Below are 70,977 nucleotides of genomic sequence, written 5' to 3'. Positions count from 1 at the left end.
TTTGTGCTTGTAAGTTTTCCTCACTGCAGCTAACAGCAGGGTCACGGGGGCAGCAATTTGGATCCGGGCCATAGCATGGAGAGAGAAAAGTGCAAATCAGGGGTCCCCACAGCTGCTTCTTCCAGAATAAAATTCCGTCGGGAGTTCTAATCATCAAGCCCCTAGATACGATGAAGCTTGCAGGATTCAAATTGCAAATTTATACACATTATGGACCCTGTAGCGGGGGAAAGCTATTCAGGGGAGGGCATTTGGAGGGTCAGGCAGGGAAAGGGTTAAGCATCCCCTCCCTTCCACCACCTGTCTGTTCAAAATCCTTCCCTACAGCTGCTCTTTTCTCCCCCTCTCCTTTCTTGCTTTCTTTTTTTAAAAAAAACTGACATTTGCATGTAATGGGAGGTTAACATATTATTTCAGCACCAATATATAATCAACGTGAAATGTGTCTTTAACAGGAATTATAAATATATGATTCTGTTTAGTTGAGGGGAAGAGATAGGACGGGCAAGCCAGTCCTCCAGTTTGCATGGAGCTTGTGGCTGAGTTGCTGTGAGCCAGGAATAATCACTGCAATTAGGTTGATTTGAAAATTGTGCCGTTCAATCAGAGGTGTACCTAGGCAATTTTGGAGCCTAGACCTAAAGGCCTTTGGAGGAGGGCCCCTTGCTGGTGTCCCCCACCACCACTGCAAGTTAAGCATCATGCCCCCCGCCACCCATTCTTATCCCGCATGTTTCTTTCCCCACTCTGTCTCCAAAGCACCCGGCACAGATCACAATCACACTCGGCCTCCTGGTGCAGTGCGGGCCAGCGGTGACCACACCACCCAGAACAGACTAACGAGGATTTGGGGGCCCCCAGGAGGTGTGGAGGCCCTGGACTTTGGCCCCAAAGTCCAGGGGTAAGAACACCACTGCATTGAATTTCCAGCTGCAGGCTTTGAGGACTTGACTCGGATTGTTTTGGCTGAGGTTTCAGTCTCTGGTGTCTGGGTGGGTGTGTGATTTGGCCCCAAGACTTGTCTCCACTCCCAGGTATCAGCTTCTGAGGTTTTGCAATACCCCATTTCCAATATTGAACGTTCACCAGATTGCACATATCTTGGTCAGGCTATTATGACTCCACTGTAGGACTGACTCCAGTGGCAGTGGTTGGCAGCTCCTTCTTTGTCCTTGATGAGCAAAGTGTGTCCCCAGTGGAATGATTGGGGAGCACAGGTTGGGCTACCACAGAGGCAGCACCACCCCGTGTCGAGTTCGCCCCTCTCCATAATGTGTAGTCCAGGGGTTCTTAAGCTGGGTCCCCAGATGTTGTTGCACTACAACTCTCATCATCCCCAGCCACAACAGTCAAAGATATGATGGTGCTTGTAGTCCAACAACATCTGGGAACCCAAGCTTGAGAATGCTTGATGTAGTAAAACCTATGAAATGTACGGATGCCACCACTTTTCCCTTGCCTTCTCCACATCATGGGTTGTCACTGGCAGGGTTGGGGAACATCCAGTCAAAGTTCTCTTCCAAACTCTTTCTGCATTATCAGCATTTGTAGTGGGCATCAGAAATATGAGAGAGGTGTCCATGTGCTTTTTAGTGTCCTGTATGCCATTGCCAATATTCTTTGGCTTCTTCCCATTACAGACTGAAATGGACGCTCTTCTGGAAATGGGATTCATAAATAGAAGTATTGCAGCAGGCCACCAGCTGGATGCTGGGAAGGGTTCCCAGCATTCCTCAGCTCCAATGGCTAAGCTTGCTTTGCCCCACTATGGCAGATCCTTCTGCTTGGAACTAGGTAGGTGCAAATCAATTTGAATTTGAATCAATTCGACTCATATTTGGGTGATTTGAGTTATTCAAATTTGAACCGAGTCACCTCTTAGAAGGGCAATTAAATCTGAATTCAAAATGAATTTTTGAAATTTGACTCAAATATTATTTGAATTGTTTGGCACATTTTTTAAACCACTCAGCCACCCTGATTGGTTAATAGGGTGCCAAAACAGGGCTGAATCCGTTTGAATTCAATTTGAATCGAATCAAATTTTCAAATCTAATTCAAATCTGAATCAAATTCAAAACAGATTTTCAGAATTTGAGATGAATAAAAAAATTGGTTTTGTGCACATCTCTTCTTGCAACATTGTAGGGCAGTTCACATGATCAGCATTATGGCAGGAGAAGCCTTCTTTACAGATTCAGGAGCTGGGTACACGTCCGATTTTTTGATTGGGTGTTAGATAATAAAAAGGTTGGAGGCAGGAACTTGATCACCAGCCAAACCCCAGCTGGGTAGGACAGTTTCCCTGCCTACCTCATTCAGAAGCTGGGGACAGGACCTGGGTAGGGTATGCTCAGCCTACCTAGCTGGGGCTTGACTGAAGTTCAAACTCCCCACCTCCAACCTTGTTCTTATCTAACACATGAGCATGCCTGGCTTCCACATTGGGGTAGGAAATTCTATCATGTGAACAGTAGTTTATCAAGGCACCTGTGCCAACTGGAAGCTGTCTTATGCGCTTGCTGATGAAATGTTTAGTCCTTGTTCACGCACTTTTTAGAGTATCACTGGATGACATTACCACCCATCTGTTGTCCACTGGTGTTTTCCCTGCACTTAAATGGTCACAATTATTAACACATAAATTATGCTTTTTTTTAGAACAGCGGCAGAGCGTAATGACCATGGGTGGGTTCATAGATAACAGCAGCAAGTAAGGACAGGAGAACTGCTGGTTGCTGCTGGGCGCCTGCTTCTGCTACTCCGGCCATTTCTGGGATGACTAAACCTTCTGATGTCAGGCAGAGAGTGTTGGTTAACCACCTGACCCCGACATTGTGGTCGTTCCCATGGCCAGCCCTACCGGAGTAGGACAGGGCTAGCCCAGGTAGGGCTGGTTGTGTGAAGCACCAGGATCACTGCTGATTCCGATGCTCCTCCCCCAGGTAGCCCTGAATGTAAACCCAAGCTAAAAGTGAGGTAGGAAGGTGAGCATGCATTGAGCATCTCCTCACTCACCCCCTGGTTCTGTGGGCCGTTGCGCTGTGGGCAGCTGTTCCTAGGCTGCCAGTAGCCATCTTGACCAGAGAGTCCGGGGGAAGGGGCGGCCAGGCAGCAGGGAGCTTTCCCGATGTACCACACTGCTTGTGTATGCGCTGCATTGTGGGATACCTGGCGTCATTCCTTCCCGCCTCCCCACTGCCGCTTGTCTCCTCGTTGTGCTGCTCATGAGGGCACATGAGCAGTGGAGCCCTAACTGGGCTCTGGTTGTCTGGGGGAGGGTCCGTAGGCTTCTGCCTTCCCCTCAGCCCACCCCCCTGTGGACGTGGTAATGACTTTATTGTCAAGCCAACTTCAAATGTTGGTGAAGCATGTTGGGCTGAGGTCGACCACCCACATTCTCCACCCAATCGCTGGCAGCTTTCCCAAACCTACTTGTTGCTGTCATGTGTGAACCTGTCTCTTATGTGGGTGGCCCTGCAGTTCTGTCTTTTTTTTTTTTTTTAGGGGCGTGGCTTGGAGGTGCTTTGATGAGTTCTGTGTTTGTGCCTGGATACACCAGAAACAGGAGGGGCCCGAAGGGGGAGGCTGGTCTCACCAAGCGACACTATGGAGGAGAGTGAGGATGCGACCTCGTGCCATGAGCACACAGACAGACACACATTGCTGTAGAAATGGTGGGGCAGCTCTGCTGGCGATGCCAAGCAGAAGGGTGGAGGAGAGCTGGTCTTGTGGTAGCAAGCATGAATGGTCCCTTTTTACTAAGCAGGGTCTACCTCGGTTTGTATTTGGATGGGAGACTACATGTGAATACTGTAAGCTATTCCCCATCGCTCAGTGGAAGAGCAACAAGGTCCCAGCTCACTCCCTAGCAGCATCTCCCGGCAGGGCAGGCAAAGACTCCTGCCTGAAAGCCTGGAGAAGCCACTGCCAGTTCGAGTCGACTGTACCAAGCTAGATGGACCAATGGTCTGCCTTGGTATGAGGCGGCTTCCTATGGACCTAAACGTTTAAGGACGGGGCTGCTTTGCATGCAGAAAGGCCCCGGTTCTGTCCCTGGTGGCAGTACCTCCCGGTAGGGCTGAGAGAGAGTCCTGCCTGCAGGCTTGGAGAGCCCCTGCCAGTCAGTGTAGACAACACTGAGCTCAAGGGACCAAGGGTCCGACTCGGTAGAAGGCAGCTTCCTCTGTTCCTAGCCAGGTGGTGTTAAGAGGAGCACTTCTGGACGTGCCCATGTGAACTCTTGACCAGCTCAGATGCTGTGGCCTTTCCCTCCCTCTTACGGCCTACATTTGCATTGTGTTGAGATAGGAAGGGGTGAGTGGGTGGGTCTGGTGTTCTCAGACTTGGATTCCCAGATGTTGTTGGCCAATTCTGGCTGGAGATGATGGGAGTTGTAGTCCAAGAATACCTGAGGATTAATCCATGGTCGTTTGGTGGGGCGGGGCCCTCTTCCCATCTCTTCCACAGCACCCCTAGTGGTTCAGAGCACTTCCAGCATGCTCTCCATGGGTGTATAGAAGAGAACAGGCTGATGTTGCACAGTCAGATTAAAGTCAATTAAGTTTGCAAGCAGTCTCCTCCTTCTCCTTGCTTTGCTTTGCTCTGTACTCAAGAGCACAGTCTCTCAGGATCTCATTTCTCCCCCCACACCCCTTAGTCCACACAGCCCTGAGCTCCGGGGAGGAAAGCTGGATTAACAATATAACAACTAGAGTAAAGTGTGTCATCAAGTTGATTCCAACTCCTGGCGCCCACAGGGGCCTGCAGTTGTCTTTGGTAGAATACAGGAGGGGTTGACCATTGCCTCCTCCCACGCAGTATGAGATGAGACCTTTCAGCTTCTTCCTATAGCACTGCTGCCCAATATAGGTGTTTTCCATAGTCTGGGAAACATACCAGCGGGGATTTGAACAGGCAACCTCTTGCTCCCTAGGCAAGTGACTTCCCTGCTGCACCACTAGGTGGCTTATAACAACTAAGCAAACAATAAATTGGGCGCATTAGTAGCAAAAGCCACCAAAAGCCCAAGGAAAGGCCCCTATTCCCAATTAAGATCTATTCCTTCAGATCTTAATTGGGAAACCCACTTGAGCATTTTACTAGTCTTGGTCAAACTGTTTTTCTGCTTGCTTGGCTTTCTGTGTAATTCCTTAGTCATGTTGCCCGATGAGAAACCAACAGCTGACACCCAGGTTGTCTCCACCGCTTCCAATCTTCACTTCCCGCGAGATCTTGGTGAGGCCTCTGCTTGATCCTTCCAAAGTCCCGACATTCTGTCGCAGGCATCTGGTGACCTCTTGTGGCAAAACATCAGTTTGCAAGCTTGTGTTTCATCCTCTTCGGTTGACTTTGGCCAAATCTAACACAACCATCTGCAAGTTTGACAAATGGAGCTTCTCCGAACTTCTTTTCCTGTTTCAAGAATCAGCCATGGGCTAGGCAGTTTGGCTGGAGGCTGTACTGTGGGGGAGGAGAACTAGTTCTTTGCAGCCACCGCCAGCTCCACGGCTTAGACCACCCCTTCCTCAAAGTTGCAGAGGAGAAATCTTAGGGGTGCACATTTGTGCCTGTAAATTCCCCCCACCTGCCCACAAGTAATAACAGCTGTAGGAGGGGGGGGATTTGAGGACCACTGCGGTCCCAATCCAAGTCACCCCTCAGCTGCTTTCCGCAAAAGAAAACAACACGAGGAGTTCCGCTCTATGGACTCCCATGTCTGAGGATCTAGTCTGATTCTTTCTCATGAGTGGGGCTTAAAGTAGCATGGTGAAGGAACAGGTTTGGTGTGAGTGGTGCACAAGAGGAAGAGGGCCAGGAGAGTATCCAATGACCTACTGCACATGCACCCTGAAAACAGTATGTGGGTAGGGTCTGTGCACAAGGTCGGTGTATTATGTGCAGAGCAGGGCTGGGGCTTTCAGGGGCCATTCTACACACCCGGCAGGCATTCACTCCCTCACTCCCCTCACCCTACAATATGCTTGTCAAGACCAGCATCATCCTGACCTCAAGGAAGTGCCCTGAGACCAGTAAAGTGCTGGCCCCGAGAGAAACTGTAAAGGGGCTTGTGGCCAGTACAGACTTCTGGCCTTCTTGCAGAGGTGATGGCGAGGAGGCCCCTTTTTAATTCATTCACCTGATCAGCTCTGATCGTGGTAACCTAACGTCCTGGGAGCCGTCCAGGGTCTGGGGCATGGCTGGACCTTGTCTTGGAAGAGATCATGGCAGCAGCACCTGACAAGGGATATTCCCTCCCATTATATGCCCTTCGACCAGGAACTGGGCCTGCTCCGTGATCTCTCACCTTCCATGGTTTATTTGAAGGAGAGGAGATGGCCATGGAGCTCTTGGTCCGGGGGCAGACTCAGAGTCTGAGGCTTTATGGAGAACCTTGTCGTCTCTGCACTTACGCTGCCTTAGGAAGTTATCATATGAATTCCTTGGTGCCCTGGGAACTGCTGCACATCTCTGGATTGTGGTGTGTGTGTGTGTGTGTGTGTGTGCGCACCATGACGCCCATAGCTGCAGCCCCAGAAAAGACTACATTTCCCAAGAACTCCTATGCTTTCCCCAGCACTACAGGAGAAACTCTGCCAGAGTCATTTCAGATCTCTAGCTGCCAGGTCTTAACTCTCTTCAGCCTGCCTGCTGCCTAGTAAGTACCTTCAGGAGGGTGGACCAAAGCAAAGCTTTGTCAGCCTGCCCAAATCGTCCCAGGTGGCAGTTTGGATGGAGTCAGTTTGGATCTGAAGGAGCCCAGAAAGCTCCTCACAGCAATTCTAATCTGCAAAATGTTGGAAGGAAAGTGCAGGCCCAGAGCCAGTCTAAAGGTTCAGGAGGGGGGCCCAAAAGGTAGAGGGTGTCAGGTAGTTTGGGGACTGGAGCACTCATACTGTATTTATTTCCCACAGATCTGGGGGGGGGGGAGAAAACATTTAGGGGGCAGCCCCCCAGTCATGGGTCTGGGAAGGAAGCGGCATTTGGAATTTCCACCAGCACCCAAATGCTTTCAGCCTGCTCTGCTGACAAATTTGCCCCACAGCAAGCAGTGGAGAAAGGCACCAGAAAGACAATTGAGGAGGGGCACAAAAGGGGCAAAGTGTATTTATGGGCGGGTGAGCTGTGATTTTTGAAACAGAAATGGGGCCACTTTCCTGGAGTCCCCGCCGCTTCACTGTGAGCTGGCCTTGGCAGAATTGCTTCATCATTATCTCAAAAATGCTGATAAAACCAAATTGTGCCCGCAGAGGGCACCTGAGTCGATTCCTAGCATCAGATGAGAAAGCTTGCTGTCTGTGGGGGCTTTGGATCAGCCCAGTTCCAGCGATTCCTACCTAGCCCAGGTCAGAGTTGCCCTTTGGTGTCAATGTGAGCCTCCCTGAGCAAAAGAAAGGGACACAGCAGGCGCTTGGGCCAGAGAGCCTGGCTCCATGCTCCAGGTACTGCTTAACATTTATTCCGTGCCAGTGGCGTGCCAGGTGCGGTACAGAACATCAAGGTGATGGGGGCCCTGCCCAGAATCCGTTTGCTGCAAAGAGAGTGTGAAAGGATTCCATGGTGTTCTTAAGTGTCGGGCAGGTATGCAACTCTCTCCCCCGCCCCGCCACGCTTCCTTCCATTTTCTCCCATGTGTGCTGGAAATGGGAATGCATCTTTACTTGGCCTCCCCCTGATCCTGTCTGCGATACACAATGTGCTGCCAAGCCACTTGCCTTTGCGCTGCATCATGCGTTCTGTGGGACAGGCTACTGCTTCATCGTGCTGGAATATAGACTGTATTTACCCAAATGCAAGACGACTCTGGATTTAAGACGAGACCCTCGAAAAACAGAGCTTAAAGGCAGGTTATGCCTATATTTACTCAAAAGGAAGACGACTCTGGATTTAAGATGAGCCCCTGATCTTGGGGAAAGCCTAGTCTTGGCTTCAGGTCAATCCAGCACCACAGCTTCCCTCAGCAGAGTCAGCTCATTGACCCCCCCGAGCCCAGGGCGGTCTCTTCTTCTGATGGGCCACAGCTCTCCAGAGCTCTAGGCAGAGGTCTTTCCCGTCACTTGGAATCGGATAACTGGAGGTGCTCCCGCCTGAGCCCGACGTCTTCTGCATGCAAACCAGGTGCTGTGCCAGAGCGTGATGGGCCCTCCATCCTTCCACAAGGTCCTGGAAGGCTGGTTAAGGTTGCTGGTGGGAGGGACGCCAAGCTCCCCACCACAGTGGAAGAAGCTGGATAGCCGTTTCCCACCTGGCCACCAGCAGCCCCTCTCCTCAGAAAATGGGAGCCCACCACTTCCATCTTGCAGCATGTTGGAGGGGCCAGATGAATTGCAGGTTGAGGTCAGATGCCCATGGGCAGCAATCCCCACTACAGACAGAGCCCATGATGCAGCACGGCTGTCTGTGAAGCACGCAAGAGCATCTGGAACTTGCTTAACTTTAAAGATAGGAAAAGAATGCAGTGCTTAGGGGAGCAGGTCATTTTATGGATTAGCCCCCACGCCGGTCTTTGACCATAATAAAGGCTGATTCGTGAGCAGATCAGAACCTGGGGGGATTTTCAGTGAAAATCTGTGACATGAGGGGAAAGTGTGCAAATGTCATGGTGTGAGCAACCATGCCGGGAATAACCATGTACTTACCACATACTGCAGAGACACTGGTGTTTTGGTGGTGGTGGTGTTTTTTTTAAGGTGTGGCATTTGGTGGCATGCATACATTTCTGGGTACTGGTAGGAAGAATGCCCCCATGTAAGAGAAGATCTGGCACCTTCTTCTCTTCTTTCCCGAAGCCTTCCTAAATTGTCAGCCTCCTTCCCACAAGTTGTCTTTGGCCCCCAAAGCTCATTTCCTGGCATGCTGCCCTATCCGGCCCCAATCCGTGGGAACCTCTCCTTTCAAGGTGAGCACACAAGTCGTTCAGGAGCAGAACAGCAAAGGAAATGGGGTGGAGAGAGGAGACGATGTCACTGATGGGGGCAGCAGCAACACAGTGAAAAGGCCCAGAGGAAGGGCAAGGCCCTTCTGCCATCGAGTCCAGGGGCTGGATCATTCTTCCCAGCAGATTAGCTGAGGCTAGTTAGAAGCCCCACAAACCGCTCACTCTCCCGGGCATTGCACTCTCGCTCAGTGGGGTAAAAGGTTCCTGGCAGATGATGTGCTGCACGGCAAAACATGAGCTTTCCCAGACGGGTGGCTTTACTGCAGCAGGAAGTGCCTAAATTTATGCTGTTTTGAGCACTGCACCAAAGGGCTACTTTTCTAGGATGCACGTAATGCACAGCAACTGCAAATTTTCAAGAGCAAAGCTGAATGGTGCTTTTGACTGTATGGACAGCATTTGCTTTTACCGTCCAGAGGTCACTGTAAATGGTTCCCCCGTATGAACTCCCTTCAGCCTAATAGCAGCGAATCCACGTTCCCTTGCCGTTTGGAAAAGCTCCATGAGTGGTTTTAGCTCATAGTTTTAGCCTAGGTGTATGTGATGGCGCGGGGGGGGGGGGGGGGACCAGCAGCTAGCAAATGCACACACCATCTCCTTCCCTTCAGCTTCTCCACACAAAAGAGTGACTTGAGCTTAACAAGCTGTGCATGTGAACGCCGGCCCCGTTTTCACCGAGGCCCAGTTGATGCATGGAGCAGAACGTGAGCAAGCCGTTCAGGCTGCCCGTGGAGGCTGGCACATCTTTGAACACTCCCCCAAACAGCTCCAACACCAACCAGAACCGTGTGCATAGAAAGCAGGTCTGCCCGGGAGAAGAGCTCGGTCCGGCCATCTCCTTGGCATTCCATTGTTGCATGTGCCGCCCTGGAGCGCTTCCCAGGGAAGCACTGGAACCCACCAGAGGCTAAGGGAGCATGCACATGTGAACCACCAGTTCCAGGGCACGTGTGAACCGCCAGGAGTCACGTGGCTCCCGGTGGCAAGCCCGCTTAATCCCACCCCCCCAACAAGGTTAGTGGAGCGAGCGCTTCACTAACTTCGCTTGCCTGATCGTGTGCCGCCGTGCTGTGGTGACTCATGAGAAGACCCCCCTGACTGGGAGGATACAACAAGCCTCCTGGCATTAGGGGGGCTCCCCAGAATGCCCCACACCCTCACATGGGGCATTCTGGGACTTCCAGGGGCCAGGAGGCCCCCGATCCTTGCTGCCCCAAGGGAATTGTGTGGGTGGCTGATCTGGCCACCCAGGGGGAGCTCCCTGCTCATCTGCGGGGAGAGTGGGTCAAGCCGCTTCCCCCACAGAACCCTATTAGGCTCTCCACGCTGCTCATGTTTGAAGAGCCTTCCCCGCTCCTTCCTGCCGCATGACGTGGGACGGTCAAAGAAAAGCTTGACCACTTGATTGGGCCACAACTGCAAACCGGGCCCGAGAGGGGAGCTCCCGGGAGGAAGGAGCACGCTTCGGGATTCTTGGCGCATGCACAGAGTCTCAGGGCGACTGCATGCTTACAACCACCACGTAAGGCAGGCCAGTATGATTAGAAAAGGCAAAGGGGGGTGCAAGGAACTACAGGGATTTTTGTATTCGGGGCGAAAAGTGGAGTATTGACAGCTGTGCGAACAATTGGTCTGGTCCCCGAGAGGGAAAAGGCAGTGGCTGTGAGGTTGCACAGTTAAGCACAGAAATGTCAAGGTCTGGCCAAATGCCAGGGAAGTTCACGGCTTGGCTGAACGCTGTCGACTGAATGACGTACATTGTTTTTCAGCAAGGAGTAGACGGCTGGTGACAGGATTTATAGTGGAAGCCGATAGCTCCCAGCTGGCAATAATTCACGGCTTATCAGCCTTCAGCAAGAGGCGTTTGCTTCTTCTAATAGATTCTAATTGCATCCTGCGTTTAGTGCGCCTGCGTTGTTGTGGTGTCAGTGTTTCATTGCATAGTTGTTCTTCCGATTGGTCCTTCACGATTTCTGCTGTCTCAGGTTGTTGTGCCTGCTCTAAATCATTAGTTGGATCTACCACAGCCGTTTCATGAACGCTGACAGCCGGGCTCTGCCCCTCAGACACTCCTGAATCGGCAGGAAAGTTGACAGCTTCCCCTTCCTCCTCGCTCTCGGAGCTCGAGGGCGTGACAAGAAAGGGGAAGATGCACTTTGGAGCATCAGCCCTGCAGCAAGCTGGTTCATGGGGTCCAATGTAGGCCTGGGCACGTCAGTAAAGGGGGATTCCCGGTGTCAGAAATTGGCATCAGATCACGGAGCAAGTGCCCTGGGTGGGGTGGGGGGCTTTAACTGCCCACCCAGCACTGACATGGGGGTGGCTAAGTGGCGCAGCGATTCTCGGGAACTTTGGAGGGGAGCAGGGAGTGACGCAGGGCAGCCTGGGAAGTCAACACGGCTGCTGGGAGGACGCACAGGCTTCTGGGGATTGTAGTCGCACTCAGAACTCCTGTGAGACTACAATCCCCAGAAGCCCGTGTGTTCTCCCAGCAGCCACGCAGACTTCCCAGACTGCCCTGTGTCACCCCCATCCACCTCCCAAGCTCTCCCAACATCTCTGTGCCACCCAGCTGCCACCCCACCAGTGCTGGGCGGGCAATTAAAGAGGCCCCCCCACCAGAACACGACCCAGGGCACTTACCCTGCGATCTGATGCCCCCTGATGGTGCAGGGAGGGGTTTTCGACATTTAAAAAAACCCACCCTTTACCAACCTACACAACCCTAGCCCAATGCACAATGAGAGGTCTAGCCACATGCACAGAGACTGCCTTTCCAACCACAAAGCATTTGGGCTGGGGCAGGTGTGGCTGGTTTTGGGGGAGGATCCAGCAGCTCTAGCCCTGCCCTTCTTTTCACGTGTTCAGTGAAGGCCCTAACAGGGCTTAGGTTGGATGAAAGCCAACACCCCCTGAACCCAATGGCACAATGGACGTATCTGTTGTGGCTGACAAATGGTCTAGATATGCCGTGTCCTTTTTCATCTGCAGAAATAATGCGGGAGGTTTCCCGCATCACCCTTCTGTCAAAGCGTGAGAGCGTTTGTTAAACTGAAGCAACTGCTCCTGTGAGGATGGCCAACAACTCTGCTTATTCTTACTCAGCCGAGCCAGAATGATCTTAAGATCTGTAGAAACACTGTCCAAAATAGAGGAGATCATGTGTGTGCATCTGCTGAATAAAATCTACAGTGGAATGTACCCTACCAGATTTTTCTGAGTTTAGCCAAAGAATGCTCCCTTCTCTCCTACCCCAAATTATGTGGATAACATGTCAAATGTCTCTACGTCAGACTTGGCTATTAACATATATAGTAGTCCCTTCCATTTTTTCCTTGGAAGCTCAAGAGCCCCCAGAAATCTCCCTCTGAAACAAGAGTCCTGCATCCTTTCCCTGCAGTGAATTGCCTGCCTCCCTTCAGAAGGGTCTCATTCCCAAAGTTTGCTGCTGTTCTCTTTCCAGTGCCAGAAGCTGAAGATACTTCCAGGTATACATCAAGGACTGCTCTCTCTGGCTCAGAGATCCCAGCAGACTCCTCTGCTATGCCCCTTCACGGCCGCTCCAAGGTCTGATCATCATCTGGGTGCCTTTTAATGAGTAACCTGGACCCTGGAAGTAATGCCACCGGATCCCGTTCAGTTTCCGGATATTGTGCCTGGCAGGATAATAGATGCCGTTCAAGTTCGAGAGTCCACAGGCATCAAACCACCAACCTGAATGCGGAAGGATGAAGAGAAACACATTTACCATTAAGATTCAGTGCAATACTGCATGTACCATGTGTTAGAACTGACCCCTCAAGTTGGAAGCCAGAAGAAATTAGGAAAAGCTTAAAAACTGCTGGCGTCCAACCCAAGACTCTGTGTGTCCCGTGCACCAATTGGTGGCGACGTACAAGGAAGGGCAGGCATCCCATTCCTTTAATTGCTGTGTGGAAGACGACATTCCACAGGTGCAGCTTTGCTCGATGCTGCAGGACCAGCTGCATCTGCCGAAATTTCTTCTTTACACCAAGATTATAAGTAGTGATAGGTGAGCACCATCCTCATAAGAACATAAGAACAGCCCTGCTGGATCAGGCACAAAGCCCATCTAGTTCAGCATCCTGTTTCACACAGTGGCCCACCAGATGCCTCTGGGGAGCCCACAGGAAAGAGCTGAACTGAAGGCATGTCCTCTCTCCTGCTGTTACTCCCCTGCAACTGGCATTTAGAGGTCTTCTACCTCTGAGGCTGAAGCCACGTAATGGCACAGTGGGAAAGAAACTTGCCTAGGGAGCAGGGGCGTAGCAAGGTTGGAGTGGGCCCAGAGACTCACACCGAAGTTTGTGTGTGTGTATATATATATATATAACATCATCCTAAATTATTTTTTGCAAGGCTTTGTAAATTGTGGATGATGCAAGTCATTTGATGGTCCTAGAGAAAGACGTGCTGTTCTGGTCGCTCCAGGTCTTAACACTCACATCCGTTTCGGAGGATGAATACAACTGAAGGAAGCCTGGGCGGGTGCACAGCTGGGGGAGTCAGTCATGTGACTTGCCTCTGGGGGCCACCCCAAGGCAGTGGGCCCCCAGACAACTGTCTCCCCTTGCCATATTATAGTTACGCCCCTGCTAGGGAGCAAGAGGTTGCCGGTTCGAATCCCTGCTGGTATGTTTCCCAGACTATGGGAAACACCTATATCGGGGAGCAGTGATATAGAAAGATGCTGAAAGGCAACATCTCATACTGCGTGGGGGGAGGCAATGGGAAACCCCTCCTGTACTCTACCAAAGAAAGCCACATGGCTCTGTGGTCACCAGGAGTAGACACCAGCTCGATGGCACAACAACCTCTGAGGCTGGAGGTGGCCTATAGCCCTCAGACTAGTAGCCATTGATAGACCTGTCTCCATGAATTGGTCGAAGCCCCTCTTAAAGCCATCCAGGCTGCTGGCTGTCACCACATCTTGTGGTGACCTCTCATCTTGGATTTGCTTGAAAATTATCTAGTTTCTTCCCTCCTCCAGACTGGGCAGCGGGGTGTGGTGGGGTGTGTGGATCAAATAATTTCCCCAGCAAACTTGAAGCTCAGACAATTCTACCAGCCACACCAAAAGAACAGGCATCTGCAGACAGCAATACCCTGTGAGATGTTCAAAGCTTTTTGCCCAAGTTCTGTGCTTGATCTTCCTCGCCATTACACACACTGCTATAGGCTTCCAGGCTAGCACGATCTGTCCACACAGGGAGGCAAAGCTCTCAGGCCATTTTCTCAGCACTAGCACCATCTGCTACCAGCCGGCTCTTGCATTCTGAGAAAACCCCTTTTCATTAGTACTCTGGTGGTGACTGGACATCTCCAAGTCAGGGCTGAGAGAGACTGCTGCCTGCAACTTTGGAGAAGCTGCTGCCAGTCTGTGTAGACAATACTGAGCAGGATGGACCAAGGGTCTGATTGGGTAGAAGGCAGCTTCCTATGTTCCTTCATACCTAAAGGGTGGGCTCTTCTCGGAATGCAAGAGCCGTCCAGCAGCAGGCTCTGCAAAATCGCACGAGGTCCCTGCTCAGCCTGTGTGCAGAGAGCAAGAGCTTATTTTAGTTGTAGAAATTATATAGACCCCTACTGCTGCTGTTTTCTCCAACCTATTTATGTAGGTGGTTGCATCCTAATATATCATGTATCTTAAACAAAAAATCATGGTTGGCTTGTTTTTTTAAGTAAAAGATGCAGCCCTACCTGGATAATTTATTCAGCTATGAATTTTGGAAAGGAGGGAGGGAGGGAGGGTTGTCAGTCATTCCCTCAAAGAAAAACTACACAACTCCTCCCTTTGACATGCCTCCTCAGAACTGAAGCTTGTAAGTACCAGCTCCTTGATTTCCACCCTCCCCTCATCCCTCTTGCCTTCCCAGAGTCGGCTGACAGAAGGACATACTCACCACCAGAAAGCATCTGGGCACACCTGCACATGCAGTTGTCATTATCGGAGTCTCGTGTGCTGAAGCTGGTACCTTGGAGAGCTAAGCCACTCTGCTGCCCAGCGGTTCCCTTGTAGCCTTTCAAGGAAAGCCTGGAACACCAAGCACCAAGATGTTAACTGGAAGCAGCTGCTCCAGTTTTGCATTTGCTTGTGGTCATGGTTTGGGGGAGGAGTGATAATGGTGCTGATGGATATTAGCAGGATTTGAGCACCAGTCCCCTTTCTGGTATCCCCAAAGTAGCTGCCCAGCTTGTACATTTGGAAATAAACAGGTGTGGGCTGAATACCCTGAGTTTCTCATGAACATTTCCAGCAGCACGGAAAAACACCTCCTGGTTTTGGAGAGTTTTCATTGTAAAAATGTTCATTTATTTGTCTATATTATCCTCTTTTGCTTTCACTTTCCATTGACTTCACTTGACCTCACTGAAGTCATCACAGCCACATGTGATTGGCTATGCAGCAAGTGATCTGACACTGCTCCTTTAAGTTATTAACCCAAGCCTGGCACTGCCCAGAAATCTGGACTGCCCAGATGGAGAGAAAAGCAGAACAAAGAAATACCAAGGAAGATAAGTCTCCAAATTCTGTAAATTCCTCACCAGGAAAAAGAAGTGAAAACAAGTTCTCAAACTTGAGTCCCCAGATATTGTCGGACTACAACTCCCATCATGGCTGGGGATGGTGGGAGTTATAGTCCAACCACATCTGGGGACCCAAGTTTGAGAACCCCTCAGGCCTGAGCTAAAACAAAAGGACAGCAATTCACTTCATGAGCAGGATTATCAGGCACCCAGAAAGAGTGCCATGTTCTCCATCACACTTTGAAAATAGGCATTTCTGGACCACAGCCAGAAGCCGTTAACAAGATCTACTCTGATGTTCAGAAACTTCAACATGCTAAGCAGGGCTTGCTTCATGGCACAAAAATGGAAAACCTTCAAGGAACACCGAGGTTCCGATAGATACAGAGCAGATTATTTGCTAGTTGGCCGTCCGCCAGGGTGAAGTTCTCTCATAACAGGCAATTAAACGGTATTGAAATTCTTGTGAAACCCACAAGAGTCTGTCCAGGCTGAGGGGATATAGCTGACAAACTGCTCACTGGCCACCCTCCAGAGAGAGGTTCTGTCAGGACAGCCAATTTAAGCCACACTGATGTAAGATTCCCCTAAAGCCCGCTTATGATTGGCCATGCCAAATGTTGCCATTTGGTGACCTCGGTTAATCTGGCACCTGAGGCATGTACAAAATGTTGGCCCTCCACTTGATGACTGAATGAGTGAGACCAATTATCTGTCAGATCTCTGGTCTAGTGTGGGATTAGCACTAAACAGGAGGTCTCTCAGGATAGAAATTAGAGCTGGGAACGCCGCCTGGCTCATCCACTGCAGCGCCACCATCTTGGTTTAATTTCTTAAGACTTAGGCCGCATTCACATGTAACACAGAACCGAGGGTCCAATGGACCCATGGTTCTGCCCTCCACCCCCTACTGCCTCGCGTATCTGTCTGCATTTGGACGTAACCGCCAGAACCCGAATTGCAGTCAGGGAGGCTTTAGAGAGGAGGGGGAACGGGTTGCCAGGCTTCAAAGGACAGTTACAGCAGCCAGTCGGAATGGAGAGAGGGAGGAGCTTCCTTCCCTCAACTCCGGTCTCGGAGAAGGCTGCCTCCAGTTCAGTGTTCGGATGTAACAACCCCAAACTCAAACCTCAGGTAGGAGCAGCGAAACTCACAACAACCAAGGGTTCAAATTGGAGTTCAGGGAGGGAAACCTCAGGTCCCTTTCTGAACAGGACAGAAGTCTCATGCATTCAGACGTACAAGAAATCCAACCTCTGTCCCGTTCAGCTTACCGTTAACATGCAAAAGCAGCATTAGTGTGGAACTCCATGTTCCAACACCATTGTGTGTTTTCAGACTCCACTTCTCCTTTGCAAAGTCAGAGTGGGAGTTTATGACTGCCAGTGAAGAATTACTGAGTGGGGGGTGGGGGAGGCAGTTAGCTCTTCCTTTGCCAGCCGTGCACCCCCTCCAACTCTCCCTGACCAGCTGCTTGCTTCCCTCTATTCCAGGCTCTAGCGGCAAGAAGACCGATTACCTCTTCATAATTCTGGACATTCCTGGATAGCCTCCCATCCAACTTTGCCAAGAAAAAACAGAGGCTAAGCTCTGAAAACAGGCAGTTCCTAGTATATCCTGGTAAATGCCAGCATTTAGGAACATAGGAAGCTGCCATATACCGAGTCAGACCATTGGTCTATCTAGCTTAGTATTGTATTCACAGACTGGCAGGGGCTGCTCCAAGGTTGCAGGCAGGAATCTCTCTCAGCCCTATCTTGGAGATGCTGCCAGGGAGGGAACTTGGGAACTTCTGCTCTTCCCAGAGCGATGCCATCCCCTGAGGGGAATCTCTTGCAGTGCTCACACTTCTAGTCTCCCTTTCATATGCAACCAGGGTGGACCCTGCTTAGCTAAGAGGACAAGTCACCACAAGAACAGCTCTCCTCTCCTTTTACCAATAAATGAGGGAAATATTTTTTTTAACAATTATTTTACCAATACATGTGGGAAATTATTTTACCAATAAATGAGGGAAATGAGGGGGGAACTGAGTCATATTGAAGGCACTTGGTAGTTTTTGAGATATATGGCAAAGTCAGAAAGGCTTGAGTCACCATTTTGCTTTTGAAATGTTTCAATGTGTCTTAGAAAATATCAGCCTTTACTACTCCAAGCTGGAAATGACTAAGTACATTCATTTATCTAAAGTGCTTGGATGGCCCTCAGATTTACCAGCAAATGTCAGGCTGTTCTGTTATTTCCCATAAATCTCCTAAAATAGTAATAATTGCTGGCAAACGTCAACATTCACCAAGCTTCTGGTGTTTTCTGCAGCATACTTAAAAGGGGGGGAAAGAGGGGGCTCTCATCGGTATTGACTGAGCCATTCGAAGGCTGCAGATCTTATTGCTCCCTTGTCAGTCAGAGAAAGCCTTTGGCCATTGTGGCTGGGGGTGATGGGAGTTGTCGTCCAACCACATCAAGAGACCAGTGTTCCTTGCAGATAAAGGTTGCACCCTACCTGTATCGCTGACGCTCGCTGCCCAGCTGGAACTTCTCATACTGGCCGTGGGCAGAATTCCCTTCCCAGTCCAGGAGCTCCACCCTCAAGGAGTAGGCTGCCTGACTGGTCAAGAGGTGGACTGCTTCATTGCCCAGCCAGTATTCTCCTGCTGGATCCCCAAAGCCCTGTGGGAGGTGAAACACCAGCAGTAAGTGGGCTACAGGGCATGCATGAGTGCATACAGCTGGACACAACCTCACAGAGTCAAACAGGAACCAGCAACTTCATGAACTGGGGCTGATCCAGTTTTACTGGAAAGGGCTTCGCCTTTTCCTCCTAATGCATAAATCACAATTCTAAAGCACTCTGAAGACTTAAGGACAACAAGTACAAGACACACCCTGACCTGTCTGTACTCCTTCCAGGTCCTTTGGAAATTGATGCTGCCGTTGACTCGGCGTTGGATGACTGTCCACCCCCCTCCGTCCGTCTCCAAGTCACAGAAGGCCTGCAGAGGAAGAAAGCAGAGGCTGCGGTAGTGGAAAGAGACAGCGGGTGCAGTCGATACACTTGGACGACCAAGGGAAGCTGGCTTCAAATCCTGAGTTCCTCTCTAGTTGCATAAGGGCTGGAAACGTGTTTTTAGAACACCTGATATTCTCGGGATGCTTTGCCCAACAGCAAGATTCTGCAGCGGCAGAAGAGAAGGGTGCACAGAGCAATCTGGACCTGCGTTCCTAGACCTCATGGCTCAGCATAGCTCCCTCAGAGTCCTATTGATCCCATGCATGTTCCATGGACCCCATGCCTCTTCTCCTAACCAGCCCTTGGCACTAAATGCTATATCCTCAGCGAAATCATGCAAGTAGCACCAATCTGCATGGCTTTGCATTGCTCCTCCCAGAGCAGTAGGGATTTCCAGACAGCCTTTGACAAAGTCAGTTCCCTTTAGGAGGGGAAAGCACAGGAGACACAGCCGGCTTTTTCTCTGCAGCCGAGCAGGGATCCTAGGGCAGTTGCTGCCCAAGCCAGGGCAGCAGACCCGGCCTTTCGGGCAATGGCCTCTCTCGGGGCTTACAGACCTTTTTGGGTTCGGTCAGATTGTTGATATGAAGGGTGTAGACCCCGCTGAGGTTGAGACCAGCTCGGAGGATTTCTGCACAGTCCTGGAATGGCTTTTCTTCTTTCTTCCGAGGCACTAATAAGAGAGAAACACACACCACAGCAGTATGAGATGATGCCTTTCAGCATCTTCCTATATCACTGCTGCCCGAGATAGGTGTTTCCCATAGTCTGGGAAACATACCAGCGGAGATTCGAACTGGCAACCTTCCGCTTGTTAGTCAAGCATTTCCCCCCTGCCCCAAACTCACATCTCTGGGTGGTTTACGGCAAACATAAAACAAATTAAACCAGCAATTAGGACATGAAAACAGTTAAAATGCTAGTTTCAAAGCTTGGCTGAATAAATGCATCTTAAGAGTCTTTTCAAAAGCTGTCAGAGATGAAGAGGCTCTTAGTTCAGCAGGGAGCACATTCAAAAGTCTCGGGGTTGCAACAGAGAAGGCTCGTCCCTGAGTAGCCACCAGACAAGCCAAGGGCAACTGCAGATGAGCCTCTCTAGGGTGCTTTTCAGGTTGCACACTACCACAGTGTCACAACGTATCCCTTAAGGGTGCTTCCTCACTGCCTGTGCTGGCCCTGTGCTGTAAGCAAGATGCCATTCACATTGCCGATGCCGTCTTTCGGATTGTGTTGCTGCGTTGTAGCCCTATAACGTTGCATACGTGTCACAGAAAAATAGCTGTATTTCTCCATTGCAGCTCACAATGGATTTCAACTGCGGTTTACTTTCGGCACACAAAACACTGCGGTTCACACCACTTTTTGCATTGTAAGGGTTGCTACCTGGAAACCACCCCAATAATCTCAGTGGGTGGCGGGGCTCATTGTGAAGGAGACGTTCTCTTAAATGCCCAGGGCCGAAGCTGTTTAGGGTTTTATAGGTTATAATTAACCAGCACTTTGTGTTTTGCCTGGAAACAAATTGTAGCCCGTGTCGTTCTTTTAATCCAGGAGTAAAATGGTCTCTCCGAGATAACCCAGAGACCAACCTGGCTGCCACATTCTGGACCAGTTGCAGTTTCCGGACTACACGCAAAGGCAGCCCCACACAGAGCAAATATGAACAAGCTACAAAACATTTTGGGAAATGACTATCGTTATCATTGATGAGGTTTGCCCTGCTTTTTTGCCCCTGCCAATTGAGCTATGAAGCATCTCTGTCTCTTATATTTCAGCAGGAGGAGAGCAACTGTCCAACCCCAGGCACAACATCCCTGCAGTGGCTGTCACTGGTCTCTCCTTTAGCATCTTATTTGCTTGTGAGCTGCTTTGGGGCAGGGAGCCTTCTTCAGACCCTCTTGTGGCATGCAGTTTGGGAATCACCCTGCTAACTGGGCAAAGAGGCACATTTTCAAGTGCTGACTGTCTTATATTTAGGAAGGGGAGAGCAACTGACGCTCAACCCCAGCACAGCACCCCTGCCAGGGCTGTGGCTGATGTTTCGCTTGTGTCTTATTTAAGACTGTCAGCCCATCTGGGACAGGACCCCAATTTTGCCCCCAAATGGGGCAGTGAAGTTGGTGTGGGGGGACACTTAGATTCAGCCCACCCAAGGGAATGGGGTTGGCAGGGGACCTAATACAAGACAGCCAAAGCCAAAATGTGGGAGCAACCTCACAGTCGTTTATTGATTTGAAACCTCTGGTGTGGCAGGTCTGTAGTGATTATGCAGTGAACGTTACACCAGTAAGAGGGATTCGCCATGCCTACTCGGCCTCTGAGTTCACCTTTGCCTTCGGAGACGAGCTGGACCAAGTTCTGGACCGACTCCAGAAGCTGTTGCTGTTGCTGCTGGAGGAAGCTGCTGTTGCTGTTGGCAGCATGCAGGGACTTCTCCAGGCCCTCAATGGTGTTGCTCTGGTGACTCACCAGCTGCTGAAGCTGCTCTTTCTCCGTCCGGATGCCCTCCAGCTCCATCAGGTGCTTTGTCTCCATCTGCTGGACTCGGGTTTCTAAGATGCTGCAGAGGGAAGGCGAGACGAGAACCCTACTCAGACATCATGCTGTGCGTGTGTTCAGATGTTTGTACACTTGCACACGTTTTTGTGTGAGTGACTGTACCTGCGCTCCTGTTAAAAGGGAACCTTACATACCGCACAATGCTCTACATGTGTTTAATGCAATGCAGGTGCTGATGCATCTTCTTAATGCAAGCAGCAAAAGTGCAACTTGAGCAAATGCTTTAAATTGCACAAAGAGATTTGCGTGATCACCTGGCCATTGGGAATAATTATCATGTGAATGCGCAAGTCCTTTGTGCTATTTTGGCATTTCTACAAGTGTGCACTTTTCCAGCTTGCAATAGGAAGACACAGCAGCACCCACATTGGGCTAAATGAGCATTGCGCAGTATGTGCACCAGGATATTTGTCACCTGCAGATGACGTGTGATATTGAAAGAGGCATTCTTTACCTTCTTTATCACCTAGGAAGGAATGCCTCTTCCGATACTATAGCACATGTATCCATCACTTGAAAACAAAGCATGTTACTTGCTTCAGAACAATTCCCTTTACCTATATGCAAATTTATGCAAATACACAGACCAGATTAATCGACTATTCAATGAAACTCATACCCACAATCAACTACATTTTAAAAAAAATAAAGCAAGAGACCGAATAATGAATTCTGCTTAAAGTAGCCACAGTGAGGGGTAATGTGGCACTGTGTGGCCAGCCCTGAGTCGTGCCCCACGAACCACAGGTGATTTGGGGCTGTCATTTGGTTAAATCAAATCAGTCTTAGTTGATTCTATTACAGTTCAATCATAGGAGCTATAGTTATCAATTAAATCTGCATAAATTTGCATGTGCAAAACAGTCTGAAGGGGAACAATGCTTCTTTGCTTTTAGATTTCGCACCCCGCTTCTGTCGCACCCAGGAGGGTATGCCTCATCTGTTATGCTTGCCTTCTGGAGTTTCTGGTATCAAAAGTCATTTTTAAAAATTAGAAGCCTGCAGATTGATTTATTGGGAGCTCTCTTTTGGTTAACCTTGATATTTTGATTTCATTTCAGTTTTGCATGCATTTTATCTTTCCTTTTCCAAGTCTTCTCACTTGAACGCTTGCGTCCTCCTTCGCCAGTAGAAGTCTCATGGAAAGTGCTTTATCTTTATGGCATTTCTTATCTCCTGCAAACCACATGGTGACACTTCGCTTTGTCCACGTGCACATGCTGAGCCTTGGCCAAGAGACCCATTAGCACACAGTGACCCTCTCTCCAAGAATGAAGGGCTCCTTCTGGCAAAGCTGCTGGGGGTCGTTAAAGACCAAGCTACCCTCATACATCCACAGAGCCCTGACGGCTCAGAGAGCCTCGCTCTTCAGGAGGCTGAGCCACCTTCCAAGAGAGCAAGACAGGCCAGGCAGTCAGGGAGAGATAAAGAATGTGTCCCGTTTGCATTTCCCAACCATGAATCAAGCAAGAAACTGAGCCTCAGCCTTGCAGGGTTCCTGGCTCAAAAGATGACCAAAGGGGAGATTTGTGGCACCCAGAGGATCGCATTCACAAGATGGGAGGAAGGAGAAGCTGCAGGAACTGATATGAGAGAAGACTTTGCTGCAAGGCAGGGGTTTGGGGTGCTGTGGCTAGAGATGATGAGAGTTGTAGTCCAAGAACGTATCGGGACCGAAGAATAAGGACCTCTGGATTCAAGGGAACATTACAGGCAGGCAGGGTGGCATACTCCACACATCACTGGGCTTGTTCCAGCAGCATGAGATGCAGTTTGGAGTCCAGATTCCTGGGAATCTTTCCTTTAACACATAAGAAACCACAGCAATGTTTGCGGCAGAGCTGAAAAATATCCTATGCAGATTAGCTTTGAATAACCTTGCAAAAACATGCATGTATGCACCTCCAGTTTGAGTGTTTTTCAACATTCCCGAATATGGAAACTGCTGGGATTTAAAGTCTTTATGATCAACCATAGTGTGTAAAACAGTGAAATGGGGAAGTTAATATGTAGGTTTAATTGCCTTGAGATTACTCACAAAGATTTCAAGGTGTGTGAGTGTAAGTACTTTCTGTTGGAGATGCAGCTCCTGATGGCATCGACTCTTAGCACCAGCAACCCTATTGACCACGAGGAGCATTAGAGTACTAGAGCCAGTGAGCAAGGGAACCCCCTCTCTCTGACTATGCTTTTTCTACTCTACTTCCCCTCTGCTGGACAAATAGTCTCAGGTTGCTTTCTCTCACCGGAGAGTCAGACTTCCTCTCCCTCCTTCCCCTTCCAGATGTAGCAAGCAGTTAGGCAGGTAGGCCTTTCCTATCTCTCTGATGTCTTTCCTTTAATTACTTTTAAATAAACTTGAACTCCCTGTCTCCAGACAATATGTATTAGCAGTGCTCTCCTTGCGGGTGGGGTAGATGAAGGGCCTCTCTAACCCTCTGTGAAGTCAGATTTCACAAAATGAACTTTGACTTTTTCCCAAATTCAGCGTGAGATCCTGAAATGTGGCTTAATGTCACATCGGGGTGAATCCTCCATTGGTTGCAGCAGAGAAGGCTGCATGTCCTGCCTCACGTTTAGGCAAGCCCTTGGGCTGTGAGTCAACTGGCGGCCTGCGTGTTTCAGTTTTGCTGCAGAAGCCTGTGTGAGTGGTTGGGCCTGCAAGTTCTTCTCAAGAGTCTGAGCAGTCCAAAGCCCGAAGGGACTGACAACTAGCACCCCCAGACAAGCTCTGCCTGTTTCCCCTCACGACAACCAATTAAAGTTTTATGCACTCAGCTTTTCCAGTGAGTTGTGAGCATTGCCGTGCATAGTTTAGGGGTGGACTGCTGTGTGGTGCTGTTCTCATATACCTGATGGAGATCTGAGCACATCTTTCTCTGTGTCCTCCTTGCCTCTTAGTTCTTGAATCCTGCCTGCAACAGCCCACCTATGCCTGGGTTCTCACTGATGAATCAAGTTGCATCAGGACTGTACTGCTTGCAACTGCAGGGGTAGAATGTTCCTCCCTGTACATAGAGAAGCAGCATGTCAGGGGAAGGGTTCCGGCACTGCCTTCTGCCTCACATGCTAGCTCTCGAGGTGCAGGGATAGTTGTTCTTTGTATGGAGGGTCATTGCTCATGCCAAATCCTCACTTGCAGTCTGGAACAATACAGTCCATGTTGGAGATGGAGTTCCAGTGCATCGGCCTTTTGTGCCAACTAGCCTGATGACCACTAGGGACATTGGGAGCAGAGGTAGCCAGTGAAGGTCTCCTTTACCTGTGCCTGCTTGCCTCGGCTCTATGACCCCTGCTTTGACTCCTCAGGTCCTTCCTGTAGTGAGTCAGTCCTCTTCCTTTCCTCTTAGAAAGAAGATGGAAACATCTCTCTCTCCCCCTACCTATTCATTATGCAGCTGATAGATAGGATAGGTCTTTCCTATCTCAAATGTACTTCACCAATGAATCCATTTCGTTTAGACCCTGCAGCAGGCCTGCTCTACTTTGTCCCCCCCAGCTGTTTTTGGACTACAACTCCCATAATCCCTAGCCATAGCAGCCAATAGCCGGGAATTATGGGAGTTGTAGGCCAACATCTGCAGGAGGGCCGAAGTTGAGCAGGCCTGCCCTACAGTGATCTTCATGCGTGTTGCTTAAATAGCTGCAACAACTAAACTCTGCATTCTGTAACTGGAGTGGTGGCTTCCTTGGTGCTTTGCTAAATAATCACAAACCCCAACTGAAGGAAGGAAGTCTCTCTCTCCAGGTAAGAGACTGAATGACACCTGAGACTATCAGTCCAACAAAGGGGAAGTCGTGTAGAAAAAGCGTCATCAGAGAAAGGGGATTCCCTTGCTCACTATCTCTACTCCCTAATGCTCCTAGTAGTCAAAAGGGTTGCTGGTGCTAAGAGTCGATGCCATCAGGAGCTGCATCTCCAACAGTTCCCCAACAGTTCTCCTCCTGTAGAGGAGTACCACAGGTTGTGCACCTTGTTGTGCAAGCACATGGATGTTTGCACTCGTGCAACACGAGTCCAGGACACAAGCTCCCCACGTACGGCAACCAGTGAGCAAGCAAGCAAGCACGGCGTCCTTGCACTCGTGCAATATGCTGCTCAAGCTCTCCGTTCATCTGGATGTCAGACACTGGCTCCTTCCACCTGCCGCCTTCTAGTCCAGCCAGCAGAAGAGCCCACCTGTTCCGGTTCTGCAGTTTGCGGATCTCGTTCGTCTGCGTCAGCAGTTGCTTCTCCAGCTTGTGTGTGGACAGCAAGTTCTCAAGGAGCTGGATCTCAATGCGAGAGGTCTGGTTGAGTACCTGGGCAAGGCACAGGGGGAAACCGGAGGTCAGGTCTGGAAACTAAGCTGGATCTCAGCAGAGTTTCGTTCCAGAATCTCTTTTCAGGGCTGAAGTTCAGCCATGGAAGCAGAGGGCTTTCCTGTGCCACAGCATAACAGGGTCCGCCCTGGTTGCATAGGAATGGGAGACTAGAAGTGTGAGCCCTGGAAGATATTCCCCTCAGAGCAGGCTTCCCCAAACTGTGGCCCTCCAGATGTTGCTGAACTACAACTCCCAGCATCCCTAGACACAATTTTTTGTGGCTGGGTGTGCTGGAAGTTGTAGTTCAGCAATATCTGGAGGGCCGCAGTTTGGGGAAGCCTGCCTCAGAGGATGGAGCCACTCTGGGAAGAGCAGAAGGTTCCCAGTTCCCTCCCTGGCAGCATCTCCAAGAGAAGGCTGAGAGAGATTCCTGCCTGCAATCTTGGAGAAGCCGCTGCCAGTCTGTGTAGACAATTCTGAGCTAGATGGACCAAGGGACTGACTCAGTATGTGGCAGCTTCCTATGTTCCTATGTATGCAGTGGAATGCAATGTTTGCAATTCTTGCACACTTCTAGTCTCCCATTCATGTGAAACCAGGGCAGACCCTGCTTAGCTAAGGGGACAGGTCATGCTTGCTACCAGAAGACCAGCTCTCCTGTGTGTAAGGTCGTGCGGCATGTCAGCCAGTTTCTGCTTATTTTCCCTTTATGCACATTTCTCAATCCTGGTCCCACCTCCCTGTCCCCTGCCTCCCCCCCCCCCAAACACCTGAGCCTCCACATCCGTCAATTTCCTTGTCTGCTCGGCCGTTTGATTCAGAAGGTTGGTGCCGATCTCCAACATGGTGGCCGTCTGGTTCTGCACCACATTCTGCTGGATCTGCACCATCTCCGACTTCATGTTCATCTGGATGTAGCTCTCCAGCTAAAGGGAAAACAGCCAGATGTTACAGGGAACTATCTGGGATCTTTCCTCCCCGGCCCCAACTTGGCTTCCCGCCTCCCACCCACCCCACCTAGTCCATTCCACAAGAAGAGCCTTTGCCTCTCTGTTTCCCATCCAGCGACTCCTCGGATGAAATCATTGCCGAGCTCATCCCCGGAGACACACCTTCGATTCTCTCGCCTTCTCACCGATGCCAAGCCCGTGGCAAGTCCTGAGAAACATGACTCGGGACAATTTGGCCTAAATCATCGCTTTGGGAGCTTTTGCTGGAGAGCCTGACCTCAGCCCATCAGGAGGGCAAGGCATCCTGTCAGTGACCTGGATCTCTGCCTCCAGAAGAAAGAAAAATCTCGGAAAAATGAATCTCTCTGAGAAATGTTGGCTCAGGAAAATTTTGGATGCTCATGGCGCCCGCGAAATCTCGCTTGCTTTCTCACATCCCCCTCTTCCCCCTCCCCAAGTCCATCTTATTGGAGCTGTGGGAAAGGACCACTGGCTGACCTTTGCAGGCAGAAGGCTGCAGGTTCATTGCCCGGCATCTCCAGCTAAAATTATCTCAGGTAGCAGGGCTGGGGAATTTGGAAAGCCCCAGCCAGCAGAATGGACAATACAGCAGGGCTTTTGAAAAGGAACATCCAAAACTACACAATGGTATGTGAGTATAATTCCCAAGTTTGGCAGGCACCAGAACACATTTCATTTAATTTAGTTTAATTAATTGATTTATGTATTTATTTATTTATACATACCATTTATTTAAAATATTTATACCCTGCCCCTCCAGTATGCTACGGCTCGGGATGGCTCACAACATTAATAAAATAGATACAATATAAAGTAAAAGATTAATAGAATTAAACAAGTTAAAAGACCAAGCTAAAACCACATTTAAAATTACAAATTTTAAAAGTTTCAAATTAAAAGTTACTAGTAAACTAAAAAAATAAAAAACCTACCAGACATATGCAGCATATCAAGCATTAAAAAGCCTCTTTAAAAAATTGTATCTAATTGTTTTTTTTTAAACAAACACTGAGAGAGGGAGCATGGCGAAGCTCTTCCAGGAGGGCATTCCAAAGACTAGGGCCACTACTGAAAAGGCCCTGTCTCTAGTCCCTGCCAACTGGATCTCTGTTAGTGGTGGGGCCATTGGCGTAACGAGGGCAGGGCGGGCAGGGCACGTGCCCTGGGCACCATTGCAGGGAGGGCACAAAGTGCCTGCCATGCCCCACCCCCAACTGCAGTCCGGAGTAGCGCCCCCCCCAGCAAGCACTTGCTGCTTATTTCAGGCAGCGTTTGCTGCCTGAAAGTGTCTATTCCCCTTTCTCTTCCTCCAGAGAGGGAGAGAAAAGAAGAATAGATGCTTTCAGGCAGGATGCCCTGCCTGAAATGACTCCTAAGAGCTTGCTCAGGTTCTTCGGAGCTTGAGGCCATGTCCCCTTTGCATGTGATGTCAAAGGGGGCGTGGCCTCAAGCTCCGAAGAGCCTGAGCAAGCTCTTCGGAGTCATTTCAGGCAGGCATTTTGCATCTTCTAGAATTCCTGCATAATTTTCTCTTAGAAGATCATGTTCTCTTCCCCCCCTCCCCCCTTTAAGTTTAAGCTGACAACTACGTCATTGGAATAGATCTGCCTTTTTTGAAAACCTTTTTAATGGAGAGGGACAATGTTCCTAATACAAATCTCCTTAAAGAATTCCTGAAACCTTCAGGCATAATGGGAGCAATGGGTACAAGTTCAAGCTAAGATGGAATTAATGTTTTCCCCTTCTATATTAGATTTGCAAGTTATGGAAACAGGCACTTAACCCTTCTGTCCCACCAATAAAGCCAAATTACTCTGAGGCACGTTGCTTTTGTGCTCGGACAGGGGCGCAATTTCAGTGCTTGCCATAGGCACTATTTTCCGTAGATACGCCTCTGGGTGGGGCCATGAGCAGGGCCTGAGATGATGAGTGGAGGGCCCTGGCAGGTCAACAAGGTTGAATGCACACATGTGCATTTTCCTTGGCTATTCACACATATTTTATTGGCAAGAGTCAGGGGTATCGCAAACTTGGAGGATCCCAGGACAAAAAAATTAAGATGCCCACCCCTACTTCCTTCACCTCCTCCCCGTCTTCAGAGAGGATGGAGGGGAGAGGGGAGAGCAAGCTGCCACTCAGCTGATGGGCCCCCTCTCCCTCAGGGGCCCAGGGACAGTTGTCATTCCATTATAGATATGCCCCTGCCTAGTGGCACAGTCCATGACATTTAGAAACCCACAGAGAGTGAAAGAAAATCCTGAGAAATGAGAATTTGAAGGCACTATTGCAAAAGAGTGTCCTGTTAATTGTTGAAGACTTTACAGGTAAAAGTGTTACCGAATGGTTCATCCTGAACCTGTTCTCATCAAACTGAGGCTGGTTCAGAGGTTCAATCATGGACAGAACCCAGGACAGTTCAATCTCTGATCAAACCAAACTGGGCCTGATTAGGGTAAACTGGTTCGGGATGGTAAGGGGCCTATTCGGCCAAGTCCCAAGTGCACCCCCCTCTTTTACCAGGTGTGCTGCGGCCCAGTTCTCATTTTGGCTGGACCCAGTACTGGGCTGGGTCAGGTCAGTTCGAATCCAGCTCAGATCCAAACTGAACCAACCGAACCGGTTCTGTGCACGCCCCTATTTACAGGGAGTAGCTGTGGAGTCTGCAGGAAGCATTTCTGGAAGGGAGAGGAGAAATGGGTACACTTGGTCAGGACCTGGATTCTAGAGAAACCTGGGCTACGCACTTAACTTTTCTCTTTGTTATCAGTCATGTTTTGTATCATCCAACATAACACAATTTTTCCAAGACTTGAATTTTTGAACTGCACAAATGTTCTTTTAAAACAGCACATTTTTGGTGGGGGGTGGGGAACTGCACATTTTGTGTCTGGTTGCACATTAAAGCAAGTGAAATGTTGATTTTGCTACTTAGGCTTTTATATAACTGTTGTTATTGTTGCTCCTGCTCTGTACTTTATGGTATCATTGTGTATGTTTTTTAAACATTTAATTAGGTTTGTATTTTTATGTTCCAGTTTACTATTTTAATTGTGTAACTGTTTTATAGTTGTATATAGTTTTAATGTTTTGTAAATCACCTTGAGATTGTTTTAATGAAAGAAAATGGTTTTAATTGTTAGAAAAATCTAACTCTAAATACATTTTAAAAACCCCTACAATATTGGGTCAGATGGACAGCTTTGTAGGTTCACAGACACACATTTTCAATAACTAAAAGAGGTAGAACTGACTGAAGTTTGCCCACATAATCACAGGTAGCATGAGCAAACACTGTCTGTCTGTACTCATTTTGATTGACAGACCTTGAGGGTGTTCACACAATATAAAACTGAGTGGAACCCAGGTCTGAGAGCTGTGCATGCTCTCAGTTTCTAGTTGTGTGGGGGCTAACAAGGAGGAGGGAGGAGTGATTGTGTGGGAGGCAGGAGCTGGGTAGGATAACTTTTCCTCCTCCTACCTTGGTCAAATGCTGGGTATTAGAGCTGGGTAAGACGGTGCTATCCTACCCAGCTCCTGACTCCCACACATTCCTCTTACCTAGTTGTTTGCTCCCACACCACCAAAAATTTGGGAGCACAGACAGCTCCCAAACCTGAGTAGGACACTTGTTCTGTCCAGTTTTTGGTTGTGTGAACAGCCTCCTTCTGAAATAGATGTACTCTGTAAAAATAATGAACAGATGGCAACCCCAAAGTCTGGATCCTCAGTAACTGTGTACTCATTGTGTAACTCCCTACTGCCTTCTCTGGAAAGTTCTGCTATATTTGTGGGAAACAATTCAAAATCAAGCAACCCCCAGTACTTCCTCTCTGACTTCTCTTCTTCTACCCTCCATTACCCGACAGCTGGGAAATGTCCATATGAATCCCCTTGGGATCCAGCAATGTTGGCCCAAACCATGTTGAATGGATTTGGACAATGTAAGAATAAACATGACATTTCCTCTGAAGTGCGCCCATTTCTAAGTGCTTGACTGAAATGCTTCAGGGGGAAAGGAAGACTGAAGCAACTCTTCGGTGTGATCAACCCATGGAAGCTTTTGTTGCCTTTTTTTTTTAAAGAAGGCTTTGGTGTTGTCTGTTGCTCACTGATTCAGACTCCACACAGGTGTTGGTCACATAGCAATGAGCAGCTATCGACAAATTCATTGGCCAGCTTGTCCATGGTGACTGCCTCCAACCCTCTGGCGAGCAGGACACCCAGCACCACACAGATCTCCTCCCAGAGGTCTCATTTCCACTGCCATTTTTGAGAAGGGAAGAAACAGCAGGAATCCTTTCTGAGCAGTAGGAGAGGGCCTCCACTGTGCATTACCATCTCCACATTCCAGAGAAAATGACAGATGATTCACTTCTCTCCTGTGTACCAGAAAATGATCTGAGAGAAGAGAGGGGATTGGTGGCAACCACAAATAATGGAGATTGTGTGTGTGTGTGTGTGTGTGTGTGTGTGTGTGTGTGTGTGTGTGTGCGCGCCGTCAAGTCAGTGTCAGCTCTTAGTGACCACATAGATAGATTCTCTCCAGGATGATCTGTCTTCAACTTGCCCTTTTAGGTCTCAGTGGTGCATTCATTGCTGTCATAATCGAGTCCATCCACCTGCCTGTTGGTCGTCCTCTTCTTCTCTTTCCTTCAACTTTTCCCAGCATTATGAACTTCTCAAGGGAGCTGGGTCTTCGCATAATGTGGCCGAAGTAGGATAGTTTGAGCCTGTTCATTTGTGCCTTGAGTGAAAATTCTGGATTGATTTGTTCTATGATCCATTTGTTTGTTTTCCTGGCTGTTCATGGTCTCCTCAAAAGTCTTCTCCAGCACCAAAATTCAAAAGCATCAATGCTTTTTCTATCTTGCTTCTTCAAAGTCCAGCTTTCGCATCCATAGAGTGTCACAGGAAAAACCATTATCCAAACAATTCTAATCTTTGCAGGCATATGCACGTCATGGCATCTAAGTATCTTTTCCAAGGCCTTCATTGCAACCCTACCAAGTGCTGGTCTGTGGCATATTTCTTGATTGCTGGATCCTTTACTGTTGATGGTCGATCCTAAAAGGCAGAAGCTATCCACCATGTCAATTTCTTCATTGTCAATTCTGAGGCTGGTTGCTATACCCGTTGTCATTAGTTTAGTCTTCTTGACATTTAGTTGTTGTCCCATTTTTTCACTGTGCTCCTCCTATGTACCCAAGGCTAGTGATGTGCATGGTCCGGAGCAGTCCGGACCAGCACCAAAGGGGAGCCTATCTTTTAGGGCGGGGAGGGCTTGTTTACCCCTCCCGCGCCTCTTTGCCCCCGCCAGTGGCCGTAATTTACTGTAAAATTGGGGCGCTGGAAACCAGCCGCCCCAGCCGCCGCCGCTTCCGCTGCCCCCCCCCGCGAGCAAATTAGAGGGGAAAAAGGCTACTGCCTACAAGGAAGGGCTACTGCCGCCCTGCTGCCGCCACCCGCCACCCCCCCACGAGTGCTCACCAAGTTAGAAGACTTTAGAGAGGAGCTCGCGAACAGAGCTCCTCTCTTATCGAAGCCTCCGGCCCAACTGGGGCCTTGGGCGCGTGCGCACGCGCGCTAGAGCTCTTCTTCCACTAGAGCTTTTGCCGGAGGCCCGGTCTACCCGCCGGGAGGAAGCCGGGTAGACCGGGCCTCCGGCGATCGGAGGCCCGGTCTACCCGGCTTCCTCCCGGCGGGTAGACCGGGCCTCCGGCAAAAGCTCTAGTGGAAGAAGAGCTCTAGCGCGCGTGCGCACGCGCCCAAGGCCCCAGTTGGGCCGGAGGCTTCGATAAGAGAGGAGCTCTGTTCGCGAGCTCCTCTCTAAAGTCTTCTAACTTGGTGAGCACTCGTGGGGGGGTGGCGGGTGGCGGCAGCAGGGCGGCAGTAGCCCTTCCTTGTAGGCAGTAGCCTTTTTCCCCTCTAATTTGCTCGCGGGGGGGGGCAGCGGAAGCGGCGGCGGCTGGGGCGGCTGGTTTCCAGCGCCCCAATTTTACAGTAAATTACGGCCACTGGCGGGGCAAAGAGGCGCGGGAGGGGTAAACAAGCCCTCCCCGCCCTTAAAGCAATACCCCCCACCCGGACCGGGCCAACCAGGGCAGAACCGGTCCGGCAGTTCGGCCATTCTATAGAATGGCCGCCGGACCGGTTCGGACACACGCCTACCCAAGGCAAAGGAAACTGTGCCTCCCAGCCACATCAGTGGTAGGATTCTGCATGATCCAAGGTTTGTGCACTAGTTTGGCACCGAACCAGCTGATGTGACAACATTCTGTGCTGCCACATCAGCTCATCTAGTCAGCGTCAGAGGCTGAAGTGTCATAAGTGGAATGCAATAAAAGATGGAGAAAATGATTCAGATGGCATGTCACTCTTTTAGTATGGTGCTCTGTGTCTGCTTTGTCTCTTCCTCCCATGGTCTCCAAACCAGAGGGGAGGGGGTTTGATCTCCACCCAAGCCCCCTTCCTCTGAGCCCATTCACCTTGCAGGCTGTAGCGGAGTGTAACAGAGCGGAAACTGAGGCTTGTTAAGTTTATTCCACAAAGTTACTTACTAAGGTTTATTACTTAACTATTACCAAATCATAAACAACAGTCCTACTCGGAGTGAAAGATCATCCTAACAGGGGTGGTGGTGGTGGGGAATCTCCAGTGTCCAGTAGGAAACACAAACTGACCAACCAGTCTACAGAACTGATGATTGACACAAACATCCTAAACGCTACCCCATACAATATATCAGTGGCAAGAACAAAGACAGTGGACAGTGGCACACCTAGGTAGTTTGGGCACCCGGACCACCCCCACCATGAGGCTCCCTCTGCCCTCACAAGCCTTTGCCCCTGCGGCTGCGAGGCCAAACCACCAATCTTGCCAGCAATTCTAGCTGCCATGTACGCAGCCGGGGGTGTGGGGTGGGGTGAGTTGTGCAGGCATCCTCCCCGTGGCAGTGGACAGAGCTGGAGCAGCCACAGGGTCTGGCCGTTCGGCCCAGCGGCCCTTGAGAACTGCAAGGCGCTCCAGCGGCAGTTTGATTAGAGGCTCTGTTCAAACTGTGCAGGCGCACTGGAGTGCCTCACAGTTCTCAAGGGCCGCTGGGCCAAATGGCCAAGCCCAGCGGCCACTCCCGCTCCACCCACCACCACCGCTGCCATGGGAGGGATGCCTGCTCGCCTCACCTCCCAGCCCCTCCTCCACCCCCCAGCCGTGCACATGGCAGCTAGAATGACCGGCAAGATCGGTGGTTCGGTCTTGTGGTGGCGAGGCCTCACAGCAGTGGCAGAGGCCCTCCAGGCCTTTGGAGGGGCCCCTGGACCTTGGAGACCATGTGCTGGGGCCCCAAGGTCCAGGGGTAAGAATACCTCTGACAGTGCATATACACATACATCCCAACACAGGCTAGCCTTAGGCTTCAGCGATGGCTGTTTTGTACTCCTCAGTCATCTCCCCCCCCCTTTATTAAATACCTGCCTGTGTTCTCTGCAGCATCATGACAGCTCATCTGGTTCTTGTGAGCAATGCCCATCTCGTGGGACTTCAGGCATGTGTCAGTGACATCTTGACAACTCCGCCAAATTGGCCTGTATCGTTCAGGTGTTCTTGCATGGGCCCATTCCCCTTGGTTGGACCAGAGGCTCCAAGGGAATGCTTCTTTTGACAAATCACTGAGCGAGCTGGTTGTGAGGGTGCTTCAGGGGTAGGGACCCCCCCAACACCAACCAGAAACAATGCAGCTCTTCAGGACAAAAGGGGACCAATTCCTCTGACAGGCCCCACTCCAAGGGCTGAGCCACTGCATTCTGGGTCAGTTTCATTTTTCTGACACCATGATTTCTGATTGTGTGAAAGGTTCCACTGATCAAGGATGTGCACGAACCAAGATTCGTGCTCTGGTTTGGCACCTAACTGGTTCGGACAAGGTCCTAACCAGTTTGGGGCTGCAGGGAGGGGAGCAGCAAGCGGGATCTTTCAAAAAAAGAGGAAAGCAGGACTCTACCTGCCCTCTGCCACTGCATGCAGCTTTCTTCTGTAACGGCACTGCCCCCAAGAACCCGTGCATGGCGCCAGCAAGCACATGGCGGCCACACATGCTCCCTAGGGACCTTGTGATGTTTTAATCCCAGTCAAACTGATAACTTTCCCTTCCCACTCAGAATCTGGACTGTAAACATTGTGACAGCTTTCTTCCCTGGACAGCTGGAATGTTTATGAACATTCTGTGCTGCCACAGCAGATCATCCAATCAATGTCAGAGCTTCAGTGCCATAAGTGCAATGCAATAAAAGATGGAGAAAATGTTTCAGAAGACTTGTCACTCTCTTAGTATGGTGTTCTGTGTATAGTGCTTGTTCTATTATGTTTGTATTGTGACCCCCGTCAGGAGCTGTGGTCAGGAACACGATATACATTTTGAAAATAAATAAGTAAATATTATCTTCTCATGTCTACAGAAACACATCAGAATAAAAGCTGATGAATGAATTCCCACTAAACAGCTGGGCAGGAGCTTGCTTGGAGTGAAGAAGACACAATAAAGCAATGACTGCCTGCATTGTTAGCTGTCATTACAGAAGATGGAAAGAAGTTGCGAGCTGAGGACACAGATGAAAGTCAGCTGTTGTTTCCTCTTCCTAATCCTCCAGGGAAATGTGCTTCCCAAAACTGTTCTATTTTTATGAGAGGTTATGAGTTGGGCCTTTTGTTTCATTTGATGCATTCCAGGTGCCCAGTTGCTGGAAGGACGCTGGGAGATGGGGAAGAGCAGACTTCAAACCACACATTGATCAGACCCCTGGGGAAGAAAGTAGCAGAAACATGTTGGGGAAGGAGGCAAAGAGCTTGGAAGGGAGCTCTGCATTAAGCACTGCAGAATCTGGAGCCCCTCTGGGTCAAGGACCAATTCCCTGCATCATGATGCCAAGATCCCCATCCTAGCATAGGTGGCTTGTAAAGGAGAAATGCAAATCCATGGACAACGTCAGCCCAACCCCAACCAGGCAGACCAAGGCAATTGCCTAGGCACCCGTTCTTAGGAGGTGCATGAACAATGCCAAAATATAGCACAGCCAATTATTTTCTCTTTCACTCTTGTATTGCACCTCTGAAGTACTGCACAGTGGTGTAAGGATGTGAGATGTGACACTGCACCCCCTGCTCCCCAGAGGGTCTGCACAGGTGTGCAAAATGCACGGTCTTCTTTGCTCATTACACCTCAGCCCCCAATATACAGATAGTCTCATAAGCTGCACTCCCCTCCAGGGCTAATAGAAGCTTGCAGGGTGTGATTTTCAAGAGGACCATGGTGCAGTGGGTAATACATGTTGCACTTCAACACAATGCATAATACATGTTGCCCTCCCTCCTTATATATTATGGTCCTGATTATCATCCTCCAATCACCGCTATTTCAAGGAGAAATTAAACCCCCAAACAGCATAATTGATACGTGTTAATAAAGTATGGGGGGGCGGATATAGGATATGTTGATCAGGATCAATGTAGAAAGTACAGCTAGGCCTTTGACCTCTGCTTTCCCTGGTTAAGAAGGGTTGTAGCACATTACTGGGTGGGTGAAAGCTAGCCAACCACACAGAACAAGGTTTATCCAAACAGAACTGAAATCTGCCAGACGGTTATTATTGGGAGATAAGCCCTGAGATTAGAATAAAGAACTTGACCAAAGACATATGTGGTGAAGGGGCAGAGGGAGTCATGAGAAGAGGCTGGATGAACCAGAACCAGAGAAGAGGTGGTCCAATCACCCGAAATGAGTAAGCACAAGCAAGGGCCACCTGGCTGAGATAAGCCAATCATAAAGGAGAATGAAATACATTACTGAATATGGCCTCTGAGGTAGGGTGATGAAAGTGGAACTGGACGAAGGAACGTCATTGACTGTTTTGGTCACCCCCATAAATCCATGCTGTCTGTCTGTCATAAGCTGTATGATGTTGTAGTCTATCTTGTGTCTGCACATTGCTGTAATCAATTTTATGAATTTTGTTGTGGTGTTTGGTTTGTGTTCTATTCTCTGGGCAGAGAGAATACAATAGGAGAAAGACTTCTGTCCTTTTTTCTGGACTTTCAGACCAGCATAGTTTGAAGGGAACTTTAAATTAAATGCAGTAGGTCATTAAGAACATAAGAACAGTCCTGCTGGATCAGGCCCAAGGCCTACTGAGTCCAGCATCTTGTTACACACAGTGGCCCACCAGATGCCCTCTCTCCTGCTGTTGCTCCCCTGCAACTGGTCTTTAGAGGCATCTTGCCACCGAGGCTGGAGGTGGCCCACTGCCACCAGACTAGTAGCCATCGATAGACCTGTCCTCCATTAAATTGTCCAAACCCCTTTTAAAGCCATCCAAGCTAGTCGTCATAACCACACCCCGTGACAGAGAATCCCATAGATTAATTTTATGCTGTGTGAAAAAGTACTTCCTTTTGTCGGTCCAAATTTCCTTGCCTTCAGTTTCATGGGATGACCCCTGGTTCTAGTGTTGTGAGAGAGGGAGAAAAATTTCTCTCTGTCCACACACTACTCCATGCATAATTTTATATACAGTACCACTATTGTATCATGTCTCCCCATAGTTGCCACTTTTCCATACTATAAAGCCCCAGATGATGTAGCCTTCCCTCATAAGGAAGATGTTCCAGATCCCTGATCATCTTGGTTGCTCTCTTCTGCACCTTTTCCAGTTCTACAATGTTCTTCTTAAGATACAGTGACTAGTATAAGAGCATACAATATTAGAAATTTTATTTTCAATCCCCTTCCTAATGATCCCTAGCATGGAATATGCCTTTTTCACAGCTACTGCTTACTGAGTCAACATTTTCAACGAACTGTCTATCATGACCCCAAGATCTCTTTCCTGGTCAATCAGCGACAGCTCAGACCTTTACACTTGCTTACACACTGAACTGTATTCTCCCACCCACTCCCCCAGTTTGGAGAGATCCTTTTGTTGCTCCTCACAATCTGCTTTGGATTTCACTACCCTAAATAATTTAGTGTCATCTGCAAATTTGGCCACTTCGCTGCTTACCCCAACTTCTAGATTATTTATGAACAAGTTAAAGAGCACTGGTCCCAGTACAGATCCCTGGGGGACACCACTTCTTACCTACCTCCATTGTGAAAACTGTCACTTTATTCCCACTCTCTGTTTCCTGTCCTTCAACCAGTTACCAATCTATACATGAACCTGTCTCCTTATCCCATGACTGCTAAGTTTACTCAAGAAACTTTGGTGGGGAACTTTGTCAACCAGATCGCCTTTATCCACATGCCTGTTGGCAGTCTCAAGAACTCCAAAAGGTTAGTGAGGCAGGACTTGCCCTTGCAAAAGCCATGCTAGTTCTCCTTCAACAAGGCCTGTTCTTCGATATGTTGAAAAATTTTGTCCTTAAGTATGCTTTCCATCAATTTACTTGGCACAGAACGTAAGCTAATCACCCTGTAGTTTCCTGGATTCCCCCTGAATCCATTTTTGAAAATTGAAGTTACATTAGCTACTTTCCAGTCCTCTGGTACAGATCCTGATTGTAGGGATAAATTACATATTTTTGCTAGGAGATCAGCAATTTTATATTTGAGTTCCTTTGGAACTCTTGGGTGGATGTCATCTGGCCCTATCAATTTGTTAATTTTTCGTTTTTTCAAGACAGTTTAGAATATTCTCTCTTGTCACCTCAAATTGGCCCAGTTTTTCAGCCTCTAAGCCTGAGAAACTCAGTTCCAGTGCGGGAATATTAAAAAGCCCTCCTACATATATACATATATAAAAAGTGTTACACACACACACACACACACACACACACTAGAATTTAAAAAAAAAAACATGCAAATTTAAACTGTAGGCCCATTCACACATTATGTTCAACATTTGCACAATAAGTGTGCAGTTACAGGTACAGTCACACATGTTATGCTGAACGCAGGTACAGAAGTACACTTCCTATCTGTACCATGCATTTGAAGGGCCTGTATCAAGGTGCATTTCTAAGATGAACACAGGCACAGTCATTCACACAAACACATATACAACTGTGCAGACATTTGTACACTTATACACCTAATGCCTGAACCAGGCTTGTGTGTTGTACATTGTGTTGTACTTTGGCCCCAAGAAAGCATGCAAATTATCTTTCTTCATCGATCCTCTCCATACCATTAATAATGTCCTGCACGTCTACACAGCTGAAGTAGGTGCAGGAAACAGTAGCTGACATTCCTTGCAGCAGTACCTCAGCATTTGGGACCCATTGGGCTGCTGCTGCAGGACGTGAAAGACGGCCCCAACAGGGTAGCTTGACAGGGCAGCTCCAGAACAACTTAAAACCGATTTTAGTGGAAGTTAGTTCCCAGAACTGCCCGGTAGCGATGTGCATGAACTGGTTCAGCAGTCCTTTTGCAGACACCCGGACCAGTTTGGAGGTCCAGCAGTTCAGCTGTTTCAGCAGTGACTTTAAGGAGCAGGTAGGGTGCACTCCCTGCCCCCCGCCATGTTTCCCCCACTGGCACTGTGCCTAAAATCGCTGATGTGGGGTGGCAGCATCAGACCAGAAGTGGCCAGAAACACGGTGGGGGAGCACCCTCCCTGCTCCTTAAAGGTACCTCACCACCACCTAACCAGCCACCTACCAGTTTGTGCACATCCCTACTGCCTGGAAGTGATTCAAGTGGTTTTGCAATTGCCCGGTCAGGCTACACCATCAAAACTGCCTTTTATCCTCTACAGTAGCCCCAACATTCTGCTGTGCAGAAAGTCAGTTGCTGATCAGAATTCACTGTGGGATAGTCTTGGTGTTTACGAATGCTCCATCCATTCCTTTGGTTCCAGTGGGGTTGCTGCCTTCATGTTCCTGGGTAAGCATGCGTTGCTGAACTCTTGAACTCCAAGATAGTGTGAGGAATAGTAAGTGCAAAGGACTGATTGCTCAGAACACTGATAGGAATGAGCTAACAGCAGCCATGAAGACCTGGGAGCAAGGACCGGGGGCTTCGCTTCCCCCACAGCATTTATGTGTCCTGGGAAGAGCAACTTTGTAGCATGGAGAAGGCTGAAGGCATGACTGGAAAGCATTGCAAGAAGCCACATGGCTTCTGGAGAGTTTCCCTTCATGTTCATCAGTCTTCCAATTTTGCCAGGCAACTTTTGAAAAGAAACAGATCTGTGAGCAGAGTACAGTAAACACAGGCAGCAGCATGGAAACATCAGCCCAGAGGAATGACACTGACATCATGTGTCCACCAGCTGCGGCTTGGCATATCTCATGTTTGTGAAAATTGATATACTAATTGTTAACCAATCTGTAATTAAACATGCATATTAGCTGCAGCCTTCAGGGCAGAGGGAACAAGAAGCTGCAGCTAATTAAAACCCATTGCGTGCTGCACCATGTTTCAGCAGTGCTAAAAACAAACAAACAAACAAACACAACAACAAAACACTTTTGGCAATTCTGCAGCACTGTCTGTGAAAACAATTGCTCAGTCGTTTAAATTGCCCTCGCTCAGAATTGCCCTGAATTATGTCATGACGTAGCCAATTCTGACTGACCACATGCTCTTCCGTACTGATAACTGGTGATGTTAAACGTATCATGACGTCATCCCATTCACTAAGTCAGTGGTTCCCAACCTTGGGTCCCCACATGTTGTTGGATTACAACTACCATCATCCTCAGCCACAATGGCCTTCAGGAATGTTGGGAATTGTAGTCCAGCAACATCTAGGGACCCAGGATGGGAACCCCTGCACTAAATGATCCCTGGCTGGGTCAAATCACCTGCATAAGCAATTCAGGAAGCAAGAAGAAGAGGCAGATAGGAGAAAGGAGAGTGCATTTATAAATTACGGTATTGTGAGTATTCACGTTATACATAAGTATATTCTTTCAGGGTTGGAATCTACGCTGCCAGAATCACTAGTTTCAACTCAGAATTACGAAGTGGTGAATATTCAGCCCAGCTCTGCATTTCATCAAACAAATATGACCATCTTTCTCAGGATTAAAAAGGATTATAGTTGGTTCTAAAAAAAAATAGTGGTCAGCCATTCACAAGTGCTCTCTCTATTCATGGTTTGTGTCTCAGCAATAGATTTGTATTCATTTCTCATGCTACAGGATGTGGTTAGGAGGGTTTTAAAAAAATAACAGTTAAAAAAAACTTGATTCATCTTTAGTGTCCCAGCTGCCAGAGGTTATTATTCTTATTTTTTTCAGGGATGCCATGAATATACATGATTTTCTGCTATCAGTGCAAATGCTGCATATTTGTTGTTGCAGATAAGTGTTCCAAACAGATAGCAGGTTTGGGAATCCTGTAATTGGTTCCATATAAAAACCAAGTGATGATTGGATCCGTAGGCTGTTTTGCAGTCCCATTCCAAATGCAAAACTGTGGTCATTTCTTGCCTCAATTAATGTTAACTTCCTCTTCTCTGCTCCCCCCATTGTCTCATCTCAGTCCCTTCACCTACATCCCTGGCAAGGAGAACAATCCCTAGTATCTCCAGGAAGTTTTTCACATGGGACTTTGAAAGCCCTTTAACTCACTTCTCCTCCGGAATGGAGGGTGTGTGTTCACATATCAGCTAGATTTACCCCGAAGTTCCTGTGAATTATCGGGGAGCAGTTCACACACCATTTGGGTTTTTCACTGTGCATTAGAGTGTAACCCGATTTATATCCAGGGTAAAAAAAAATCCACTATTTGTGTGGGGTTTGGGGGACAATTTTGAGTTTGAAGTAAAGCCTTCCCATAAACCCGTGGCAAAACCTGCTGTACGTAAAAGCCCCTGGTAGGTCACAGCAGGGACTAACAAGCAGTAGGTTGCCAGTTCAAATCCCCGCTGGTACTATATTGGGCAGCAGTGATATAGGAAGATGCTGAAAGGCATCATCTCAGACTGTGCGGGAGGAGGCAATGGTAATCTCCTCCTGTATTCTACCAAAAGAAAACCACAGGGCTCTGTGGGTGCCAGGAGTCAAAATCGACTTGACGGCACACTTACCTTAGGGTTGGGAAAGCCTCCTGCTTGAAAACTTGGAGAGCCATTGCCAGTCAATGTAGATAGACTATACTGGGCTGGTGGAGCAAAGGTCCAATCCGGTATAAGGCAGCTCCACATGTTACTGTGTTCTCACCACTCAGAGAAGTGGGTCAGCTGAAGCAACACAGCAGTATCATGAGAACAGAAAATGCTTGTTCACAGGGCTGAGCTGTCCACTAGGCAGACTTATGAGGTTGCCTAGGGCACCAGTTCTTGGGGGGCGTGGATGTCACTACCCGCCCACCTGAGTGAATTAATTAAGTTTGGCCCTCATAATACATTGGAGGGTGTAATTCACCTGTGATGGACTTTGTGATATATTAGCAGAGCACTAAAGAAGCTACCCACTCCAGTTACAGAGTAGAATACAGAGTTTAGTTGTTGCAGCTACTTAGAGAAGACACATGGAGATTCTTGTAGAACTAAATACTAAGTAGATTTATCGGTGAAGTACACTTTGGATAGGAATGACCTCATCCTATCTATAGACTACATAATGAATAGGTAGGGGGAGAGAGAGAGTGGTTTCCATCTGCTCTCCACGAGGAAAGGGAGTCTGACTCATCACAGGAAATGCCTGAGGAGTCATATCAGGGGTCATAGAGTAGAGACAGATAGGAAAAGCTAAGGAGACCCTTACTCACTATCTCTACCCTCAATGCCCCTACTGGTCATCGGGACAGTTGATGCAAAACGTTCATGCACTGGAACTCTATCTCCAACATAATAGACTGGGAACTCTCTCCCTTTGTTTGCCCAAACCACACAATCATTCATGCAGGCTGGTGATTCAAACTGGCAAATGAGCTGCCTGGCAGGGCTCTGAACTTCTTGTCTGGAGGGGGTGTCAACATCAAATTTCACCTAGGATGCCCAAAGTGCTAGGGCTCGCCGAAGCACAACTCAAAAATAGGTTCATCCAAAGCACAGCAGATTATAGATTAGATGATGGTTTCCCAATCAGGAAAAGTGACAGAGTCAGAGAAATCTCATTTTTCTCAAATTCATGATGCAAATTTAGTAAAGTCTGTGATTATTGGCATAGAACTTTTAGAGGGGAGCTTTGCTTTGCAAGGTCTATCTCAGCTGGAGACTGACTCACTCAAGGCCACCCTGGAAGTTGAATGACGAAGAAGGAATTTCGGCCTGGTTCTCCAACAACCTGACCCAACACTCATGGATCCCAGTTGGGGAACTGTTGGTGGGCTAGCAGCTTTAATGGCCTGCAGCTCGGGCCTACCGATGGTGAGTCATGGCTCAATCTTTCCATTGTTGTCAGATGCCAATAAAGGGGGTTAACAATAGTAAAGTGAATGCAATAGATCTGTAGGAAAGAGCTACATTCAAAGTTTCCAGATTATACAGGTTCTCAGAGATCAAGCTGAGTATAATGGAAGGAAACAGCCATCGGCACAAGTTGCTGGCCATGCATGACCCAGCGTCCCAGCCTCACAGAGAACCTTTGCTCCTCTTGAACCCAGTCGGATATTATTCTCCCTGGGGAAGAAGGAGGGTCCATTAAAAAATCTGAGGCTTTTTGAAATCCCCAGGATTAACACAGGAAATGGGTGGAAGATGAAGCAGCCATCAATGAGACTCGGATCTTTGATTTAGAAAATATTAAACAAAGTCCATGGGAAAAAAAGACCAAGTTGTAAACTGTATGAGCCTCTTTAGTATTCTAGTGAATGGGGAATTTTCTGTTATCATTAATTCTCTTCTTACTAGCCTCGTTTCCTCCTCTGTTTTTATGAGACCATATTTTTTTGCCCATTCATCTGATGAAGAAGATTGCTTGCCTATAGTAACTCATTATGCCACAACAAATCATTGGCAGTGGCTGGGAGTTGGGTGGGGAGGGGAATCCCAGAAAGACCTGGCAGAGAGCATAAGATTCTTGGCTTGGGGCTTGAGCTCAGGTCTTAAGTCAAAGGAAGGGTTGGGGTTGGGGTGGAACAGCAGCCAGATTTCCTCCTCCTTTTCCCTGGGGTCTGCTTCCTTGTTCACAGTCAAGATCCATGAGTATCCTCTTTGGCCTGGTCAACTGTAGTCCTGGCTTCCAAACAATGCCCATGTCCTGTTTCCACTCCAGCTGATGCCCACTTTCTCTCCAACTGATATCCACCTCCTACAGCAATTGATGCCCACTTCCTGCTTCTCCCTGGGGTCTGCTTCCACATACACAATGTAAAGAAGCAGCATGAAATACAGGAATTTCTGTCACTGCCACTGGCCAAGACATGGCTTTGTGAAGGAGGTCTTAAATAAATATACCCTCTACATCCCTCTGGCCCCTCAAAAATATTGAGATAGTTCGTGGGTTCTCCGCAGGTGCGGAATGACCATTGGGCAAATGGGTTCAAAGAACCCAGGCCGCCACCAAACAGGGGCTGCAAGCGCGGCCTCAGACATGCCCCCTGCATCTGACAGACACGGGGGGCATTATTTCAGTCCCAAACAAGGCTGCGCGGCTCTATTTGGAACCAAAATCATCCAGCTCTGCATTGGCGGTGTGGCTGGAGTGACTCTCTCTGCCTTAAAGGCAGGGAGAGCAACTCTTGGTCTCGCTGCCCAACACAGCAGGACCAACTGATCTGCCTCCCAAACGGTTTCCATTAGGAGGGAGATCAGACCACATTGCATTGGCAGCACGGCCAGAATGGCTCTCCCTGCCTTTAAGGCAGAGAGGGTCACTCTGGCCCATGCTGCCCAATGCAGCATGGGCTGATCTCCCTTCCAAACGGGGCTGTGGGGCCCCGTTTGGGAGGGAGACCACGGCCCTATGTCTGATGTCAGACACGTGGGTTTGGCCAGCCAGACCCCTGCATCTGATGTCACACACAGGAGTGTGACCAGGGGACCGTGGCGGCCGCAGCACATGGGCCGCCGCCAGCCTCCCTATGCTCCTGGTTCCCCCATAAAAATACCTCATGTCGGTCCACCTCTTGGTTATATATTCTCAGTGGTATCATTGGACCAGCACGAGACTCCCCTATAGAGATGGGCTGAGTAGGGGAGTGGCCAGGTTTGTGAATGACACCAAATTTCCCAGGGTGGTGAAAACCAAAATGGATCACAAAGAGCTTCAAAACAATTTCTCCTAGCTGTATTAATTGTGAACAAAATGGCAAATGTGGTTCCATGGAAACAAGCATAAAGTGTGAATCTTAAGCTCATATAAACACTGGTGGGGTCAGAAGTAATTTTGGAACCTGGACCTAAAGACATTGGGAGCTGGCCCACTCCCACCCCTGCAAGCTAAGCATCCCTCCCCTTCACACATACACTGTGACACATGCAGTATTTTTAACATGTGGGTTCTTGAAGGCACAAACTTCAACTGAAGTCAGAAGAATATAAGAATATAAAACAGTTCTATTTATGCAAATATGCATTAGCAGAAACATTTCTACAGGCAATGTGACACATTCCCAGCCCGCTTATTTCTTTCCCTACTCCCCCATCTGTCTCTAACGCAGAGGTCACACTCGACCACCCGGTGCAGGTCACAGTCACACTTGGCTTCCCGGCTCAGCGCAGGCCAGTGGCGTGGTAACCATGCCACTCAGGACAGACAAAAGAGGATTTGGAGGCCCCCTGGGGGTGTGGAGGCCCTGGACTTCCTCCTGGATGTCCAGGGGGAAGAGCGCCTCTGGGTGAGGTCTGGGCTGGCTCCAAGTATTCGCCGCCAAACTTTTTCAGTCAAATGGACCAGACCAGCTGGTTGGTTTGACCGAACTGGTTCGGCAGCATGCGGTTTGGTTCGAATCCAATTTGAATTTGAGCTGAGCTGCGTTTTTTGGTTCGTTTGCATCCCTAACTACAGAGAGACATATTGGAAGTGTATAAAATGATGCAGAGAGTAGAGAGAGTGGACAGAGAGAATTTTTTCTCCTTCTCTCACAACACTAGAACCAGGGGTCATCGCATGAAACTGAAGGTCGGGAAATTTAGGACCGACAAGAGGAAGCACAGTGCATAATTAGTCTGCGGAATTCTCTGCCACGAGATGTGGTGATGGCCACCAACTTGGATGGCTTTAAAAGGGGCTTGGAGAAATTCATGGAGGACAGGTTCACCAATGGCTGTTTGTCTGAGGGCTATGGGCTACCTCCAGCCTAAGAGGCAAGATGCTTCTGAGTACGAGTTACAGGGGAGCAACAGCATGAGAGAGGGCATGCCCTCAGCTGTTGCCTGTGGGCCACTCAGAGCCATCTGGTGGGCCACTGTTAGCCTTAGGAAGAAAGGCTTTGGAATTGTCATTTTAGAAAAAAAGGAGGAGGGACAGCTTAAAAAATATATCCATGATGTGGAGAAAGTGGACTGGGAGAAATTTTTCACTTTCTCCCATCACACTAGAATCCTTAGCCATCCCATGAACCTGATGGGCAGATGTGGGACTTCTTCTTCATGGAATTTGCTGCCATAAGGTGTGGTGATGGCCACAAGCTTTAAAGGAACTTAGAGGACAAGTCTAACAATGGCTACTAGTCTTGAAATTGTTAACATGACTTTGTAACAATCCTTGTTTGTCAAGGATGTTCATGTTTTGTTGGGGTACATCCCCAGGATACGAAATCTAGCATTATATCAAGAACTTTGGATTATTCGTGCTGGGGGGGGGCAGGGGTCCACCAAAAGGATTATAATAGAGCACTGGAAGGACAAATTTACTCCTGAATTGCAACTTTGAATAAGCAACATATGTTCCTTGTCAGCATTTGAATTGATTTTTTCCCCTGACAGAAATGTAAAGATAAGGAATTTTCAGCAATTTGATCCACTTTTAATGAATTGTTCAAGTTTTGAAGAAATATATCCTTAGAAGAAGATGTCCCTGCTCCCCTATTTTTTAGCAGGTTGGGGAACACAGGAACACAGGAAGCTGCTATATACTGAGTCAGAGCATTGGTCCATCTTGAGTCAGAGCATTGGTCCAAGAAGCCAGTGTGGTGTAGTGGCTAGAGTGCTGGACTAGGACCGGGGAGACCCGAGTTCAAATCCCCATTCAGCCATGAGACTAGCTGGGTGACTCTGGGCCAGTCACTTCTCTCTCAGCCTAACCTACTTCACAGGGTTGTTGTGAGGAGAAACCTAAGTATGTAGTACACCGCTCTGGGCTCCTTGGAAGAAAAGAGGATATAAAATGTTAAAATAAAATAATAAAACTAAAAATAAATCTAGCTCAGAATTGTCTACCCAGACTGACAGTGGGTTGCAGACAGGAGTCTCTCTCAGCCCTATCTGGAGATGCTGCCAGGGAGGGAACTTGGGACCTTCTGCATGCAAGCATCCAGGTGTTCTTCCCAGAGTGGCCCCCTCCCCTAAGGGGAATATCCTCCAGTGTTCATATGTAGTCTCCCATTCACATGCAAACCAGGGCAGATCCTGCTTAGCAAGGGGGGCAATTCATGCTCCCTACCTCAAGACCAGATCCCTCTCATGTTTATTTCATGTTAATATCATGTAAAACCTCTCATGTTTATATTGTGTTAAAGTCATGCTTGGGACTTTTCATTTCCTATCCTTTTTCTCATACACACACACAAACGCACACAAACACACTAACCCTTGATTATGTTATATGTAATGCTATAACCCTTAATGGCTACTAGTCTTGATGGCTACGTGTTCAGGGGCACTGTGCTCAGAATACCATTTTTAGAGGGAGATGCATCATTTCCTGCTTGTGGACTTGCCACAGGCATCTGGTTGACCACTGTGAGAAACAGGATGCTGGACCAGATTCATTGTTCATTGTTTTGATCTGACAGGGATCTTCTTATGTTCCCAATTATGGGGAAATGGACAGACACATCTAGCATTCCTCTTCCTCAGCAACTGGGGATTTGGGTGCCCTGCATCACAAGGACAGGGCTGTGGATGGAGGTTCCCTGTGGGACTTGGGAAGATCACCTTGCAAGGCAATTTCAACAATCTTAGGATATCCTAAGATTTGCCCCATCTGACAGGGGACACTTGAGGCCTCCCTGACTTGCTCTAGATGGCCAGTCATTGCGGTATCAGGTGGGGAATGCTCAGTGCATGAATTAAACTCAAAGCAAAATGGAGATGAATAGAAAAACCAGGAGCTAATACTGGTTGGCTTGTTCAGTCTACAGAAACAACGCAAGCAACAGCAGCACCAAATACAGCCAGGAAATCCTAGCAGGCTGGCAGCTTCCAAAATGGTTTGGCCAGTTTTTCAGAAGAGCAATATTAGGACTTCCCTACTATTATGGATGATGCTTTCCATCTCCAGCCTGTTCCCTCCTCTGTCCAGGCTGCTAGAAGCCCTGCAGGAATGCTAACTCTCAAAACCATCATGTGAGCAGGGAGGTAGGAACAGCCTTCTACTTCATTCTCCCGACAACTTCTTCCCGACAGACACTCATTCATCATGGTCTCCTTCTGCCAGACAGGCCACAGCCATGAGCCCCTAAGCCACAGCCACCACCACCACCACCACTTGCATCCCTCCCTCCCCACACCAGCTCCATTCCATTTTCCTTTGAACTAAAATTAATTTCTCCCGGGATGAAAAATAGCCAGTCCACAAAGAACCCTGAGACTCAGCCCGGTTGCTTTATTTCAGATAAAGTAAAAATAACAAACTCAGAACCTCAAACATGCCCACAAGAGAAAGGGCCGGGGTCAGGGGTGCACGCCGTGTTATTCTGGGAACTGCAGGCCTGATCCATGCCCGGGATTGCCATGGGCAGCTGCCAAGGTAAGGCCAAGTTTGTTCACCATCTGCAGTTGGGGGCCCGCTTAAAAGAAGGGGGAACCCAATGCACTCCCAAGACAAGGAATAGCTAGCCTGATGCTCTCCAGCTGTCGTTAGACTGCAGTTCCCATCATCCCCAGCTGCAACTGCAGCTGGAGATGATGTGAGTTGTAGTCCAACAATAGCAGGAGTGCCTCGGTTCGGCCACCCCTGCCCTGTCTGTCTGTCTGTCCATCCATTCATTCATTTGTTTATTTTTAAAATATTTATGCCTCCCCTCCAATACACTACTGCTCGGCAGTGGCTGAGGATGATGGGAGTTGTAGTCCAATGACATCTTGGGGTCCAAAGTTAAGAAACCCTGCTCTAGGGAATTCTTTTGTACAGCATTAGTCAGGAAATCTGATCATGTAAACAGAGATCCACAAGCAGAGTCCCACCTAGACAGATCTGCCTCTATCAGACGGCCAGTTCTCTACCAACACTTCCTTCAGTTTGCTATTAGCCTTTCTTCCTGCCTGTGAGTGGCAGGAATTGAATCTCTCAGTGGGACAAAGGAGCTTGAATCCAGACTTTGAGCCCAGGCAAAGCTATAGTCCTTTTTTGCCTAGCAGCTTAGACCAAACTGCACCTGTCTCAAAGAACTCACCACCAACTTTACTAACCACTTTGCAGACTTTGCCTCGGACTTGTGAGTCCTTTGCATGTTTGAAGAGAATAAAATCAATTCGAAACTTTGTGGGATGTTTGGTCCTATTGGAGTACAACTATCTGAAATAATTTGATGTCCAGTAATAACCCTCTTCATTACATCCTCTTGTTGCATTCTATCCCCACACTGAAGTGGGGTGGAGTGGTAGGCATTCCGATCAGACTCTGCAGCAAAATCTGCTCCCTTCGGAGGAGAGGCTGTAGCGAGAAATCTTAGGTATTGATTCTTCTGTGTAAACTGCTTTGGAAGCTTTCGTTGAAAAGTGAAGTATAAATATTAGTGGTAGAAGTCGCAGTAGCACCGGGCCAGAGGCATCTTAGTACGATCTGTTTATGTTCGGATCTTGCAGAGGTCAGGAAGGAATGATCTGGAAGCAGCAGATACATGTAGAGAGCGCCGGTCTCCAGGAGGCTTTATACACAGGGCTTCGGAAAAGAGTGTGTGCATTTACACACCAGCCAAACTTACCCCGAAGTCCCTTCGAGATCCCTGGACCCACTCCACACGCGAGTCGGGCTTTGTGATGCAAATTCTAGCTTATCTCGAGGTATTTCCGGATTTTTAAAATGCTGGTTTTAAGCTGCTTTTTCTGAAAACCCCGGAGCCAACAGGGAGAGGCACTGACATAGAATCATTAGCATGATAAGAGGCATGCTCTCTTCAGAAATGCAGATCTATCTCTGTAGGGAGCTCTCCCCTCCCACATAGGCTAGAAGGAAAACACAGAGCATGCCATGTGGACTTGCATCAAAATAAAACTAAGAGCAGAGAGGAGGGGCTGCTTCCCTCAATGCCGCGAGTGTAGTTGGAAGTGGCTTCGTTCAACATTTACCCCAAAACCTGAAGCCAAGTGTGAAGAACTCCGAGACCAAGTAGGGCATCCTGCCAGAGTCTAAGAAGCAGGGAGGATCCAAGCAGCTTTGGCCAACCTGGTTTTCAAAGGTGGTGTGGCTGATGTCCCTGCAGAGGTGCACCTAGGTAATTTTGGAGCCTGGACCTAAAAGCCATTGGAGGCCCCTCACCCCACCCGCCGCAAGTTAAGCATCATATACACACCTTGACAAACACAGCATTTTTAACACATGGGATTTGGAGGGCACAAACAGCAACTGAACTCACAAGAATGTAAGAATATAAAACAGGCATATTTATACAATTTTGCATTAGCAGAAACATTTCAACATACAACTTCACACATTCCCATCCCACATATTTCTTTCCCCATTTCTCCCTTTTTCCTCTAAAGCAGAGGTCATGCTTGGCCGCCTGGAGGCTTTACACATAGGGCTTCTGCCTTGAATCTCCTTCAGAAGAGAGTGTTTGCATTCACACACCAGCCAAACTTACCTCAAAGTCCCTTCGAGATTTTTGGACCCACTCCACACACAAACTAGGCTTTGTGATGCAAATTCGATGTGAATTTGTGATGCGAACTCAACATATGTCTGGGTTTTTTAATGCTGTGACGTAGAATCATTAGCATGATAAGAGGCATGCTCTCTTCAGAAATGCAGATCTATCTCTGCAGGAGCTCTCTCTCTCCCCCCTTCCCATTGGCTAGAAGGAAAACACGGAGCATGCCATGTGGACTTGCATCAAAATAAAACCGAGAACAGAGGGGAGGGGCTGCTTCCCTTAATGCTGTGAGAGTAGTTTGAAGTGGCTTCACTCAACGTTTACTCCAAAGCATGAAGCCAAATGCAAATAACTCTCGGGTGCAGGTCACAGTCACGCTCAGCCACTCGGTGCAGCACGAGCTGGCGGTGCAGTGTGGCGATCACACCACCCGGGGACAGACGAAAGAGGATTTGGGGGTCCCCAGGGGATGTGCAGGCCCTGGACTTCAGCTTGGAAGTCCAGGGAGAAGAGCACCTCTATGTCCCTGCATTGTTCATTTTTGTTTTTGTTTTCATTATCATCTCTATTCAAACATGGTTTGCAGATTTTTGTTGTGCTTCCAGATCATGCAAAGGCTGAGCAAAGACAGATATGAATCCTAGACAACAAGTCGAAATTGGGCCAAAAGATTGGAGTGAATACATGTCGGGAAGAAGTTCTCTTGAAAAGGATTGTCTGTCTCCAGCCAGACTCATACCAATATATTTAAACATACACATCACATTCTCTCTCTCTCTCTCTCTCTCCACCACCACCCCAGGACTTTTTACAGATAAGATTCCCAGAACAGCAGCTATCAAAATGGGCGAAGGGGTTGCAACACATGTAAATCAAGCCGAACCAAAGCTCCCAGGAGAGGAAAATGCACCAGAGTCATTTCCTCGGGACTGCACATTCTTGAGAACAAGGCAAGCAGAAGAGACGAAACCACAGATCACATGAAGGCGTACATGATGGTAACCAGGCTCAATGGGTCAATGCTAAGTTTAGGAGAGGTCTCCAGGTTCCTGGATAGGGTTGCCAACATTGCGTTGGCTTAAATCGAGACGGGGAGCCTGAGAGGGGGCAGGCGGGGGGGGGCATGGCCACATAGGGATGGGACTGGTCTTTAGAACAACAACAAAAAATCTTTTAAAGCCTCTGCTGAGCAGTGGCATTGCGGGGTGGCAGCGAGAGCTCACCCAGCTCCCAGACGATGTGAATGGCTGCTCTGGGGTAGGGCTCCTTGGGGCGGGGGCGCTGGCAACAGGCACACTGTGGCTGAACTGAAAGCACTCACACCACTGACTGACTCACTGCAGGAGGGAGGGACAGAGAGAAGGCGACGAAAGAGTCCCTCGCTCGTCCCTGCCTTCCTTCCAAATGAGGCCAATGGGCCGGTTTCAGGCTTCTGTGCACACGCGCCTAGCCCTCCCAGATCAGCCGATTACCTGCTCCGTCACAGAACACGGGACTTCTACCCCGAATCTCCTTCAGAGGAGAGTGTGTGTGTTCACACACCAGCCAAACTTACCCCGAAGTCCCTTCGAGATCCTTGGAACCGCTTTGTGATACAAATTCTAGCTTATCTTGAGTTATTTCTGGGTTTTTAAAATGCTGGTTTTAAGCTACTTTTTCTAGGGAAAAGCACTGACATAGAATCATTAGAAGGATACTCTCTTTAGAAATGCAGATATAGCTCTTTAGTAATCTCTCTCTCTTCCCCCCTCCCCACTGGCTAGAAGGAAAACACAGAGGCATGCCATGTGAACTTGTTGCAAAACAAAACCCTAGAGCAGAGGGGAAGGGCTGCTTCCCTCAACCGCGAGTGTAGTTCAAAGTGGGTTCGCTCAACATTCACCTCGAAGCATGAAGCTTCCCTGTTATCGCTCATCTGTGTTGATTTAAGCCAGAAGCCTCATCTACAGTGCAGAGGCAGACACATCTGGACAGTGCTTAATGTCTAAGAGGAGAAGTACTGGGGCTGAAGCATGCTTGCAAGTCACATCTTCTAGCACAACAAGGGTGGCCACCCTGAGCTGTTGTTGGACTGCAATTCCCATCACTGGGCCCCACCACAATATATGGCAGCAGGGGGTGATGGGAATCATAGTCTAATGACAGTTGGAGAGCCTGGAGTTGATCATCCCTGACCTAGAATTATCCCTGGCTGTGCTGTGACACCAGCAAGTGTTCCGCTTGAGCAAAGTGTCATTTTCCAACTGGTTTTCAAAGCCTTTATTCAGTTTCCAAGCATGCAAGTGACTAGCACTCTGGGAGGCTGAAACTTGCAGAGGGTGGGAATTCAAACAGAGATCAGAGTTAAGGTAGACACATTACTGGAGGGTAGTTGGTGATGAATGCTGGCAGATACTTCACTAGGTGAGAAAATGTAAGAAAAGTGGTTCATACAGAACATCCATTTTCATCACTTTTAGTAGGACTAGGAAATCAGAACAAAGGGCAGAGCTGCCTGCTTTTGATTGGCTGAGAGATTGGCTGCCTGTTTTTGATTGGGTGTCGCCTCCCCCCCCCCCCACTAACTGAGCAAAGATGCACCTTTTAAAAGTGGTAATTTTCTTTATTTAGCAGGGCAAGAGCAACTGGCCCTATCCATCCCCAGCACAGCACCCCTCCAGTGGCTGGTGTCTGTCTTTTATTTCTTTTTTCGAAGGTGAGCCCTTTGGGGACAGGGAGCCATCTTGTTTATTATTCCTCTAAGTAAGCTGCTTTGGGAACTTTTGTTGGAAGGCAATATATACATATTTGAAGTAGTAGTAGAAAGGAATCCCTTGATCCAGGGTAAGGCTATAGTATATATAGAATAAAGCTAGAGAACTACATAGGCTTGTGGCGAGACCACACAGCAATAATAGACAGCATTTCTACTTTGCATGCATTCTAAACCTGCAACCCCCTCATGGCAACACAATAAGCCCTTCACCTTATCCCCCCCTCCCCGTGTTTGTGGGAGGTGGTTGTGGCTACCCTGCGGTGAAGGAAAAGGCCAGCTGCTCATCTGCAAAGGCTGCCTCATCCTTCATCCTCAGGGCTCAGCGAACGGGCACCGTGGCCTGAAGACATGCCAAACTCTTGCTAGAAGTGTCTGGCCGGTTTTGCTGGCTGCTCGGTTCTTTTACCATCCTCCCCCTGCTCCCCTCCCCCACCCCCTCCCCTCCCCGCTTGCTTCCTACGTTCGTGTTTTTTCAGGACCTGAATCCAAAGAAAACAGGTCCCATTAAGTGGTTCCAGCTGGACTGGCAATTTTTTGAAAAAAAGGTTCTATCTTGGAAGAGCGGCATCGTAGCGTGGAGGTCACGGGGACACAGGGAAGGCAGCTGAAGGAAACAAATCCCTTCCCAGTCCTTGGGAAAGCCTAGTTTCAGTGGTGCCCATTTCTCACATACCCCCTCTGGTGCCATAATGGCTTCTGTAGTGGGAACATATACTAGCCAAAACCTACCTACCTACCCATATTCCTTCCTGCCTGCCTGCCTTCCTTGTTTGTTTGTTTTGTAGACTGCCCCAAACTTCCGTCCCTGGGTGGTGGACAACAATGTGTTAGGGTTCCAAACAGATAGCAATGAGACGTAAAGAACCCCAAATAGAGTCTAAATCCTCACATAAAATAATTTCTCTAATCCAGCATATAACATGTACTGGGAAACAACCACTCTTATAAATCAGATATTTATGCAGTTATAAATGCATTTATAATCGTGCATTGAGTCAAGCCTTCACAGATAATCCATATGAAGAAAATAAAATCCACCATATACCATGCACAAACAACTCTTCTAATAGACCACATGTGTATAAAACTCCAATCAATAAGCTAAATTGTTGGAGAAGAGTGCTGATAGAAGTTGCCTGTGAAGCTTTAAATTGATAAAATCTGCTGGAAAAGTGTCCCTGAGGGGAATCAAGGGATGTATCCCATGAAGTGGTGATGCCTATCCAAGGAGATATCTTCTGACTATGCACCACACAAGCCTAATATGTCTTTCGGTTTCTAGTCAGCCTTCTTCTGTGGCAATGATGCTAGGAGAATCCCCAATGCCATGGAGTTCCGGATGACTCAGAGCTGACTTGAAGCTTTTTCCACCCCTCCGAGAGATTTCTCATGGACTGGGCTATCAGGAGGAACCTCCATGTCAAGCTGGCCACATCAAGAGGCAAGCTCCCAGTGTGTGAAACTGATGGCTCAGACTTTGCGATCAGTGCAAATTGATTGTTATCCTCTTGTGTGACAGACCAAAGAAAGGGCTTCTCCACATGACACGTAGCTAGGTGATAGCATTGGCTGCCCCAAGATGTGGTGATGGCCCCCAGCTCCCATGCTTTTAAAAGGGGGTTAGGCACATTCATGGAGGAGGTGGAATATAGCCAGCTGACTACTGGGCATGGTGGCTAAATGGAACCTCCATGTTCAGAGGCAGTCTGCCACTAAATACCAGTTTCTGGGGGTGGGGGCAGTAATGGGAGAGGGCTATCATGCCCAGCTTGTGGGCTTCCCTTGTGGGGTTCTGGTTGGCCAGTGTTGGAAGCCAAATGCTGGAGGAGATGGGGCCATAGCTCAGTGGTACAGCACGTGTTCTGCATGAAGAAGGTCCCAGGTTCAATCTGTGGAACCTCCAGGTAGGGCTGCAAATAAAGACCTCTTACAGAAGCCCTGGGTGCTTTCCAAATTAGCTGCTAAACAGCAGCAAAATGCCTCTGTTCAGGCGAGTTGCATTGAAAATGTAAACAGCAGGAGAAGCAATCTCGTTGGAACGAACAACCCGGAAAAACAGCTACTTCCTTACGCTGGATATACGATGTCCTTGCTCTATATCACAGCGATTAAATTCGAGACAAGGCATTGGCAATGAGAACGGCACCCTGCTGTCTGTGTAGGGACTGCGGTGTCACTACTCAGGAAGTGTGGAAGCACAAATCTGAGATCCAACATGATCCAGTTGCAGGATGTGATCTGGAAAGTGCCCTGGAGAGCTACTGTCAGTCAGAGGAACATAGGATGCTGCCATATACTGAGCCAGACCCTTAGTCCATCTAGCTCAGTATTGTCTGCACTGACTGGCAGGCGGCTTCTCCAAGGTTGCAGGCAGGAGTCTCTCCCAGCCCTACCTGGAGATGCTGCCTCCTGCTTACAAGCAGCAGCTCCACTACTGAGCTATGGCCCTATTCCTTAAGGGGAATATCTTACAGTGCTCACATGTAGACACCCATCCAAATGCAAAACAAACCGAGCCCTGCTTTGCAAAGGAGACCGTTCATGCTTGCTCCTGCAAGATCAGCTCTGCACCCCTAGACGGCAGCTTCCTACGTAATCTATGGATAGATAAACCTGTGCGCTGGTCCACTGGGGCCTTTCTTATTCCCTTGTAGCACTTTAACCGCCATGGCCTTCCTCAAAGAATCATGGGAACTAGCTGACCCAGCACAGAGCATCTGCACCCCTAGTTCTCTCTGTGTCCTCCCTCCCACACCTCGCAACTGATCTGGCTCCCTGCACAGTCTTCCTTTCATCTCCATCCCTTCGGCCAGTTTGCTCTCCCCTCCCTATATCCCTTTGGCCAGTTCGTTTGACCCCCACCTCCGCATGCCGCCGCCTGCTCAGCCATCCTCCTCACAAGGAGGCAGGCGGCTGGAGCCAACGTGCGCTCTCCCGCCACTGCCTCCTCCTCGACCACCCTCCCTCCTCAGCTCCTCCCCTGCTCTGCTCTGCTCTGTTCTGCCCTGCCAGGAAATCTCGTGAGAGTTGCCACGCACGGGATTACGCCTTAGAGAATTATAGAGAGAGATTGAAACTCAGTGAGCTGCTGAGAAGTCTCTATTTGATATTCTCCCCCCGCCTTCACTACACCCAGAGGCCTCAAACAGAGCAAAAGTCTTTGCATGCCCGACCTACAGCAAAAGGTTTTAGCATGGAGAGGCAGCCCAGGCTGGGGATGGGAAGGGATTCTGTGTGAATGGCAGCCAGTGGACCCGGCTGCAGTCACTTGTTGGGCTTCCTCTCCAGGAGCTCTTGGTGCAGTTGATCCTTCACAGCACTGCGGTGTCAGCAAGGAGTAGCAACCTCAGATGCAGCTGTGTACACAGTCAGATGCACAGAACTTTGAGCAGCAGAGAACAGAGTCATTCCTCCAGAGGAACAAGGAGAAAACAGTTCCCATTCTCAACTTAAAGCTGCGGCAGCCCTTCCAAGAAGGACTGCGGTCCGCATTGCAACAGGATGTCATGGAGAGGACATCAGCACAGTTGCTGCACAGCTGAGACATCTGTCCAAGCTGCTTGGTCTAGACAGCCCCCACCTCCAGCCTCAGAGGCAAGATGCCTCTACATGCCAGTTGCAGGGGAGCAACAGCAGGAGAGAGGCATGCCCTCATCTCTTGCCGGTGGGCTTCTCCAAGGCATCTGGTGGCCACTGTGGGAAACAGGATGCTGGCTGCTGGCCTAGATAGGCCTTGGGCCTGATCCAGCAAGGCTGTTCTTATGCCCCCTTTGCATGGTAACTTGCCCTATCCAGGCACAGGCCAAGAACTAGTTTTTGTCTGCACCTGAAAAAGAGAGAAGTGCCTCTTTGAGTGACCATGTGCAGTTTGTCTTTTGGGAATCGATACATAATCACAGCCACCCACTCTTGTCTTGGGATGGGTAGTGGTGTTTTTTTGGAGGGCAGACAGGGCTTCTGGGTAAGAGCTAACATTCCATGACAAATTAGGTGTGTGTGAAGGCAACAGTCTTGCCCCACAGAATACATTGTTTATAGCAGGGGCTCTCCACCCTGGGTGTGGCTGGACTACAACTCCCATCATCCCCAGCCGCAATGGCAGCCATGTAGTGTATGGCCTGTGCATTTCCCTTACGTGTCTAAAAGTAAAAGAGAGACTTAAATTCTGTTTTGAAGGAAACAAGCAAGCTGACCATTCAAGAAAGGAGCTCGAAATAAAAGGAGGCCAGCTTCCCCGGCCCCAGGAAACAGCCGCAGCAAACTCCTCTTTCTTCCCAAGAACCATCGGACCTCACATCTGTCACCCGGGCAACCAATGCTAACGTCAGGCCTGCAAATAACTCTGTCTGTGGTTGGCTCAGGGAGGGAGAGTCCCAAAGCAGCGAGAAAACATCAGGGACGAGACTTGTGGAGCAGCAAAGGAAGAGAACGTGGGCTCTGAGCGGCAGCTTCTCATGGGAAACGGAGCAGCAAGCACTGAGAGGGATGCTTGCAAGGGGTGGGGGCTGCCCTCCAGTAGCAGCATCCCTCCCAAATGGATGTTCTGAGTGGGATCAGTATCTGTGCAAACAATGCCAGTCCCAAACTGCCCAATTAATTGGGCATAGCTTTTTAATTAATTCATAGGAGAGCTGGTCTTGTGGTAAAGGTAAAGTGCACCATTGAGTCGGTGTCGCCTCCTGGTGCCCACAGAGCCCTGTGGTTGTCTTTGGTAGAATACAGGAGGGGCTGACCATTGCCATCTCCCGTGCAGTATGAGATGATGCCTTTCAGCATCTTCCTATATCGCTGCTGCCCGATATAGGTGTTGAAACATATCAGCGGGGATTCAAACTGGCAACCTCTGGTTAGCTAGTCAAGTCATTTCCCCGCTGCCCCATTAGGTAGCAAGCATGAATAGTCCCCCTTGCTGAGCAGAGTCCACCATGGTTTGCATTTGAATGGGAGACTACATTTCTGAGCACTGTGAGATATTCCCCTTAGGGGATGGGTCCACTCTGGGAGTAGTATCTGCTTGCTTGCATACAAAAAGGTGCCAGGTTCCCTCCCTGGCACCTGCAAGATAGGGCTGAGAGAGACGACTCCTGCCTGTCACTGCTGCTGCCAGTCTGTGTAGACAATACTGAGCTAGATGGACCAAGGGTCTGACTCGGTAGAGGGCAGCTTCCTACGTTCCTCCTTTCAAGGGGCCATAAGAATGCATTCCATGGTCATTTGGAAGGAAGCAAGGCTTTTCAGTGGGCATTCCTAATTCATTTTAGCACATTCCACAGAGCACCTGCATGTTTGAAGCAGAAGGTTCCAAACTCCATTCCTGGCATCTCCAAGAGAAGGCTGGGAGAGACTCCTGCCTGCAACCTTGGAGAAGCCACTGCCAGTCTGTGAAGACAACACTGAGCTAGGTGGGCCAAGGGTCTGGCTCGGTGGAAGGCAGCTTTCTATGTCCCTATCAATTGACTCAAAGTTGTTCACAAGGGCAAAGAAACGTCCTCCCTGTTTTCATCTGTGAAACGCTGGAAGGTGCGAGGTCTGATTCAGAAACACATCTCTATGACCCAGGGTCTCTCAACCTCAAGTCTCCATATTTCACTGGAATTATTGTTCCAGCAATTCCTAGCTATTGTGGCTGCGAATGATGGGAATTGGAATCTAATGTCTGGGGAGGCAAGGCTGGGAGACCCAGCTCTGCCCAGTTGCTCACTGGAAAACCAAGCTGCTTCCACCATCCAGGGTTCTGGCCAATGAGAGCAAAAGATTTGGATGATCAAAAAGGAATGTGTGTGTGTGTGTGTGTGTGTGTGTGTTTAAATCTTAACATGTATTTTTATCCCACTAAAGTAAATTATTATTATTATTATTATTACATTTATAACCTGCTCTTCCTCCAACGAGCCCAGAGCGGTGTATTACATACTTGAGTTTCTCTTTCACAACAACCCTGTGAAGTAGGTTAGGCCGAGAGAGAAGTGTCTGGCCCAGAGTCACCCAGCTAGTCTCATGGCTGAATGGAGATTTGAACTCGGGTCTCCCCGGTCCTAGTCCAGCACTCTAACCACTACACCACGCTGGCTATAAATAAAGCGATATAAATAAGCTATATAACTTTACAGACATTAAATTACTTGTATTTCAGTTTCTGCTCTTTGGCATCGCCTTGCACAATCCATGTAGAATAAATCCTGTAGCTTCTCCCCCCACCCTCAACCCCCCAAACATACACACAGACTCACTCACTTCACTGACTCCTGGCTGCGGGCCTGCAAAAGTCCCCCGTGGAATGAAATTAGATGAGCCCCAAAAGAAAGATATGGTCACCAAAAGAGCCAAGCAGCTCATTTGGCATTGCAAAACATCCCTGGCAGGAAGCCACATCATCCAGATGAAAGAGAGGCATCCTCTGGCCTCATGCCCCATTCTCCAATGCGGAGCAGGGCGGAGTGGTGGTGGGGAGCAGCCATTGCTATTTACTGGGGGAAGAAACACGCCAGTATTCCTCCTCCTCTGCAGGCAGCCTACGGGACAACTCACGAGAGAGGGAAAGAGATGCTGCTGATTCTGGTGGCGGCGCAGCGCCATGGAGGTGAAGGCAGGCTGTCCTTCTAGCCTGATCCCTGCATGAGGCAACTTCATGCATAACTGGTGTGAAATCCAGAACTAGCTTCATCTGGACATGAATTAAGTCCTGCATTCTATCAAAGAGGGGGGATCTTTTCAGTTCCCTCCTGACTGGCCTCTGCCCTTCATTCATTCTATCTATCTAGCTATCTATCTACATACTTGAGTTTCTCTTTCACAACAACCCTGTGAAGTAGCTTAGGCTGAGAGAGAAGTGACTGGCCCAGAGACACCCAGCTAGTTTCATGGCTGAACGGGGATTTGAACTTGGGTCTCCCTGGTCCTAGTCCAGCACTCTAGCCACTACACCACGCTGGCTCTATCTATCTATCTATCTATCTATCTATCTATCTATCTATCTATCTATCTATCTATTTGATTCATATGCCGCCCTTCCAAAATGGCTCAACATTTACCCTTCGCAACCTTCCAGATACATTTCCCCTCCCAAGCTAAGAAATAAGGCCTGACATCCAGTCCAACAACGTGCTGGTGCTATGGGAGAGGCGCTATTTTTATCCATCTCCCCTTGCCCCTGAAGTTCACTGTGAGGCTATTCACACACCCGTGCAAAAGCGGGCTAAGTGAGCCCAGACCGGTTTTGCACATGCACATGTGAACTGCTGGGATGGGGCCCGATCCTGGCGGCACCACGGCGGCAAGCCCACCTACGGAGCCACTCTTGAAAATGACGTTACGGGAGCAAGTGTTTTCCTTTACTGGCAGCAGCCGGTGCCCATCCGGGCAGGCGATTTGCCCACCCAAGGGAAGAAAATGGATCAACCGTAGGGAGGTAAACTCTTCAGGGCTTCCTCCCCACAAACCTTATCGCCATTTCTCACTGCTCGTGAGAAACGGCTCTTAGTCTCACAAAAATATGTCCCTGAGGGCTGCACGATCATCAAGGACGTGTTTCGGGGAGGCACAGTGGGCTTCAGAGGGAAGGGGAGGTTGTCAAAACTTGTCCCTCTCACATAGCACCAGCACAGCCTTGCTGAACTGGTACCTCCTTTGCCTGGATGTCAGCCAATGATAAGAATGGCTGACATGATCCTGGCATCAGCGGGAGGCCTGGGGGTCCACAAAGAACCTTCAGCATCACAGCACTGAAGGCTCCTTTGCACAGCAGACTGGGCATAGAAGGGGAAGGGAGAGTAACATATATGTCCCCAAGGGCTGCACAACCTTCAGGGACAGATTCATGCATTTGGAAAGGATTTTTGAAAGGAGGGGAGAGGCACAAAAATCGCTCCCCTCTCCCTCCCCCCCCACCCATGCCCAGTCTGCTGCACAAAGCAGCCTCCAGTGCAGGGATGCTGAAGGCTGCTTGCAGATCCACAACTCTCTGCAGCCCCCCTTCTGTCAACAGAGGGCTGAGGGTCATGTTAGCCCCTAACAATAATCACAATAGTTGCTGCAATTGTTTGATTAATTTCCCTCTCTCTCCCAGTTCCTCCACCACATTCCAATGTGTCCAAGAAGTATAACTGAGGATGTGCAACTGAAGGGCCGTGATGAAGATGACCTGGGCGCTTTCCAGATTACACACTGCAATGGGGTAAAATGCTTCGACTTGGCAGGATCCTATTGGCAATGATCCCCAGAATCTCAAACTCCTACGACGGGAAAATACTGCTATTTTTTTACAAGGGACTTGCAGCGTTGTAGTGTAGGACTAAAACACAAGGAGAAAATCTGAGAGAAGGCATCGGAAATATGAATGGCACCTTGCTGACAGCGCAGGGACACAGGCAGTATGGACACATGTCGAAACACAGGCAGGACAGAAGCACATTAGCGGACACGTGTGTCACTGTTGTAGCGTGTAATCTGGAAAGTGCCTTGGAGAGGCTACCCAGAGAGGTAAAGCCTTGACGCCAAGGTGACATCCAGGGCAGGGAGCCACCATCCTCTCCCTTTCCCCCATAGACACAGATGGTGGTATTATTATTATTATTATTATTATTATTATTATTATTATTATACATTTATATCCCGCTCTTCGTCCGAGGAGCCCAGAGCAGTGTACTACATACTTAGGCTCCTCCTCGCAACAACCCTGTGAGGTAGGTTGGGCTGAGAGAGAAGTGACTGGCCCAGAGTCAACCAGCAAGTCTCATGGCTGAATGGGGATTGGACCTCGGGTCTCCTCGGTGCTAGTCATTCGTTCCCATCCATTCACTCCTTGGTGAAAAGCCAGTCATGGCACTTGGAGGTCGTGGCAGGAGGCGTGGCGAACCTGCCTCCGTTCCGGACAGGCAGGCATCAGCAGAGGTCCCCTGTGGTGCTGGGCTCTCGGCTGCTGCCCCAAGGTGCCTTGAGCTGACATTGACCCTGGTGGATGCTCCAGCGTCCCTCTCTGAGCACCTGGAGGTGCTTCCGACCCACTGCGGGTGAGCAGGCAAGTAGCTGTTCCCAAGCCTGTTATAGTCTCAGAGTGTTTTCCTTGTTCCTTGTCATAGCAGCTCCCTGCCCCTGGGAAGCCGCCAGATCGCCAATCTTTTTACAGACGGGAAACCGAGGCTGAAAGGGGCGACAAGGCCCCATCAGAGATGGGAACCCAACTTAGGCCATAAGCAACCTTCCTTGTGCATGTGAGCCCCATATACCTTCAGGGTCCCCAAACCTATTTTTAGATACCACCCCTCATATATCACCATAAAGGTAAAGGTAAAGTGTGCTGTCAAGTCGATTCCGACTCCTGGTGCCCACAGAGCCCTATGGTTTTCTTTGATAGAATACAGGAGGGGTTTCCCATTGTCTCCTCCCGCACAGTGTGAGATGATGCCTTTCAGCATCTCCCCATATTGCGGCTGCCCGATATAGTACCAGCAGGGATTCAAACCGGCAACCTTCTGCTTGCTAGTCAGGCATTTCCCCGCTGCCCCACAGCACATAGAAATTCTTTCCATGCACCTGCCAGACGGCTGGGAGTGCTTCTGGGCGTGAGCCAAGTGCCTTTTCCTAGCGGAGTCACCCCATAGAGTCCCCTGACCATATCACTTAGGGAGGCCCTCCTCTGCATTCCTCCTGAGGTTCGGGGGGGGGGGTGCTGACAAGGGAGAGGGGCTTTTCTGTGGTGGCACCCCACTTTGAGACTGGGCTGTATGTGTGAACAACAAACACCTGTCGAGGTTCAGAGCGCCTGGGTCTGAAGACAGGCTTGAGCCCTGGCATTGGTCTGCAGGTGCTTTCCCCGGGTGCCACCCGCTGCCTGCCGGGAGAAGACCCCTGCCCTTACCTTCAGCAGCCACTGGGTGTTGTTCTCCAGGACCCTCTCCAGCTGTTGGACTCGCTGTGTGGACTCCTCAGGGCCCCTGAGCCCAGAGCCAAACGGGGAGTCCCTCTGCAGCGTGTTGACGTTGAAGGTCTCCCCGGCCAGCTGGCAGAGGGGTGGGTCCGCCTCTGGCAGGACAAAGGTGTAGCTGCAGCGCCCCAGCTGGACCCGGTGCGACCGCCTGCGGAGCTTGCTCTCTGTCGCCCTCCGCTGCATGCCCTCTGCCAGGCCAGCTGCCAGCAAGCAGCCAAAGACCGCCAGGGCGAGATTCCCAGCCCCCCACATGGCTGTGAGGTGGCCAAGCAGGAACCCAGCCCCGGCAGCACCACTCCAGAGGCCAGAAGACTCGATTCTCAGGGCAGAGGCTGATGTGGAGAAGGACTGACCCTCCTTGAGGGCTTCCTTCGGGGGACACAGAAGCCAGGTGGGGGGCAACTCCGGCTCTCCTTTCTTTGCAAGGCACACGGGCTCTCTCTCCGTCCTCCCCAAGAAACACGTCCAGAGTCTGAAACTGTAGCACTTCCTCCTCTCAGCCCATCTCTCCTCCTCCTCCTCTCCTCCTCCTCCTCCTCCCTTTTTCTAGCACCCCCTGCAAGCATCTCAGCCCTTGCTTTTGTCATTATCCTGGCCCCAGCAGCAGTATTGGCCAGTCATGCCAAAAAAACCCAGGAGACTTCAATACTCCCCCCACCCCCCACCCCGCTTCTTCCTATCCCACTGCAAGAGCTCAAGTTTCAAATGGGAGGTTGGAGAGAGAGCGCAAAGCCAAGAGTTATTTCCAGGCCTATACACAGAGAGAGAGAGAGATCATCACTCAGTGGCCTGATTCAAATACCCTTATACCCTCCAACCCTGTCTATACCTAAAGAGGCCATTCTGGCTCCAGGATTTGGGAGGCCCACAGCAGCCCCCTCCCCGTACCATGAAGAGGAAGAGCATTGAAGCTGAGATTTCTCACGGGCTGCTTCTGATTCGGTGCTTCATAAGCATCCAGGCTGAGCCGAAATTCTTCCAAGAGAACTTTACGCTCAAACCTGGGGCTGCAGAGGTGTGAGCAGGGGCGTAGCAAGGTTGGAATGGGCCCAGAGACAAGATTTTAAAATGCCCCCCCCCCCAAAGTCCAGGGCCTCCGCACACCCCAGGCCCCCAAGGATTTAAGTCTGATATTCCAAAATAAGTATGCTGCCTGGAAATACATTTCACTGAATACACACACACACACACATCACAATATATAGTGATATACATTGAGTACTATACATTTGTGCTACTTTTAATGCCTAGAACACACTAGAAAGATGAATGATTAAAATGGGCCCCTCGCTGCAGATTAGCAAAGGAGACTTTCAACCATGCAGGGTGAGCCTATGTTTGTTTTCTCAGAATTCTGAACAAATTCAGTCAAGTTTGATTGCAGGAGGTTTTTCACAGGAGGCTTGTAAAGCCCTTTAAGACACATCTCCTCTGGAATGGAGGTGCTGCATTCACATGTTGGCCAGATTTACCCTGAAGTCCCTGCAAGTTATTGGGGAGCAGTTCACACACAAGAAAAATAAAATAAAATAAAAGCACCACACATGCTTCCCAGTTCTCACTCAGGCCTTCTGGGTTGCAAAACAACTTGGAACATAAGTGCATTTAGAAATGAATGAATGAATGAATAAAATAACTATAATACTGTTTCTTCCAGAAGTTTTTGTAATTTTCTGCCATGAAACAAGCCACTTATAGGACTTTTTAGATAGTTTTTTTTAAGCCAGCAAATTTTCCAAGCTGTTTCAAAATAAATATTCAGAGACTTCTCGGTCCCTCCCCCCCCATATCCAAGCCCTATGGCAAGCAGATGCCTATATATCCGGGGGGGGGGCAGGGAAGGTAACCACAAAAAGGAGTTCACACTCTACCTGGCAGCAAGGGGTCTTCTGCTGCAGAGACCAGTGGTGGCCACCTGGCAGCCTCCTCCTTCCTGGCTGGCTTGGGCCCTACTGGAGTTCAGGCTTCACTGCGGCCTACAGGAGGCCTCCGTGGAAGCCCCGCCCACCCGCCGATCAGCTGAGAGGCGGGAGAAAAGGAGCTCTTGGCCTCCAGGCAGTGGGGCCCCCAGACAACTGTCTCCCCTTGCCCGATCTTTGTTACGCGCCTGGGTGTGAGAGTTGCCCTGAAATGGTGCAGCATTGCTCCCAGGGAACAATGCTAATGGAGAGGGAGGGGGACTGCAGCCCCCAGCTGCTCAGAGGAGGATGGACCATTCGTGCATCGCCATCAGCACCTCTATCAACATCTTCGGAGAAAGCAGAAGCAGAAGCAGAAAGCAGAGGTTTTTTTTTTCAAAAGCTGCTGGAAATTGAGGATTTTTTTTAACCCGGAACATAACTCAGGCTGAGCCAGAATTCGCAGCCTCCCTTCCGAGAAAAACAAAGTCCTGTCTGACCTGGTCCCTGATAGCCTGCAGGGAGGTTGGGTTAAATCCAGTGAATATGTGGACTGGCACACTCCAATCAGGAGTGGATTGGGGGGGGGGGGAGCTCTGTCTGTAAAACCTCTAGGGGAGAGCAAGCACCTTGATTCAGCCCAGCTTAGCATCCACACACAACCCTGGAGAAAATGCCCGCTGGGCAGAAATGCCTTTCCTTCCTTCCTTCTTCCTTCCTTCCTTCCTTTCATATGGTGAGCCCTTTTGGGACAGGAAGCCATCTTTCCATTGCTTTTGATATGGAAACAGCTTTGAGAAAGTTTTGTGTGGAAAAGCAGTATATACATACTTTACATTTATTTATTTGTTTGTTTATTCATTCATTCATTCATTCATTTATTGTTACACTTCTATCCTGCTCTTCCTCCGAGGAGCTCAGGGTGGTTTACATGGTTTGGTGTTTTGTTTTGTTTTTAAATCCTCACAACAACCCTGTGAAGCTGAGAGATACATGACTGGCCCAGAGTAATAATCTTCCTGTGTGGTGGAGTCCATGCTAGCTCTGTATATGCCTTTTCACACAGCTTCCTGTTTTGTTTTGTTTTGTTTGGGGGTGGGGGAGTTATAGTGTGCATCCACTGCTTGCACAGAGCTGCCTGTTATAGCACAGTGGCTTAAAGCCTGAATCCAGGGGTGCCATCAGGCATGGACTTGGGGGCCCGGGTCCATGTGCCCACTCTCCTAGAGGGCCCCATGATTTTTCCAAAGGGAAAAGAGGGCCCTCTTTATATTTCTGGAATGGCTTAGCCTAGATTTCTGAAATTTGGCTGAGATGAAGGACAGGTTATCAGAACTCTGTGTATTGGTTTTGAAGAGGATCGGCCAACCTATTTATTTTTAATGATTTTTTTTATTTTTAAAAAACTTCCAAAAAGTCCTTTTAGTGGCTTGTTTCATGGCAGAAAATCACAAAAACTTCTAGAACTGTAGCCCCCACCCCTACCATCATTTTACGCACGCACGCACACATACACACACACACACACACACACACACACACACACGGTCCATCATTCCACCACCCCATATGGAGGAATCTGCCCATTACTTCATAGAAAGGGGTAAGCAACATCTACTTTTATCCCACTTCTATCTTTTCAGAATGGCTTGATCTAGAGTTCTGCAATTGGACACAGATTTAGGACAGGTTAGCAGGACACTGTGTATTGATCTTGACATGGATTGGTCAATCAACTGATTTTTAATTATTATTTCTAAAAAACACTTCAAAAATGTTCTATGTGGCTTGTTTGATGGTATAAAATTACAAAAATTTCTAGAACTGAGTTCCCCCCAGGACCATCATTTCACCCCCATGGGAAGGATTCTGCCCTTTGTCTTCATTTTAGTGCAACATGCTCCCCACGCTTTTGCCCAAAGCTTTACATTTCAAGAACAGCTAGACTTAGAGTTCTGAAACAGGGCACAGATGTCATCCAAGATGGCAGGACTCTGTGTATTTTTATTTCAAGGAAATCATCCAATCCTGTGGTTTTTGATGATTTTTTCCCTACTGCAGTAAAGCTGCCAGAAAGAGTCTCTCTGTCCATAGAATACTTCACACCTAGTGAAAGTAGAACTAACTGTTACATCTGAATAAACGAAGAACATTTATTTTTTCATATGCACTGTATTCAAGTTAGTTTGTGATCCAAAAGGTCATCATGAGAACTGTGGACCAAGGGGCATGTGTTGTGGTTTTAATTTATTTTCCTTACAAATACATGATATGTCCAAGCTGGTTTTGGGTTTGAACTGTGGAGCAAGGGACACATGTTGTGTCCTAGTTAGTTTGTGAATGAATGGTCAAGAAGCTGTGTGAGTCCATTGGGCCTTGCATAGTCTTTTTTTGTGTAGGAGGGGTGGATGCACTCTGGCCCAGATCTGTGGGTTTGTGGTGAATGATCAAGAAGTTGTATGGATCCATTAGGTGTTGTGTAGTCCTTCCCCACCCCCCACACTTCCAAACGCACTCTGGCCTAGACCTGTGGGTTTGTAGTGAAGTGTGTGTATGGGTATGTGTGTGTGGGGGGGCGAGGTTTAAAGGATTAAGCTCATTAAGATTAAGCTCATTAGGTCCAAGGTCCAAAGTCCAAAATTACTTGGCTTCACTTCTGCCTGGATCGGGAAGTCTCCGGTTTGAATCTTACCCCTGTCATCATGACTTCATTAGGCAAGCTGTTTCTACTCCGCTCAGTTGCGGTATATGGATAACAACTCTCACCTTACAGCAGCAGTTCGCAACCTCGGGTCTCCCTTTGGGTCTCACCTCTCATTATCCTCACCACAATGGGAGAAGAGGTGGTCTCGTGTTAATAAGCATGAATTGTGCCCTTTGCTAAGCAGGATTTCCCCGATTTGTATTTGAATGGGAGACTAGAAGTGTGAGCACTGTAAGATATTTCCCTCAGGGGATGGAGCCACTCTGGCAAGAGCAGAAGGTTCCAAGTTCCCTCCCTGGCAGCATCTCCGAGATAGGGCTGAGAGAGATTCCTGCCTGCAACCTTGGAGAAGCCGCTGCCAGTCTGTGTAGACAATACTGAGCTAGATGGACCAAGCGTATGACTCCGCATAAGGCAGCTTCCTATGTTCCTATGACTGGGGATGATGGGAGTTGTAGTCCAACAACCTCCAGAGGTTCAAGTTTGAAAACCCCTGTCTTACAGAGTTGTTGTAAGGATTACAACAAGGTAATGCACATGAAGTGTTTTAAATAGTGTAGTAAACACTACACACGTGCTAGGTATTATTCTGCTGTTAGAGTAACAGACACTAGCCGGTTGCTCCTTCTGCTGTAACTACTTGATGGAACCAGGGGTCCACTGCTTCACGCTCCCAGATGCTGTTGGACTACAACTCCCATCATCCCCAGCACAATGTCCAAAGGGATGGTGGGAGCTGTAGTCCAACAGCATCTGGGAACCCTGCTCTAACCCATTCCAGGAGGAGACACAGCAGAGAGAAGGTTTCAAAAGCCAGTGCTTTGCTTTTCTAACAAATCTCTCCTTGGCACCAGGAAAGGACAGCCACTTCTCTGCAAATCCCTCCCTGATCAGTACCAGCTGTGACCTTGCTGGGTTCAGAAGAGCAGCATTAGGATCCGAGTGAGAATTTCCTCCTCTGGGGTCTGTTTATAATATACCAAGGACTGCAGCTGAATCACCACTCGTATGCAACCATTTCTCATGACAAGGGGAATGCTCCCTTCAGCCCCAGAGAATGCCTATTTGGTCCCTTTAAGAGGACTTCTGTCCCGACTGCTTTGCTATACGAGATTCTCCTTCAAAACCAAACCAGGGCAAGATCAAAAGTGAGAGAGACGCCCAGTTTTAGGCCTGACTCAAGGCATGAGAGGGGCTGTTTCTGGAGGGGTACTGCTGGCCGCAACTATGGGAAGCAACTGCAGCGTGGACTCCCGCAGCGCGTTCTGAGGCTTTGGGCGCGAACCCAACTGCACAGGAAGGAGCTGCTGCCCAGGCCATTCCGGTCACGCCAGAAAAGGCCTTGGGGGTACAGGCCCCCCATTATCTCTCTGGGATTCCTTGGAGGCTGCACAGGCTGCTTCAGACATGGGGGCATCCTCCCAGCCACAGCATCCTCCCAGCCACAGGCGATGAAGATATCGGTGTGCCAGGATTACGCACATCTTCCCCCGCTCCTGGCATGCCAAATCAGATTACTGCCAGGGGCAGCAGAGGGTCATCAGGCAGCGGGTGTGTGTGTGTGATCTGCACACCCAGCTCCTTCAATGGGTTGTCTGCAGGGAAGGTAAATGAACCTTTCTCCCCACCTGCCCACCAAGCCCTCCTCACAGATCGTGGCAAAGGGCTCACTTTATTTACCTGAATCCAAGACTAAGTTTTTTTTAAAAGTTCTTTGATGTTAGAAATCGAGAAGTTGTCTTATATTTAGGATCCTCTTGCTTCTGGGTAAATAGTATAACCAATATTTAACCCATTTTTTAAAGGGAGTCCTCTTAAATTTAGGGTAGTCTTCTATTCAGATAAATAGGGTATGTGCTCCTGTATTTTATACAGTACAAGGCACGCAGCTGGTGCTTTTGAGCTAGGTTTCTACAACCAGCTAGGCTGCTAACTGGTAGGGGATGTGCAAACAGGTTTGGAACCGAACCAGTTCGAAGTCAAACCGGTTTGGTTTGAAGGCTCAGGGTTGAGCTGAAACATGCCTAGTTCAGCTCAACCCCGTGCCGAACCCCACCCAGCCCATTCAGGGGGTTCACAAACGAATATTTATTTATTTATTTATTTATTTATTTATTTATTTATTTATTTACTTACTCCCTCGTGGGGGGGGAGTTCTCCGAGGTGGTGGTGATGGGTCCATGGAGGTTCCCCCCTCCCCCGCTGGCCTTCAAAAACAGCCCTGTTCAGCCATTTGGGTGGCCATTTTGAAGGCTGCTGTGCCTGCGCAATGGGCCTCTGTGTGGCCTGGGCATGACCCAGGCCATGCAGAGGCCCATTGCACAGGTGTTGCGGCCTCCAAAATGGCCACCACGCCAGGGGAAAGGCCCAAACGGCCAAACAGGGCTGTTTTTGAAGGAGAGAAGGCCAGCAGGGAACATCCTTGGACAGCCCCCCGCCACCTTGGAGAACCTGCCCAGAGGGGGTAATTTTGTTTGCAACCCCCCTAGGACCTAACGGGGGGTACAGGGGGGGTGCCCGACTGAACTGACCCAGTCTGGTTCAGGTCTGGTTCGGGCTTGAACTGAACCGGACCAGCCAGTTCTGTGCACACCCCTACTAACTGGGGCTAACAAATAAACTAAAATTGCTGAGATCCATAGGTATACACACATGCTCAGCCTACGCTAGCAGCCTCCATTACGTGCCTTCCTAGCCCGCTTGTCTCCTTGGGAAATGGCCCCGAGAAACTGCTGTAAGGAAAAGCATGGTTTGGTTTCCCCTGGACTGGAAGGTCCCTGGTCGCCTTGCTCTCTCTGTGCAATGTTTGGCTTGGAACATAGGAACATAGGAAGCTGCCATATAGTGAGTCAGATTACTGGTCCATCTAGCTCAGTATTGTCTTCACAGACTGGCAGCCGCTTCTCCAAGGTTGCAGGCAGGAGTCTCTCTCAGCCCTATCTTGGAGATGCTGCCAGGGAGGGAACTGGGAACCTTCTGCTCTTGCCAGAGTGGCTCCATCCCCTGAGGGGAATATCTTCCAGTTCTCACACATCAAGTCTCCCTTTCATATGCAGCCAGGGTGGACCCTGCTTATTTAAGGGGACAAGTCATGCTTGCTGCCACAAGACCAGCTCTCCTCTCCTCTTGGCAACTTGCTCTTCTTGCAGGCAGGGCTTTTCTGTCCTCCTTGGGGATGTGCTCGAAAACAAGCTGGCACAGATCACTGTGAGCATTGCTAGTCCTGCACTGGATTCCGTGGGCAGGCCGGGGCTCTGGAATGGAGCTGATGACAGACACAGACACACTGATGTGGGGAGAGCAGCTGGATCGTCCTATGGAAGGCGATAACAAAACCTAAAGCAGCTGAAATACAGCACCAGGCTTGGACTCTCCCTGGCAGGGGCTCATCATCTCTTCCTTGTGTCTCTGTGCCTGTCAAGGCCTGGTCCAAAAGCATTCAAGTCAGAGAGCAGAGGTGGAGTTCCTCCAAGCGATGGTTGCGTCACAACAACCAAGTTCGA

The 70,977-nt window shown here is 49.1% G+C and overlaps 1 protein-coding gene across 3 annotated transcripts; it reads right to left on the bottom strand.

The window, feature by feature from the left end:
• Nucleotides 1-11,440: 11,440 nt before the first annotated feature.
• Nucleotides 11,441-64,802, bottom strand: ANGPT4 (angiopoietin 4). 3 transcript variants are annotated; one of them, XM_053242510.1, is made up of 9 exons: nucleotides 64,744-64,802; nucleotides 26,132-26,287; nucleotides 25,237-25,358; nucleotides 20,825-21,057; nucleotides 19,055-19,170; nucleotides 18,379-18,480; nucleotides 17,991-18,157; nucleotides 14,863-14,993; nucleotides 11,441-12,652 (listed from the first exon to the last, which is right to left on the bottom strand). In XM_053242510.1, the coding sequence occupies exons 2-9, from the start codon at nucleotides 26,267-26,269 to the stop codon at nucleotides 12,480-12,482; spliced, it is 1,182 nt and encodes a 393-aa protein (XP_053098485.1). In that variant the 5' UTR covers nucleotides 26,270-26,287; nucleotides 64,744-64,802; the 3' UTR covers nucleotides 11,441-12,479. The 3 variants fall into 3 exon arrangements, with proteins under 3 accessions (XP_053098485.1, XP_053098483.1, XP_053098484.1); XM_053242508.1 differs by lacking the exon at nucleotides 64,744-64,802 and adding an exon at nucleotides 62,804-63,366; XM_053242509.1 differs by lacking the exons at nucleotides 14,863-14,993; nucleotides 64,744-64,802 and adding an exon at nucleotides 62,804-63,366 and having other exon boundaries at nucleotides 12,515-12,652.
• Between the last annotated feature and the right edge of the window lie 6,175 nt (nucleotides 64,803-70,977).

This window comes from Hemicordylus capensis, chromosome 4, assembly GCF_027244095.1.
Source record: "Hemicordylus capensis ecotype Gifberg chromosome 4, rHemCap1.1.pri, whole genome shotgun sequence".
Lineage (NCBI taxonomy): Eukaryota > Metazoa > Chordata > Lepidosauria > Squamata > Cordylidae > Hemicordylus > Hemicordylus capensis.
The sequence above is the reverse complement of the archived record's forward strand: the minus strand, read 5'-3'. Positions and strand labels throughout refer to the sequence as shown.

Coding starts and splice junctions, on each gene's coding strand:
- ANGPT4 (XM_053242508.1), bottom strand. CDS start 63,124: ATGTGGGGGGCTGGGAATCTCGCCCTGGCGGTCTTTGGCTGCTTGCTG. Junction 18,158..18,378: donor CCTGGAAGGAGTACAGACAG/GTCAGGGTGTGT, acceptor CACCTCCCACAG/GGCTTTGGGGATCCAGCAGG. Junction 12,653..14,862: donor TGCCCAGATGCTTTCTGGTG/GTGAGTATGTCC, acceptor TTCCGCATTCAG/GTTGGTGGTTTGATGCCTGT.